This window comes from Apteryx mantelli, chromosome Z (genome assembly GCF_036417845.1).
Source record: "Apteryx mantelli isolate bAptMan1 chromosome Z, bAptMan1.hap1, whole genome shotgun sequence".
Classification (NCBI taxonomy): domain Eukaryota; kingdom Metazoa; phylum Chordata; class Aves; order Apterygiformes; family Apterygidae; genus Apteryx; species Apteryx mantelli.
This window is the reverse complement of record NC_090020.1, coordinates 64,400,227-64,472,315: the sequence shown is the minus strand read 5'-3', so window position 1 is coordinate 64,472,315 and position 72,089 is coordinate 64,400,227. Positions and strand designations below refer to the sequence as shown.

Below are 72,089 nucleotides of genomic sequence, written 5' to 3'. Positions count from 1 at the left end.
GCAGCACTCTTTACAGGCAACACTGAGGCAGGGAAAGCAACTTCCTTTGCCTGAGACTTAAAAATGAGACCCCATGGAGGAATGGGACAAAAGACACAGGTTTCAAACCCTTTCGTTGTATAGACATCTTGGTGAAAGACTTTCAGACCAAGCATAATCATAAGGCTTTTCATTTCCCTTTCTTTTCTGGTAGAGGGTGAAGCTCTTCCACTGTGTAAAAATAACTGGTCTTTGGGCAGAAAAAAAGGTGAAAGAATGTGAAAACTCTCCCTTAGGATGTAGTTTTCCCATGGATTTTTATTTGTGAAAAATGGAATAGATTCATTAGGAGAAGATAAGACCCTTTTGAATCAAGTTGTACCCCAGGCATAGGGAACAGCTCTAAGACATAAGAAACCTATCATGAAACCTTTGCTCCTTTTTGACAGAGGGAAGGTTTGAACTATAATCACCCCCATGCCAGGTGATTGCTCAAGCCATAGGCTATTGAATACAGTGGGACAGAAGGGAGAGGGATTAGTTTTCCTCTATTTTGTCAGAGCATGCCTATTCAGCTGAGTGCCCAGTAGCGAAGAGACAAGGAAATGCCTTGCTGGCATTAGCTGGGAGAGTTGATATTAGACAGGAGATAAATATTGAGTAGATCTGGCCTACCAAATCTTAGGTCCTGGGTAGGTGCATAGTGGCAGACATTTCAGCCATTTTCTTGTTAAAAAAAAAAAAAAAAAGTGCCAAAGGGATGTATGTATTTCCAGAGTTAGGCAAAATTCTGAAGATCTAAATTTTACACAAAAATACCCAAGTCCTTATTCTTTAATTGAGGGTAACCAGCACATGAAAACAGCAGTTAAATTTTCCCACTGAAATTGGTGGCTCTGTGGAAGTCTGTAATCTTAAACACTTGGTAACTGCTTCCAGGAAGAGGGCCAAAGGGTGGGATAGCAGAAATCCCTCACATTAACACCTCTGTTTGAAGCTAATGGACTGGTCCATGAGCAAAACATTAGTGAGGGCTTTTGAAAATCCCACCTAGAACAGTATAAGATGTAACAAATGAGGGTCCCATGAACTGCTATGCTTGAAGAATGCCAAATAGAGGTGATTCACAAAAGGAAAGAGGATAGGTGTTTTCCTAAAGATTAAATTCCAATAAATACATTTTCTTTTACAGATGAAAGATAAACTTGCTAAAGAAGTCCAGAACAAAAGAATTCTATGCCATTGAGCAAGTAATACACAGTTGAAGAAAATCTGCTGTCTGAAATGAGATTCAGGAATGTTATAGCTGGTACGTGATAACCGCTACTTTACTTTCTCAGACATCTGAAGAGGTCTTTTCACATTTAGTAATTTCACCTGCCCTCTGAGACACTTGATTACATCATTAAAACAGCTTCCCAATTAATATGAAAGAACAAGAAATAGTTAATTTAGAATGCTTCCCAGGTCATTCTTTTTCTTCACTCATGAATTTAGAGTACTGTGAACAAGGCATAGATATTATCATTGATTTGCCACTGAAATAGATATATCTACAGCTAAGTGCTGACACTGAAAAATACATTTACTTGAGGACCAGCTGCTATCGGAAATAACCCCATAATGGAAAAGAATTTGGAAAAGTATCTCAGGTGTTTTCAATTTTAAGATAATGACTTAAAGTAATTGTCTGCTTTACAGCAAGTGTAAACAAGATTTGTGTGTCTGAAGTCTTCAAAAAGGTTGAATATCCCAAACATGTACCAGTAATATTTTGACCTGCAACAAAAATAACAAAACTTAAAACATGGCACTCTATTACATTTAGTGAGATAAGTATAAGCTAAAGGTTATTAGTCTGGGAAGAGTCAACCATGCAGTTTAATGTGAGATATCCTAGGATATCCTTAATTTCCCCTCCTGCTTCTTGTCCAACAATAGTGGTTAAGCTAGAGCATGGAAACAGCCTGTCTTAAGTGCAAAGATTTTCAGAGATGGACTATCCAGCATAGCTTTGCTAAATTTTTCTGATTTTTAACTACCCACAAATATCAAGATTCTATTCCTTATTTGAATGTACGTTTTGTGATTTAAAGCCTTTAAATCTTATTATATATTTGTCTGATAAGGTTGTCCTTACTATCACATTTCTAGTCCCCAGGATGAGCAAATCAGCACTCAACCGCCTATCTGAACTAAGGAGGATGAATTCCCTGAGTTGCTCACTACATTGATGTGACTGCCTGAAAGCTCTCATACTGAAAGAGGGAACAAATTCTAAGTGTGATTAGCTTATTTCATTCACAGGGAACAGTGTCAAACTTGTGAAATTAAATTATCGACAGCAATACCATATAGAAAGATCTCATCATTTATGTTCTTCAAAAACTGGAATGGGATGTATTTAAAATACTGTAATCTAGTGGATTACATACAAAGCTGGAGCCAGTAGAGGAGCTGGGTTTTTCGGCATGGACCCTACAGTGAAATCCAAAGCACAGATGCTGCTATCTGAACTCTGCATTATATACAGGGACACACAGATGTCTTGAAGTGGTGGGTCAGTAGTAAAGATGGGAGGGACAGCACACATGACTTTATTCAGACAAAGACTGCCTTGATGCAAGGAAGTATCCCAAGTCTGTCAGCTTTACTTGGTCTCTTCATCAGTGCTCTGCCTCAAGCTTGTGTGTAAAAAAAAGTAATGGTTATTCAGCAGGGCAACATCAGGCTTCTAATTACAAGATTGGAAGCTACAAAAGATTGAAATGCCGTGGTAACACCAGCCTCATTTGGGTCTAACAGCTAGATTGAAACATATCCCAGACATTACTCTGAGATCTGACCTGTGTAGCAACCTTTCAACTTCTACAAGCTGCACACAGAGTTGAATATAATGCCATCCTAGGATATAATTTATCATTTGTCACAACTTGTGGGTAGTGTTCAATTTACTAGCCCCAAATAAGAATACTTAGATTTAAGCTGATGCTTTTTGTGTTTTGGGGGGAAGAGGCAATCTCCTCCCCTTTGATAAGGGAATTGAAGATTGAGCTGAGTGCTATAAGCAGGTTGAAGAAAGTCTGTACTGAGTCATGAACTTATGCAGCAGAAGCTCTACAACCCAGGCTCTGGATTCAACTGAAAAAAAAAAAAAAATACAACAGAAGAGTAGTGCAACATCCCAAACTTGTCCCAGTGCTAATGGTCAGCTGTATGCCCAGATGAAAGAACCTGTTTGTTAAAAACACAGGCACAGAATAGTTGTGTTTGTATCCTATATTCATCCACACAATCAAATATGCAGATGAACAAAGGAAACTCCCCAAAAGCTGGAAGCATGCCAGTATTGATTATTTGTAAATTAGTCCAGCTAAGGATTTACATCATATAGCTGTAAGGTAAATTATTGCTGACTATGGTCTTACCATCCATTCTGGTATTAGAATTAGAATCACAGAAAATTTAAAGAGCATTGACAGAGATTAAAGCCTATCAATAGCAGCAAGTAAATTAAGTTAATGTTTTACAAATCAGACACCTGCTCCAAGTACCCCATCAAGAAACTAGATGGGAAGTCTTAATTAATAGTATATGCAGTTGTCGGGAGGGCTTTCTTCTTTGTCGGGAAGTTTTGCTTGAAATTCTCGGTGTGTTGGGGGTGGGAATGTTTCTAGCAGATTCATAAAGAATACAAATTGTATGCTTTACCAAAGAACTTCTCTGTTACAAAAGACACTTTTTGCACATGGAAAAACTCCTTTTCTTCTTGCAGGGAAAATTACAGATTGCTTAAATGTAGATCCTGGGAAACTATAGGGAACATAACTATAGGGAACATAGCTTAAACAGGCCGTGTTATCATCATAGGGGTCTCTGAGATGCCCTGAGGCAGTGGTTCCCAAGCTGTTTTGTGTCAAGGCTACTTTGGATCCCATTTATTCCTCACGTGGCTTTCTCATTTTACTCCTTCTCTGCTTTTATCGTGTCCTAAATATTTCTCTTCCCACCTTGCTCTGAGCAGCACTTTGTTTCGTCCAGCTAACCTTTCTTCTTCAGACTCAAGCTGAGAAGAGGCAGCAATCAGGGTTAACAGTATCCCCACCTCAAATCTCTCCTACCTGGTTCTGCTCCCCTCCTCCGCTTCCTAAAGGGGCTGCAGTCCAGATAAGGAGAAAGGGTACTAGAGTAAGGAGCACCAGCCCACTGCAGTGACAGCTCTCTATTCCCAGTACGCTTTCCACTGATTGCAATTGCCTTTTCTTGCCCAACAGGCAGCCTGTTCCTTAACCCCGTAGTCAGAACTGCCCACTGAATGTCTGCTGTGTAGGACTACTATCTAATACACTCATGGTATGCTTGATTTTACTGAATTATCACTGAAGTTTTAATTGACACTGGTTATCTCTCCAGATTTTTCATATGGGAGGACAGTTTTCTTGGGATTGTGGTCATCATCCCATAGTTTAATTTTTCAGTGCAAACAGAAAAGCTAGAATTTTGCAATGTTAAAAAAAAAAATGAAACCAGCTCTGCTTAACATCCCAAATCATACATCTGATTTATTATTTGTACTGCAGTATCTGAAACTGATTAAGTCTGTGTGACAATCGTGTTGCCACAAGGATTAAACGTCATCTTTAATTCTCAGAAGCCCTCTAAACTGATTTTAAACATTCATGATTATTTTCTGAAACCTGCTGATCAACACTTCAAGCTCAGTCTGAAAGTGAGAAGGTAAATGGAAGCCATCCTATCAGAACCAGAACTCTTATTCTTTCTGAGATTTGTCAATCACAGTCGAGAATAGGCTGGATTGCATCATGAGTGGCAATTGTCATTATAATGCATTAATTGTGCTTGTCAGAGCTCCTTGGGCTTGTTCAATTGAAATGGTTCTTTCATTGGTCATGCTTCCAGGGTTTTTTATTTTTATAAGTATTTATTTTTAACTATGTGCAAATAAAACCCAGGAAATAACTAGTAAAGGGGGAACTTGATTGGCTCCAGAAAGCAAGAACTGGTATGTGATATTGTTGCATATTTTATTCTAGAATTTGAAGACAAGGGAAGGAGAGAAACACCAGTGGTGAACTAAAAGAGGAGCGGACCAGAGACCAAACAGAACACCATTAGCTTATTTTATGTGAGTTAAAAAAAACAACCCAAAATGAGTAACTGCATAGTCTGTATTCAGATCAGACAGGGATGGAATCTGATGTAATGACCCCACTGATGTGGGCAGACACCTAGTCTCTTCCTCTTATCCCCAATTAAAGCATATTGAACCACTATTCACAGACATAAAAGGGCTTTATAAAGGAGGAGAACATTTTTGGTTTTTATGGAGGGGGAAAGGAAGATAAAGTGGCTTAAAAGAGATTTGCTTAAGATTACCAAAAAGGGCTAGACCTCAAAGGTTCTGGTTTACAGGCCTGTTCTCTAGCTGTCTAGAAAACTCTGCCCTTTAAACCTTTGTAAGTTCTTTCCCTCAAAAAGCTGGCAGGGAGGCAAGGGAAATATGATAAAATCATGACTCACCTGGAATTATGTACTGAGCAAATATGCAGATCTGCACTGTCACCACCAAACCCTTCACTGTATAGTTCCAAAAGGATTAACTCTCTGCTTCTAAAGAGCATCTATATGCCATGATTAAATCAGCTGATCAGCTGCCAGCAACATGTACATGATGGTTCTCATCCTCCACAATCATAACTCTGTTGGCCCTGTGTTGTTTTTGCAGAGAGGATCAGATCAGGAGAGAAGAGTTGTTTAAAACTGAACCTAAGCAGGAAAGAGTTGATGCTAGAAGGTAGATACCTGAAGGCTATAAAAAGTTTGGAGCCATGATATAATCTCCTTTGATCTGGGGCATAGCCCTTTGCTGTCTGATTCAGTTGTTCAGGAAGAACTTGGATTCAGAAGATATCCATAAAATCAGAAAAAAAGAAAATCTGTGATTGAACTCTATGAAATGAAAATATCTTTGAAATGTCAATATCTTTGTGATTTTATAAAAATTATACACTTCATCTGTCTTAGAGGCATCACTTGCGAAATGTTACTGGAGACTATTCCAAGGCCACTTTAATCTCAAATGATCAGGCCTCTCAGGATTCAGAGCTGGATTTTCCCCAAACATATTTTAACAAGGATTTCTACAACACTGTAGAAATTTGGCTACTTTATTAACTTGCTCAAGACTCTTACAATTTTGACACATTACAGCATCTTCATTATATCAACTTAATACCTCATTGTAACACATAAATGAATGCTGACATGTTGACATTTATAAGAGGCGGTCAAGTGCTTGAAAGAATTGTACGTTGTCAGGATGAACTGTAGCAATTAGACTAAAATGACCTCCAGAGAAACTAAATTTATGTTTATATCTTTATCTATTATCTATAGTTTCCTTTGAAGTACTAATGCACTGACTAAGTCTTTTCCAGTGTCAGATGGTATTGTTTATGCTTCTTGGTGTAGAAATTGAAATAGGGGAATAAGTAGGGTACAACACAATTTACTATACACTAATCTAGAATTAATTAAATCTTTCAGTGAAATATGTTTATGTGATAAATATAGGGTCTCCTTATTCGCACAAGAAAAAAATGTCTTTTTTAAACCCTGCAGAACAGAAAGCTCTCTCTGATACTGCATAGTTGAACTAATATAAATGGCAAGGACATAACATAGGTCCAGTTCTGCATTATTCGTGCAGTAGAGCTGCTGTGGCTCTAGGCAATTTTAATAACTTCACTGGGTTTTCATAGGGCCATTCATGTAGTCACTCATGTGGAAATGCAATATGAAATCTGACAGGCAGGAGCTGCTTATACTGGTCTACAATTACTTTAAGTCCATTGATTTCAGCAGAGTTGCTCCTGATTTATACCAGTTTCAGTTAGTGCAGAATCAGTCTTCATAAGTTTGCTGTAAGTGTACGTACTTTCAACAAGTTCAATAAATCTCTGTTCTTGCAGAAATGCAAGAGACTCACCGGAGTCATATATGTAAAGCCAGATTTGTTACTAATTCCAAAGAAAATTGAAATGTACTATCTTAATTTTTGAATAACTTTTTTGGATGGAGCAATCAAATTATATGAACCTGGTAAAGTTTCTGGCTTGATGTCTGTAATAGACCATTCTTGCTAATTAAGTAGCTCAGTCTTGTTTTAAACATTTATTGGAAAATACATTAAGGATTTTACGTGATGTTCACTGAAAAATAGTTTGTCTGAGGCATCACCACCAGCAAAGCAAACACAATGCATTGTGAAAATTTAAATCCTTTTTAATTTGATAGATGACAGGAAGTCAGTTCTTCTGACATTGGTACCTCTTGAATCTCACGAATATGATTTCTTGTTCCATTACGTGCCTGAACTCACGTAAATTTAGTTAAAAAACATTTCATTTCATTACATCAGTCTTATTCCTCCTCCTCCTCCTCCCCCTGCCCCCACTATAGTACTTAAGTATCTCACATTCTTAAATGCAGGAGAGGAGGTGGAAACTTCCCGGGCCTCTAACCCCAAGAATTTCTTGGTGACCTTCAGGCTGTTTCAAAATCAGGTAATGAACAGGCCAGAGTTTTGGTGGGTCTGTCTCTAGATCTTCTGAGTAGGGAAGAGTGTGGGCCAGAGCAGGGTGCCACTAGAGAACCAAGAGGCACCACTCTGAGCCTAGCCAGCTAAGTGTGTTGTCCTAGCAGGATAGTGAGATGTTAGGGCAGGGGTGTGACAGCCTCCTCATTCAAGACACTGTGTTAAAGAGCTTTTGTAACAGAGTTGCATTGCAGTTGGATTGTGTTTGCAGCCTTATGCATAGGAAACAGACCACACAGACAAACTCTCTCTGTCCATCTGCTGTCCTTTTGCGAGCTGTCCATCACACCAGAAGACACTTGCCTTCTTTCTGGAGTAGGAAAGGACACCTTTGCTTCAAGCTTTGACATTGCAGCCTGAGGGTGAGAAGCATTACAAACCTTGTCATGGGTACTTTTACAGCAGAAGATAAGGCTGCTAAAGGTGTACTGCCTCCTGGATGTTCAAAATTTTCCATATATAGCAAAGTAAGATCATAATGTGTTGCATCAGACTGTGTAGAAATTCATCCAGAGGGAGGATGAGTTGGCAGAGTTAATTCATTCAGTAGCAAATGCTCTATAGAAATGACAAGCAATGGGAAGCATCACACCATCAGGGCATCTTGCCTGAGGAAAATCAGTGGTGCAAGAACTAGGTGGAAATTCTAACAGGAGGGCAAGAGCTCTCCCTCTGCTTGCAAGGGATCTCCACAGCCTGGCCTGGGATACCTGTACCACACTAGCTTTTGTCAAGATACAGGCTGGAGGTTGTCATCACCAGTTCCCTTGGTCCAACACTGAAAATACCCAGAGGTCCTAACCAGAAGAAGTCTGAAAAACAAATAAGCTTTTGGGCATGGGCCTGGCAGAGAAGGCAAGGAAGACATCCGAGGCTATAATGCTGTCCTTCAGGTATTTCAGTTTTGTCTTCTTAGATGTTGTCCTTTGAATAGTGCGAATGCCCTGATGACATTTTATATAACTTGTGTAATGGAGATTTTTTAACAAGTTTGTGGGCATACAGTCCCCAATCTGTATTCATATTCTGAAACTGTATGGCAGAAGGCAAACGTTCTCAGTTTACAGCAGAATTACAAACACCTACTGTTGCTGCAGGGAACTCTGTTTCTCAGGTACCTTAAGAGTCCTAACCAGAATGTCTTTGTGTTCCTAGCTCTTCTCAATACTGTGCCAAAGATGGCTTGTGGTTGATTTAATGTGAAAGGGCTCTGAACAGATGTTTGAGTATATCATAAAAATACCTGCTGTTGCTTAAAAGGTCTTTTCAGAGCCCATCCCAGATCTACATTGGTTATTTACCTTGTTATTGCAGCCTGTGCAGATCTCCATGTTGCTGTGAGCTAGACTTCTTCTAATAAGCTACTTCAATTAGAGACAATACTCTGACCACCTACACTGTAGTACTGCTGTCTAGAGCACAGACAGACTCTGAGGGATTCTTGGCTGCAGTGAGCAGGCAGGTAACCAACTGCCTGAAAACCAGCTTGAATAAGTGCATACTCACCTCAGTAGTGGGGACCAGTCCTCATATAGTCTTTCAGTATCTCAGTACAACAAACAATCAATGGACAAAGGATGGCTTTCATGGCCTAATTTTGGCCTGCCAGTTTAGTGGGAGACCAAAGCAGTCCGCTTGCACTCAAAAAGGAAGAGATTTTTGTATTTTGCAGCAATCATGTATATTTGCACTTTAGTAAGTGGATTTGTTCTCTGGAATTATGTTCTCTGGGAAAGCTTTTAATTCTATCATTCCCTTCATGCTTCCCATTTAAGGGTGCAAGTGCCACACCCCAGTAGCCTCCTGTGAACAGGTCATACATGGTCCCATGCTGTCTTTCATGAGAAAGAGACCACAGTTCCAAATTATATTGTTGAAGGGGAAGGAGGCAGAATACCAGCAGGTGAGGGCTTGGGGAAAAGGGAAGTATGGTCTGGCCTTGGGGTCCGATGGGGCATAGGAAAGAGAAGGACTTTGAGCAATTCTTAGATTTGAAGACAGTAACAGGAATCTCAGGGCCTGACAAAGGCAAGGATATTAACAGTCTCAACACTAGAAGAGGAAGCAGTGCTGTACCTGGGTGGTCCCACAATACTTGGGGTGCTGAGACTGCCCCCAAGGACATTTTGAAGGTACATGCTCTCCAGAAGCTCTGTTTCTCCCTCAATCACTCAGGTAGGAAGGTGTCCTGCTGTTCTCCCACAGACTACGACCTGTGGTGGGCAGCATTCACCTCCTGCAGTGGCTGGAGATAATCTTACAGGCGTTACACTTCCTGAAGAGATATCTGTAGGCCACGCACCAAAGGCCACACTGAAGCCCAGGCAGGCAATGTAGTCATCTAAGCAGAGTCACACATGCCAAGAGAGTACAGGGTGGACATCATCACCGGTGATGCAGGTAAGTGTGTTTATGCCGTGGATGTCCATTTCACGTGGCAGAACTGGCTGTTGGTTTTACTCAAAGGGTAGGTGCTGGAACTACAAAATATACAGGTTTCATGCATGTAGCACTGGTGTTCCTAAATTTCAGGAAACAATCAGGCAGGCCCTGGAATACCAGTGAAAGATATTTTGAATGACTGTCAAAATTAGGGGAAATTTGTGTCCTATCTATTGCCTCAGTACAGCTGAAGCATGCTGTGTCTTCCAAATGCTTCAGTGACGCTTTGAACATCCTGAGCTAGTGATTTCTCATGGGTATATGAGCCAGCATACAGCCTTTCCAGACTTAATGAGGATTACTGCAACAAAGGAGTTACCTATGCCTCGTTAAATATTGTGCTAAAGAGCTAAACAAAGCTAAGTTGTCTGACTTTCAGACAGGAATGCCTATCTATCTGCTTTGAGGCTGGGATGGGTACTCAAAAAGATATGTTTTGCCTCAGAGCATTTTCCAAAGCAACTGCTAAACTGTTTTTATTTTTTTTTAGTTTTCAGTAAATTTTTTAATTTCTCTTGCACTTAGGTCTGTTTGAATCACTGCACAAATACAGGGATCAGCACATATGGATCCTATGCTGATAATTACAGCCTTGTATCCAGGTCTTTTCTCTGAATTACAAAATAGAAGCTCCTCTACTTCCCATCTCTGACCAGAATACCATGTTACAGTGTCTGTTACAAAACTCTTTCTGAGCCTATGTTATCTATACCATAGATCAGCTTATTAGTGTGTCTTCAGTCACTGCTGAATTTTTCTATTTTGAAATGACTATACTGGGTTTTTGTGGTTTACTATGTCTTTTGGAATTTTCCAGGGAATACACATAACACTGTAATATACTTAAAACTTAATATGTCAAAGAATAAATACATGTAGGGTGTCAAGTTATGAGAACATCTTTCACTTTCAGAACTCAGCAAAATGCCTGACTGAAAGCTAAAAGAAGTGATACACCCTAATTACTACAGCTAGGGATGTATATTATGATGAGGATGTGTATGTGCACATACTAGCGGCAACAATGTGTACTTAGGAAAAAAGGGGGGAAGTGTTAAAATTACCTCATTAAAAGTGAAATATTGAAATGACTAGTCCAAAAATTGCAGCTGCAAAAAACCTTGCTGAGTCCAGAAAAATATTTGTAGTTGACATCCACCATAATCTTCCTGTATATTTTCAGGAGTCTAATGTCTGTAGCACTGCAGGAATTGTATCTGGGTAAAGCAGAATTGCAAAGAAATTGAAAGAGTAAATAGCAAGTATAACAGAACCAGAGGAACAAACTCATAGTTACTTTCAAAGCAATGCTTGCAGTGCTCCACGAAAACTTTCTACAGATCACTTACGTGTGTGCCTAAATAACTAGCATGAATCTGTTAGAGCTGTTAGAGGACAATTTCGCAGAACGCTTTGTTAATAACAGAATGGTTTCTGCAGAATCTGAACTTTCTGCCTTTTGTGAATATTCTTTAATGCTCTCCCTCTCTGTTCCCCCTTATCTCCCCCACCAAAAAATATACCCAACCTCTTAACAAGGTGAAGAGGATAACTATTTAGGTCTGAGTATTAATTTTATGGAAGTGCAATTTTGTTGGAAAACACTGATTGTTCAAACCCAAAATGTTTTGAGAACATTCATGGTTAGGCTGCAGATCTGTGGAGTATCTGCTAGGCCAGTGCTCCCAAATTCTCTACGGCACGGATAAGATCCAGTTTCCAGCTATGATATTAGGAGCCTGGAGCACCTGGCAGGTCAGGTTCCACCAGGAAGTCTGGAAGCCTGAGAACTGCAGGAGATGCTAAAACACAGTGTAGAGTAAGGAGCTGGAAGATCTCTGATTAGAGAAAGATTGCTCTTGTCTTCCTGGCTCAGGTCTTGAAACAGACCTAAGAAATTGGAAGTCGTGACTAGAGCTGAAGCCTAGAAATTAGATTGGGAGCCCTCCCAGTAGAGAGCACAGAAGCCCTGTAGTAGCAGCTGAAAATCAGAGGGTTCCATGATTTTAGGTCAGTGCCTCCACATGGACTACCAAGAGCCAAGGATCCCTGCACCTTCTCAACCTGCAAGGAAGCTGGCTTCCACAAAAGCAATATTGGAGCAGCTAGCCCCAAGGTGTGGGTTCCCATAGCACTGCACAGGGCAGACCTGCACTGAAGCTACAGGCTTGGGATCCCAGCCGGTACTGGTCAGCAGCAGCTAACTGAACCAGGCAAAAATGCAAGAAGCATTTTGGAAATGTCCTATGGTGTTTCTAAAATCTTCTTTTTATTTATTGCTGGCTCACAGAGAATGAAGGAAGTTTGGTTCTATTTGTAAGCAGAATGTAAACAATTTTTAGAATATCAAGAAGTTCTACAAACTTGAAATATCAGAATTTCAGACAGCTCTGTATTCAGTGCTGTGATGGCACAACAATTTCCTATGGCCAAGGTTGGGGTTCCCAGAGTTTATAGGTCAATATTCACAGGACTCATGTTCTCAGTAAATGCATACCCATGTATTAAAATATCTATATTTTAAGCTCAGATTTCGTGGTATCAAAATACTTCCAAGTTCAGAGAGAATTTGATTTAGAAGAACTTTACTGTTACATAAAGGTGAAACTCATTTCTTTTTAGTGGAGTACAGGATAAATAAAATAGAGGTTGAACAGGTTAGTAGATCATATTTTCAGTGGGAGTTCAGTCATGTTGCAGAGAAACTAATATTAATTAGTGTATGACATTAAGTATTAACTAGTATTAACTAATGTATGACATTAAGTTGCATTGATTTGGCATTTAGACGTAAAAGGAAGGAATTGTTTGTAGCATAACGTGCTCATAGAATGGTAATTTAGCTTATTTCTTGACAGATTATGTTAACTGTTATCTGCAGCCTCAGAAAAGGGATTAAACACTGCATCAAGGTTGGATAATAACTTTCACTCTGTTCACTCCTGTGACTTGATACAGTGCCTGAAGGCTGAAAGCAGCAGGTACTGCCTATCAGTCACTGGAGTTTAACACAGCTTGAGCTAGTAAATAGCTGGACATTAGCCACCAAATTTCTTTTGTCCCTCCAAGGACACTCCTAAAGGTTTTACATTTAGAACATGTTTTCTGCTGCAATCAAGTACCTTATTAAGCTAGATTTAATTTCCTGATGTTGCTTATTAAATACATGCCAAACCACTGGGGTTTTAAGCAGAAGAAAAAAAAGAATTTTGTTTTCTTTTTTTTCATTAGGTAGGTAGCTTCATATCTGTATTGGAAATCGAAAGGTAAGGCAAGAGTAATGTTCACTGTTTTATTTAAAACATGAGAAAACAGTTTCCTATTTATCTGTCACTCTTACCTGTGGGAATCAGGGTCATACTGGCCAGTCAAGAATATCTTTTTACTATCCATCAAGTTTTTATGTGTGGAATAAAGCTTTGGAATGACTTTCTCCTACATCCATTGCAAGTGATTACTAACAAGTATGTTTCCCTCTTGGATTGCTTCTCTTCATGCAGAAGCTGGCCTGTTTTTGGCAGCACAGAACCCATGTGCCTCTCCAGACTGCCCCCGGACCCCGCAGCCCTGCCCAGTGTGGTCAGCCCCTTCTGCAGCAGCCCACCTGGAGATCCCTGCCAGAAACAGCTGTGGGGATGCTGAATGAGTAGAAAACCAAAATGCTGGATTTTCACTGGTAGTAACCCTCAGTAAGTGAGATTTCAGTAATAAAGATCATTTTGCAGATGAACTGTTAGGTCCAGAGCTAAAAGGTAGGGCATGGGAGGGAAGTGGTAGGGAAAACTGAATGGCACCCTCGGGAATGAATATGAAATGTCTTTCAATTGACCATCCAATCTGCAGCCATTTAAATTACCTGAAAAGAAAAAATATATATATCATTTAGTTGTTTAATCTTACATTTTCATACTGAAAACTAGATATCAACAAGGTTGATGAGATTCTGTGGGCTCCAAAGCTTCAAAGCTCCAGTCAGAACAAGGGTTGCAACATGTATTTGGTCTCCTTGGCTACATTTACGTGACTAAGTAAAACAGGCCAGGGACCTTTTAGTGGTCCTGAGGCCAAATGGCACAGCTCAGCTTGTGCTCATACTGTTATATGTTCTGTCCCCTATCCCCTCAGAAAAGATGGCAGGATCCAAACTGTCTGTTAGGAACAGTCCCTGGCACATGCTATTGCCCAAAATAGGCTTAGACATTGTCTGGGAGAGCTGGCACAATTATAACTGTTAGTGACTTTGATAACAGCTAAAAAGTATGGGCAATTGTAGGCCAGTGCTCAAGCATTTGCCCTAGTCCTGTTTTATTTAGTATTATGACGTACATACATACATACACATATATACACACACATACATCATGTATTGAGTATATACTATAGTCTTTATGCTAGTATACTTAATACATGCACTTAATACAGTGCACTATCATCTCCATCTCCCATCCCCAGAAGGCTCCCTGAGCTCATTGTGTGCATTTTGGCTGTGCATCATGAAGACTGAAATGTTGGTTTCTACAGTGGAGTATGCAAAATTTGCAGTGGCAAAAAGTGGTAGTGGAGTATACAAATTTTACACAGGATAAATGAGTGTGGAAAGCACAGAACAGTAGACAGCTGGGCCCATTTTAAAAAGTTTGCAAGATCTCCAGGTAGGAGAGTGGTCTTGATGACACTTTGAGGTCCCTCCTTGCCCCTTTGCTCTGGTCCACTAAGAAAGGGTATGAAAAAATCATTGTCTAATCTTAAACTTATCAGAGTCACTGAGGTTCAGTCATCAGCCCCCCCCAAAAGTACTTACTGCTTTGAAAATATTCTGTTATCACCTCTGGGGAACCATCACAGAAGTAATGTTCTATTCCCTTTGAAAAAAATGTCCTTTATAGTAAAATGATAAAAACCTTTTGCTTTGGGAACACTGGTGAGAATCAGTCCCAGATTAAATGCAAAGGATTTTTTTTCTGTCATTCAAAAGTTAACTGAAATTTTCACAGATTACTGGCATTTTTTTATTTTAGAAAATGACAGTAATACATCTATATCATCTGGGAGCTACTGTTATTAATCCTGAATCTTCCTACATAAGAGAAGTTTAAAAATTACTACTATTTTTAGCTTCAGCTCATATGACTGTAATATGGGTAGCTAAGCCTGTAACAGCTATATTCAGAATACCGTGAAACAAACCCGAACTAAATGAATTTAATCTGATGACTGCATACTGTTTCAGCCTTGAGAGACTGCGTCTAGGAGTATGATCTGCTGCTCCTTGCACCAGATCAAACTGGTGATCAGACTGATGAATTTGAGCCAATTCTGCATACATATATTTGTCAAAAACAGAATTCATATTTCATAAGGTCTACATTTTTTCTTTCAATTCAACTAAACAGACATCCTATATACTCTGTGAATAAAACAATATAATATTATTTCTGGCCCCAGAAAACACCTGCTGACATTCATAGGATGTAGTATATGTTAGTTCTGCAGCATGAGGCACCTGGCTTTTTTTCCTAGCATTAGGACCATGGAATCATAGAATCATTTATTTTGGAAGGGACCATATGAGGTCATCTTGTCCAATCCCCTGCTCAAGGCAGGGCCAGCTTCGAAGTTAGACACAGCTTCAAAGTTAGCTCATGTTGTTCAGGGTCATTTCCAGCCACATTTGGAATATCTTAAAGAAAAATCAATATTTCAAGAGTCAGGGAATAAGAAGGAATCATTTTTCTTTATGGACAAATAGTCATATTGTCTTTCCAGCTAAAAATCATCTTCAGAGGGACTTCTATTTCCCCCTTTCTGTGTGCCTTGCTGACTTCTCCTTCCCCAGCAGTTGAATCACAGTTGAATCAGTAGGCTTTATATTGCTGTTGGCTGTGTTATCTTGAGGCTTCTCATTGAAAGCCATTATGTAGACTTGACAGAGGACATAATTCCATGAAAAAGATTTTAAAAGGTGCTCTTTAAAACTTATCCATTCTCCACGATAATTAAGTGTACCACTGGAAAAAAAGGTACAGAGAACTGTCCTTTTTTGTTTAAAGTGTTATGACTAGCACCCTTAGGCAAGTATGTTCTCAGCGAATTCAGTTTATTTACATTCTGATAGTACAACACAGTGTCTGAATTGTGCCTTTTCCAATGGGAGAAGGAACATCAGTTTAAGGGGAAACTGATGACAACTTCTTTAAAAGCTTTTGTTGCTTGTTTGTGTTGCTTTTCAAATATTAGCATCATATATTTGATGCCATTTGTTTTTGGATAATGAGATATTATAAGACAAAAAAAAAAGATAAAAAATGTGTTCACAAGCACTTGATGAGCCAAGAATGAAATCATAACTGACAGGACTGATTTAACTGTAAACTTAGAGTGAGGGATGTCATCAGAGGCAAGAAAATCAGTTCAGTCAGGTCAACTAACTTGGAGGCTGAATTTTAACAAGGGTGCCCACGGTCCCATCCACCATGTTAGTGATTAGATTTCCCTATGAAAAATCTAAGCATTATGTAGAAGGTGGCCTCTCTGCCGTTAGGCGTCCTTGAACGTATCCTAGATTTTCTGACTATTGCCATTTTCTGTGCTCTTAGACCCATATTATCCTGAGTAACAAAGTTTGGATTGAAATATTTTTTTTTTCCTGTTTGTTAGGGCTATTATACATGTAGATTTTTTCAGACAAGTCTTTTTTCCAAAGGAAATTTATCAAGATGGATTTTGAAGATTTTCTGTATATCCTCGAGTTCTAGACATCTGGTATGTCTCAGTTGGGATGCCATTTAATACTTACAATAGCTCTGTCCAGCCTGTTGTATGGTTGTAAAGCTGGGATGTATCTGCTGAGCATTCAAGGTCAGGTGCTCAGCACCTCTGTGTCAAAATTGTTTTGCACCCTGTGTGCTAGCTGCAACTTTTCTCAGAAATAGGAGGGAACTCCTGTACATGTGCTGCACAGCAACTGTGAACATATATCCCAGCTGAACCTGTGTTCAGGAGATGAACACAGGACAGAATCCTGTGTGTAGAAGAGTTTACTGTTAACACTCCTGCATGTATAAAACATTGCATCAGAACAGGTATGTGTACACAAATGAGAAAAAAGGTGGAGCTTCCCATCCATTTAGAACTGGCCCCAGTGAGGGCAAGAGCATAATGTGTTTCCTCATTAAATGTTCAGCTAAGAATGAAATGAGCATCACCGGACTAAGGAATAGGCCACCTTACCAGTCTGGAGACCCTGGTTCACTTTCTTTCTCTGCCTAAGACATTATCAGCTTCCAGAAGCTGCTTGGCCATTACTCTTCCCACAGGGTGTGGCATTATCTGAGCTTTCTCTTGAATCTGTTCTACTGCACCCCAAAGAGCAAAAGTAATTGGGATATAAAGAGGGGCATAATGTGAACATCACTGTGTGTCCCAGTGCTCAAAGGACTCAACCAGGCAGAGGGAGCTAATCCATTTTTCAAGGTTTGTTTATGCATCTGGTCAAACGACTATTTAACCTATGTAAAAAAAAGGTAAATTCTGAAGTAATGTAACATGCCTGCAACTTGTTTTTATATATAAAAGAGGGTAATACCACTTTCAGTCATGTTCCTGCAGGAAAGAATGACACAATCTGTTCTTTCAGAAAAATGACTTAGATGTCTCACTCCGGGAGAGGGTTGAGAGCTTTGAGTGCTGAGCAGGATGAGGTGTCTCCCTGCTAAGGTATCTAAGCCCTGGAGTAGGGCAGCATTTGAGACAAACCCTTGGGGTTCCCACTGACTATTGTCCTTGCACATGGCTCCCACACTCAGCATATCAGCTTTCTCTGCCCATGCACTGTAGACCCTAACCATGTAATTCAGACTGTGGATTTTGTTATGGAGACCACACCAAGTCCTAGTAGATATAACTCCTTGTAGGCCAAGATGCGCAGAAAACATGTCATCAGCTCAAAAGCAGGAGGTAAGAAAGGTAGTGAGAACAACTGTATAGGGGAGGCCAGGCAGTGGAGCATAGTAATTCATGTGAAGACGGACAAGTTCTTTGACAATTCAGTGTTCAAGATAAAGGGATGGATGTACAGAGACTGAAAGTCTCTGCTTCGGACCTGCTGTAGCCTTTACAACTGTGCAGTGTGGGTGTAAAATGTAACCATTACATTAACTACAAGAAAATCCTACTGCATACAATGGAGAATTCTATTGTACAATATATAGTATACCCACTTTTCACCTACATTAGTGACTATGCAGATGTCAGGTTTGGAGAAAGAGGCCTGAGCAAGTTGCAGAGGATGTCAGAAAGAGGAAGTGCTTAAGGGAGAATAGGAAAAGGAATCTTCTCATAGGCATCCTATTTTTACAGATGATACACACACACACACACACACACATAAATGCTTTTTCCGTACCTTACATGAACTGTAGTGGAGCTCAGCTTCAACCAAAAGCAATATATTTATCGCTAACACTCTTGAAACAAAAGCCTTAGCTAAAAACAGGCAAGATTCAAGCTATATTCTGAAATTTCCACAGCTGCTGCCCAGAGTATGCAGATGGGAGCTGCATCCAGCTGCCTGTCAAAGGAAGCATAAAAGTGATGGGAAGTCTCTGAGCTTAGTAGAAAGAAGATTCTGTAGGGTTCCTTCCCTCAGAAAAATAAACCATCAAAGGATGCTTGCTATGCAGATCGTTTTCTTTGCCAAACTCTCCCAGCCCTGCTAAATCTCGAGCTGCTCTGCAGGTATTGCACTATTCACACTAATTCCTTTCACCATTTATGTATTAGCTACATAAATTGCCAGACTCGGCCAGGCATTAGAAACAATGAGATTCCTTCTGAGGAGTTTTTGCAGACAAAGTGAAAATGCTACCAACAATCGTCAGTCTTAGCGGATAGAGGGAAGAGAGAGAACTCAAGCTCATTTTAGCTAGAAAAGATCTCTTATTACATCTGAAAGTTAAGCATTTTCTATATTAGGTCAAATAGGATTTTAAAACAAAGCATTTCATCAAAAATACAGAAAAATAACTCCTTCTATGTGACTGTGGGTATGTATCCAGCCCTTTTAGCAGGTAGAAATGGCACTATGTACTCGTCAGCATTTATGTGGCTGGAGAATTTTGGGCTGATTCTGTAGCTATTTGGCACAACTGAAGGTAAATAGATGAGGCTTAGAGTCTGGGATACACAGGCGGACCAAAGGAAGATGCAGATTAATGTAAACTGACCATCTGAGTTACCATACTTGCCATCTTGGGTTTTTAGAAAGCCCTCATTCCGCTTCTGAAGCTTAAAGAAAAGAGGAGGGAATACGGTCTAGGGCCTAGAGCAGAAGGAGGAGTTCAGGGCAGATGGTTGTCCTACAGTTTCTTTGTTTTAGCTAGACTCTGGTGACCCAAAATGAAGTGGGACAAGTTAATTACAATTTCCAGAGAAGACCGTTACAGAAGAGTGTTACCATGGCAGCTTCAAGCTACTTTGTATTATCCCCAACCACAGGAAATACTTTGGGGTAACTACTGAGGAGGAAAAGTAGAAGATGACAGTGGGGTCCAAATAGCCCCCAGCTTTGTGAAGGGCACATTGTGTCCTTTACATCATGCACTGGTCATCTTCCTCTGGTTTCCTTTGCTAATTCCTAAGGTGATGCTTAAGAAGGTATCAACTAATGTTTGTGATGCAAAGGTAAGTCAGTGAGTTGAAAAGTAGGAAGATATAAATCTGGGGTGTACTGTTTAAACAAACAGGACACTTGAGTTTACTAAATTAAGCTGGAAGTCTTTGAAGAGGAGGATTTTTTTATAAACATTGTCTTACGCTTCCACTCTATGGAAATCCAGAAACCTCACAAAGTAAGCCTAACTCCAGTGAATAGATTTGAATGAAAGGATTCAATAACTGAACATTTGAATTTCCCGAATTCAAAGAGTTTTAGATTTGAAGACTGCTATATAGAAGAGATGATTAAGAGGAAAACCAAAATGCTTCACCTTCCAGCAGCAATTTGAATATTAACAAGATACATCGATAGGCGCAGCTAAACCAATGGAGTGTTATTTAACTGCAGAAATCCTTACAATCCTTTTATTTCCAGTAACATATTGGCTCTAATGCTCCAAATCAGGAAAGGATTTCAGTGCCAATTAAACATGCCACACATATTTAAATAAGAGATAGTAACATTTAGACATTAGGTATGAGATTAAGCGGTCTTGAGGAAAGCTTTTTCAAACTGTTTAAAAAAATAAATAAATAAATATAGCTGTACAACTGAGGCATCATGTCAGCTAAAAGGAAATGTTCATGGACAAACCCTAAAGTGTAGGAGTCTAGAAAGGAAGTGCTGACCCAAGTTTAACTATAGTGAAATGAATAATACTACACTAATGTAGCATTACCATATGTATTATAATTCTGCAGCCACAGATTTTCTTGAAGAAAACAGCTGCAGTACTAAAATTTTAATCTTCTCAAAATTACAAGGCAGAAACATTACTCAGGCCTCAGAATATGAGTATCGCAAAAGGAATGGTTACAGAGATTGTCATTATGATAACTATTTGCTCTTTCTTTTTGCTAAAAAGATATTTAAACCTCAAGTTTGTTTTTTGATGTCTGCTTGCAATAGCCCATTGCTGTATGTTTTCAAGTTTCCACCTATCCTTTTCAAAACAATAGCAAACTTTCTAAGGTGTGTGATAAGGAGAGAAAGGTTAGAGGAGACAGTGCTGTCAGCTCAATGAATGACCAACCTCCTGCTCAAAAGAAGGTCAAAATAGCTTAGCTCTGCACAAGCTACCAAGGCCAAAAGAAAAAGAAGAATGCGCATCTGTACATACAGTAGGGTATGGGTGCACTCACTAATGTGTTCCAGGGTCCCCTGGTTATCAGGTGTGAGATATTTTTGAAACATTCTGTGGCTTCTTTCTGACTTGTACACTCAAGTTTCTTTCTGAGGAAACCAAGCCCAAAGGGATTCTTGTCTCTTACTGTGATCTGGATACGAGGAGGTACATACTTGGAACTAGGAGCCTGGATGTGGTTTCAGGCCTGCTAGGTTAGATGTAGCTATAGCGATCTGACTCCAGCTGGTCACAGATTCAGACATATTAAGTGTTAAGTATCAAAGGTAACAACCACTTGATCTCCATGTCATCCTTCTGCACATGCAATGCCACAGTCCCTCTAGTCATTAGAGACCTCGTATGGGATATCTGTCTAATCAAAATGATGGGGAAGGTTCAGAGATTGGGAGAAAGCCTCCAACACCGTAGCTGATATTTATGTCACTTCATCGGACTCTGCAAAGAACATATATCTAAAATGTCTTCTTTGCCTTCTATTTTTGAGCCACTAAGGCTCACCTGAGTCATGTTCCCAAATTTCCACTCATATCTATGAGTGTTAGAAAAATACTTCTGTTCTCACAAACTCATTTTTATCTAGGATGTATGCTGCAAGAAAAACATGTAATATTGCAAGACTCTCACTATAAGCCTCAAAGCACACGGCAAGTTTTCCTTGGCCCATGGAATACAATGAAAGTGGTGGCTGCATATAGACTGTAGTCTTGGTTGTACTAAAACAATTGGATTAAGAGATTTTAACTACCATGTAGTAAAAGGGAGGATCATAGCACACACAAAGTACTTAGGTGCATATGTTTAATAACAAACAAAAAAAAAGTCACCATACTTATAGATGGTCACTGATACAAACGGATCTTTCTGCCATAACTTCTTTGAAGTTAAATCCAGATTCCTCTACTAAATAATGTGTACTCCATCAAAGCTTTACAGAAAACTTTAACACAGGAGGCTTAAGCATTCTCCACAATGGGGAAAATCAACAACATTAAAATCTGGTGATGGTAATGTAGTGCTTTTTCTCTATTCAGTTTTGAATGCCTTATTTTTAACATCAACTATATAGGTTTACATGTTCAAAATACTGTATAACCATTGAATAATGGAGCCTCATAACTTGCATGTCCACGTGAGACAGAGCAATAATTACTGTTATCTCCTTTTTGTAGGTCATGAATTTGAACTGGGGATAGATTTCTCACAGAGCTGGAATTAGCAGAAATGAGGTTTTTATGGCTTCCAGTCTTGTTGCGCAACCATTCTGCCTCTAAGAGAAACCAATATAATTAGAATACCGAAGAGTCTTAATCTCACATGAAGTAAGTCTCAATGCAAAGTTACTTGGGTCAAGAACTCTGATTTCTGTAAACATATCTCGAAGTTCCTAGTGCATCACTAGCCTGTACAGCTTCAGGGGTTATTTTTCAGTGTGTTGTGAGAAAACTTACGTGCCATTTGGAGTCCTTGTGATGATTATGTTTGTGGCAGCCAACACAGGTGAAAAGCAGGAAGCTACTTAGTTGGGTCTGCTCTTCACTTCAGTTCGTAGAAGGCCATGCTGGGAGACAGAGCCAGCCCAGGCCATCAAATACAAGATACAGGATGGATCAACATTAGAGATATTTTCAGCTGACATCTGTTGTGGAAGCCATAACGTGTGTAAACCATCTAAAAACTCCCCCAGATAGCCACAGTTTAGTGGCTACCCAGTTTGTTGTTAGCAAGAAAACTCATAGCGCTATGACAGTGAGGGTTTGTCAGGCAATTACAGCTGTAATTAACCCTAAGCAGTGGGCTTTACTGCAGCCCCAGCATCTTAGAAGCTGTTCAAGCTGCCCCATTTCCCAGCCCTGCTTCTGCTTCTTTGCTGTCTTCTCTCCTTTCCTCACCCCCTTCCTCAGAGTGCTCAAGTAGTCAGACGTGTGCCCAGGCTCCCCCATTCCTCACAGAGTCATCCTTTTCCCTGTCAGACATCTGATTCTCTTCTGAATTTCTGACAGTAAGGAGTAATTCCACTGAAGTTAGTAAAGCTAAATTAATGAAAAAATCTAGGTGTAAGTAAGTGAAAAGAATAAACCTCTTCAAAGCTGTCAGTGAACATTCATCAATACAGTCCATTTGTTTGGTGCTGCTCCACTCGTAAACCCAGTTTAACTGACAACTTAGCTAGGTTTATAGCTGATCTGTGCTGTGAAATAACCCAAAGGAACACCAACGTTTTTGTGTACCTCATCTATTAATTATTTGGGATTAATTGGTACTAGATCTGACAAAATCTGTCTTTTATTTTACACTCAGATAAAATTACAAGGATTAAACTTATTACAAGTTTTAAAACCAGTGCCACTGCCTCAACTGTACTATTCCTACGGAGAGAGAGCCTGTATTTCATTCCTGACACTCTTGTTCTCTTTTAAATGCTCCAAACTGATCTAGAAAACTCCCCAAATAATGATACATTCATTATGAAATCACATAACTGATGTATCAGGTTTTAAAGTGGTCATAACCCATTTAAAATACTTCAGCAGAAGGAAATTGACCAAAAAGGATGTCTAATAAACCATGAATAAAAATCAGCCCTGATGATGAAGTGCTGTTGTCACGGTAATGCTATTTTAAACCATATCAAATCAATAGATTCCATTTTTAGTGGAATATTTTTTAAGTATATTCTGTCTTTTGTCTTTTGGTGACAGCAGGAAGTCTTACTAGTTATGGATGACAACACTGAAAACTTTCCTACAGCTAAAGCTCATTACTTACTAGCTTGACAGACTGAAGGCACAGCATTGTGGTATTTAGCCACCACCTCTTGTTTATTGTTTCTGCTCTGTGAAATATAGTCTAGTAAAGACATCTTTTTTATGTAGAATATGTGGACTTAACTGATTAGTTTTAGTAATATGCATCTCGTTCCTTAGATCATTTAATCTTAAATTTCATGTAAAACCCAGTGATTTTGTGTAAGTAAGTAAGTATGTTGTCAGTAACTTGTTACTTGAATTCTAGCATTCAGTAGGTTTGGGATGGGACCCTGAAGACCTCACCTGAGAAGGGGAGTAACCCCCTACTTATTCATGAACCCTGGCTGCCATCCAAGGCAAATCTGCTCAGCTAGAGAACTCTGTGTGGAAAGTGGAGCTAAAGGAGGCACTCAGAAACATCGTCCTCCCATAAGAATTACAGAAGCCATCTTCATTAAAGATATTAGAGACGTAACTTCTGTTTGTAGAGAATTTACTAAATATTTGTTGGGATGTCCCTGGTATAATACTGAGTGTTCCACTTGAGGATAGACCAACTTCATTTTTGTTATTTTAAATTCTATTGCAATTACAGTTTTATAGTCTGTGCGTTAATGGGATGAAATCCAAGTCCAACAGGATACACAGATGTTCAGAGCATTCGGTCGACTAATTTTCAGCAGTGAAAATTACTGGAGGTGAGGTTTATACTGTGAAGGCCAAATAAACACAAGATGTTACAGGCTCGGATGAACCTACTTACCAGTGATATTCTGATGATGGCTTGTTTTTTTCTTCTTACTTTTGAGAAGTTAAGCGTATTCTGGTGGTCTTGTGAAAAACGGCCTGTGCAGCTATGTCCTTTGCTAAAAGACCAGACAGTTTACTGAGCAACAGTAGCACTAGCCTTGACTATGAAAGAGACTGTGTTATATGATCCAGATATGTTTAGAGAGTTTATCATCAATGCTACTAGAATTGAGGCATATTCTTGCCCTGACTCCCTGCAAATATGAGTAAGGAGAGCCTTGACAAGCTGAAGGAAAGAACAGTTGTAGAAGCTGGCAGCTGAGGAAGGAGACAATTATCCATTTGCACAGCCCACAACAGGGGCAGTGTTGAGCCCACCACAACGATGTGGGTGCTAATCCACATGAGTAGCTATATCTGCTCTCATGGATTCTTAGTGTGAACAAACATTTGCACAAAATGATCTCATGAACTTTAGAGGAATGAATTTCCAGAAGTCTGCCAGTAGTACCAGACAGCAAGTCCTTTAAAAACTAAGAGAAGCAGCTTGGGTTTGCCCAGCCAAAGAATTACCATACCTTGTTGTCCTTGGGTGGCATTGGGATCTGCCGTACATAGCTTCTGCAGCCTGGCTGGCACATTTTTCCTGAAATTAGTCCTCCTACTTCCTGTGTGTTTGAAGGATCCCAGGTTATCATAGATAATTCAGGTCATATTTTGCCACCTTAGCTATCATGCTTGCAGGCCTGGACATAGGACAGTGGGCCAAAGAGGACTGTTTCAGTGTAGGCTTGTGAAGTTTTCAGGCCTGTCCAAAAGTCTCTGCAACCAGTGCAACCTAGCACATGCATCAGAGGCGATTGTCATGATAGTGTTTCTACCAGGAGGACATGGTACTGTATTTAAATTAAAAGCTTTGCAATGAGAAAAAGAAGTCAGCTATTGCAATACTGCTGAGTTTACAGTGACTAATATGGTATAGTCAGGCAATGAGCATGCAATGTCCTGATACACAGACACTAAAATGGTATACGATCTGTTATGAGACTTAAGGCAGTACAGTTCTTTATGGCCTTTTGAAGTATGCCACAAACTGTGAAAGTCTCATTTAAAGATCTTCCTCCAGGGACATGATCTTTGCAGTTTCTGTGCTTTGAATTCTTTTCACTCAATATCTCTCTCCCTCCTGCTGGGTGGAAAAAGTCACCTTCTGCTCATGGTTTAGGTAGAAGCAGACGTACCTGGATGGAGTGACTGTCTTGGAGAGTGAGGCCAAAAGAGACAGGCAGCATCAGTCCCAAAGAAGCCAGATGGATTATAGGCAGAGACTGGGCTTGAGGGTGGATTCACTTGTGGCAACTTTAGCTAAGATTAACACAGTAGAGAAGGCTATTTGGGGTAAGATCTATAGTCTCCCTCCCCCAATTAAGACCAGGGAAAAAAATGACTAACAGCACAGGGGGAGGACTGCACTCACCCAGGTACAGTCTGTTTCTTTTGTAAACTTTGATGAATGGGCTTGACAGTTCTCAGTAGAAGTGTGCTGCTGTTTGAATAATATGCTAACCCTTTAGTGGAAGTAGGGCTTACCTTTCAGGTGTGTGCTGAAGGGTAAGAAAAATCAGAGCTATCTGATCTAATATCTTGACTGCAAAGGCTTCAGGGCTGAAGTATCCCATTTCAAGTTGGGCTGCAGGGCACAGGGATATGAAATGATTGCCAGCAATTAGTATATAGAACTGGAAGAATCAATATGGTTCAACAAGCTCCATATCCTGATATTTTGATCTGAACAAACACTACACATTTCCCTGAGCACCACAGACTATGGAGCTTCTCAAGGCTCTATAACACTCTAAAGGGCTGTAGTGAAACACCAGAGTTACAAAAGTCAGAGTTACAGTCGTGTATCATAGGAGGCAGGTCTTGTCTTTGTTGCAAGAAATAATGAAGAACTTAGGATCATCTCTGCCAGAGAGCAAAAGGCAAAGCAGAAAACTGCTGTGGTCATAGGGTTGCCAACATGCCTTTAGGCAAAAGGTCTTTCACACCCCACATCTAGTGTCAAGTGCAACCACAGCACATGAGGAAAACACACTAACTTTGCCAATAGTCAGGGGTTTGCAGCTAATAAATCTTCTCACTCAGAATCCTGGGGAAAGAAATATGTTTCCTTGCCTCAGCACATAGCTGCAGAAACTCCCCCCCATTCACACAGTTTGACTGCCATGGATAAATACAGTGCTTGCAGAAGTGTGATGACTGGACTGAGATACCAAAGTTCCAGACTTAATTTCTCAAGCCTAGCTTTTTGAATTTTGTAGCTAGAGCCTAGCTCTCCTCTTAAACCAGTTTTCTGCGAATGGGATTTTAGTCAAGTCACAGATTTTAGTGAAGTTTCTCCTAGTTAGCTTTAGCTAGCGTGAGTGGGAGAGTACTCAAATCTGCAAGCTACATGCACATGCAAAGAAATTCCACACAGAAGCCAAAAAGGTTCCCAGTTAAGTAGGCCCTGCTTTGGCTTCAGAGGGTTGCAGAGCCCGGTGAGGAGAGGTGTAACAGATAAAAGTACTGTGTAGAGAAGTTACTGGACAACCTAAGCTGGCTGTGAGTTAGTTTTCAGAGAAGGTCTAAGAAGGTAAAAGGCTTGTTTAAAATCTAAAAAGGTTTGAACTCTGGAAATTGTGGTGGGGCTGATGCTTCAAATTAAAATATTGTTTCGTTTTATGTTCAGTCAGTTCTGTCCTTGCTGTTTTGTTCTTAAGTGAAATCTGTTCTTCATCTGAAATGAACCTCTCCGTTTTGTCTAGACTTCATAAAATGATTGCCACTAAGGAGTACTCCATCTCCAGCATATGGCAAATATTTTGGTCCACACCTGGACACTTCTGTGGCTAGTCTGCCAAATGCTCTCTTTGGTCTAGTGTGATTTCTGTCTTTGTAATGCAGATACATTATCTAGTATAGTATAATTATTCTATCTATAATACAGTTGAATGTGTTGTTGCAGCTTACTTAATAGGGAATTAAACACCACCTAGCCTTTGGTCTATATATCTGCACTGCACACTGTATTCATTCTGCCTTCTGCCACTAGTATTTAATCAATTTATATAATGTAATACTGCTGAAAGCTAGCGACTAGACTTGGTGACTCAGGAGCTGTGTTCTTTTAGGCAGCTGTGTTATCCAAAGAATTGCTGGCATGGGAGGACTTTTCACAGGAAATGGTACCTAATTAGTACTCACCTTGTTCCCAATGGAATGAAAAGAGGTGGCATGGAGGAGAATGAATGTATTATATTTTGTTTCATTTTGTCTTGGGAGTGGGGCTTTTAGTGATAACACACTATGCCTGGGCCTAGTGTGGATTCCTTACTTTTGCATCACTTTCATATTAGCATCATCTGACCTTTTAAACCAGTAAAACTCTGGAGCAGCTCCAGTGATTGCAGCAGAAACCATTGGAATGATGCTGGTGGCAAGAGAATTCAAAACAGCTTTGAGAGTTCATAGTGGATAGGGAAAAGAAAACAGCCAAGTCGCAACACAGATTTTTGAACAGGACGCATTCCAGCAGAGTCTGTGAATACCAGCCTTGATGTCTTTAAGACCTTTATTAAAATGTAAGAAAAAGGAATTAGTATGATTTTGATACACAGTCCTAGAAGAGTCTTTTAGAAATGCCAGTTCTGACCAGCCCTAGCAAGGAAACAGTTAACCCTTAGAATGCATGGTAGTTGATTAAAATGTCAAACAGTGCATCCAGAACCCTCTCATGTCTCATTTAAATGGTTCAAAAGCACAGATCTCTACTTCAGTAAAAGTGCAATTCATTGTCTCTCTTATGCTTCCTAATCATGTAATGTCCATTACAGCTACAATTTATAGTACATATAAACAATGAATCTTGACTTGACCATAGAGCTTGTAGGCATTTTTATTGAGTGGCTTGTAGCAAAAGACTGATTCATCCACAAAATCATACCAGTCTATTCACCTGTCCTGAAAATATCGCCTTTTCTCACAAGGCTCCCAAAAATGGTCTACATCTACTTCCTTGGAATGACAGCAAATCCAATAGTGGTGTTGGTAAGCTGGATTACATCATTTATGGTGGGATTCAGTTTGAGAATGACACCTACGTTTATATATAAACATATTCCAATAGATATGTAAGATGGGTATAAAAGCTCCCATTATAGTCAAAGGAGATATTGGGCTCAATTCAGTTGCCCACACAATTATGCCTAGTGCATTTGAGATGTCCTCAGGTATTGCACCTGGCCTTCAGCCACCACTCTAAGAGAACAGCTGAGGTTCTATATCACATCTGGCAGCCCTATGCAATTGTCTCAAATCTACAGGGCATCTCAGATGACACTAGATGCCTGCATGGAGGCAGCTGAATGGAGCTGTAGGCATCTACTTCCGAGTAAGTTGAAGAACTCTCTAAACTCCATTTTATTGTTTTGGTTTCCAGTAGCTTGCATTTCCTTTATCCATATGGAAGCCAAAACACCTAACTCATGTGCAGACACTCCCATGAAGACAATTGTCTCAACCTGGAGAGTGGGATTCATTGGATGTAATTTTTTTTAGGCTCTATACTGCCTTGTCCCTGACTGCCTCTCTAGAAAGATGCAAGTGTCCCATAGTTCTGTCAGATCTGTAAGACGCATGAGGAAGTTTTGGATGCCTTTGGGTAATTCTAATGTTCTAGGCACCTGCATTTGGGCAACCAAATCAAGCTCCTGGTATTTAATCAGAATTGCTTTACACTAGAGTGCACGTATGGTTAATAGAAATAAAAATTAGAGAATGCTAGCTGAGCATATCCCCAAAAAAATCAGCATTCTGTAGGCTTTTCCTCCAACTATCTTTTTTCCTTATCTTTATTGACCCCTTATTCTAGCCCTAAGACCTCTTGAGGTTTGCATAGACTTAAAGCCGGGCAAATAGTGAAGGACAGTTCTTCCCAAACAACTGAAGACTTCTTGGTTATGTTTCCAGCCCTTTGGCATGGAAAATGTTGGCCTAAGTACCCCCTGCTCTTACATTCACAGATGTGACTTCATGCCCCAGTATAATTATTGCTAGTTCATTGCCTTCAAGCAAAGTTACATCTGGCACTGTGTTTCTCTGCATTAAGAAAGTGAGAGTGTAGGGCAGAGACTCTAGTGGCTTTGCCAAAGGAAAAGTTACCAAGACTTTTGTGTAATATAACTTATATTAGGAGAATAACTGTAATAAAGCAGCCAAAAATAACACTGAATGCACACATGCTTTTCCTACCTCCTGTGTATTCCTTTGTTCCTCAATTGTAGTTTTCAGTCTGCGTTATAGACTGAGGTCATGAAAGATGCAACATATCTCCCATGTACTGAATGCAGCCTACACAGAGATTCGTCCTTAGATCCTATATAGCTGCCTTGAAAACAAGCAAGTGTGAGGTGATAAGCTACCTTCCATCAGTTCCTCTGCAAGAGCTTTGCCATTAGTTAACCAACTAATTCAAGAGAAAGAGGACTGAGTCACCCTGCAGTTTTCAAGGAATGCCATAGAAAATGTGTGCAGAGGGCAGTCACTACACCAGTGCTGCAGCGCAGTAACATTTCAAGGTGGAGGCTGGTGTTTTGGGTCAAGCTGCTACAGTCTTGAGACTGCATGGCTGTGTTGCATTTCATCCCTGGTACTCAGCAGTCAGTACCGGGATCATGAACTCTTAATGAGCAATGGGACAAACAAGTCCAGGAATCATATTTCACACTCAGTCTCCAATTACTTAAAAAAAGCAAGAATGCTTTTAAATGAGAAGCATATGGAATGTCTACCTCAATTTCATTATAACTGGATACGAGCACTGGTGGGTGAAATTTCCCAAACCCATTTACTTCTCAGCACTAAAAAAAAAGGAATACAACTGAAGAAGACTTGGCAAACTCTGTGTAGGTGGTCTTTTGTGAGTCCCCAATGCGAATTAGTATATTTTGCACTCGTATCATGTGTGAAACCTCCACTGCAGGAATTCAACAACCGCTGCAGCAATTAAAATGAAAATGCCATCAATGCTGTGGATCAGAAAACATCACATTTGCACAAACATTTTACCTGTAAAGTGAAAATTTCTGGAAGAATAGAGGTGTAAATAGGATTCCCTAAGCGGTGTTCACCTGAAACTGAAACTGAAACTAAAATGTATCCTGGTACTCAGGCACATAGACCTATAGCATTGCTGGCTTACAACATTCAAAACTGATTCGCTAAGAAAAAATTCAAGAGTCTTGAAAAATTTGATGGAGAAGGAATGACAATCATTGGGAAGCTGAAGTGAAGGGGAGGCCACAGGAAGCATCTGGGTAGTGGTAGTCATAGCTCTGGACCACGAATGAGCATAGGAAGGTGGCACAGCAATCTCTGGGTGCTGAAGAAGAGCAGTCTCGGTGTCCTTGGGGTAGGACATTGCCAAAGTCCTCACATAAGGCTCAGCAGCCAAAGGCTGGGAGTCCCTGACCTAGAAATCGGTGAAAATCAATGGACAACAGCTAGAAGGGCCAAATGTGTATGACGTGTGTATGAAAAAGTTGAGCTCAGTTCATTGAGACTTTTAATATTACAGCAGTTAGCCAAGCACCTAAAAGTCCTCTTTTCCTAGCGTTGGCAGGCTTTGTTCATCTTGTAAGAAGCAGTTACTCTGTACATTTGTACTACACACTTTTCTAAATGCCTTCTTAGGAGGCTTTTATTTCAGTAGCACTAAAATGAATACAGTGAATAAGAAATAAATTGAAAATATATCACAGGTCTTGAAGGTTTTGAGAATGTAAAAACGCACTTCTGCTTACATTTCAAACTAAAACAGAGGCAAAGTATCTCTTTTATATGTAAACCAATGCCTGAAGACTGAAAAAAAATCCTATCTGTTACTTTCCTTGAAAAAATGGAAAGGCAAAACTTCTCACACATGTCTATTTGGCATGTGTTTCTTTCTGACTGAGTGCAACAGGAAGACCATCTGTCAATGCATGTCAGCCAGGAACAAGCTTCATCAGCAAACAAAATGACACAAGGGGGTAACCTTCCACCCTACCTGCTGTTCAGAAGGATGCTGTCCCCAAACTGAAACTCTGGAGCTAAGCCTCTGGGGAATATGTGTGAAAAGTACAAGTAAAACATAAAAGCAATCTTTGAGGCAGAATAATAAGGCCTGTCAAGAGCAAATGAATTTACTTGGGCGGGGGGTAGTGAAACGTAGCCTAGCTCAACAAAACTTTTAAACCCTGAAGAGTGAGCTAATCCTGTGTAAAAAGCCACAGACATTGCAGCGATTCCTAAAGGTAACAGATCTCTGTCCACCTAAGCAAAGTCGTCTGTGGGTGTTTGAGAACTAAATCTTGCTTTCAGAGTTATTGCTTGAGATTCATTTCTTAGCTCCTCATTAGCTCAGTGGATGTCTTGGCTAATAGTCCTCCCAGACTAGCTGCTTGAGTCCTTTCCTGTTCTAGAAGCACTAGCAATCCGCCTCCCTTCCCATTGCCCCACTCTTACATTTTTGCACAAGTCTAGATGCCCTTCTGCTTAAATACTCAAAAGATTGGGACCTTGCTATGGCTGTTCCCACTTACGCTGCTTCCTTTGGGACCTTTCCATGTCATGGATTACAAGATTAAGATTACAAAATCTACCTCTCCCAGTAAAACACAGAATCAAATTCTCTTCTCCCTCAGAAAATCTTCTCTAGGATGTGCAAAGTGGTAACTCTTTCTGTGAAGAGATTTCCAATGTGTGCATGATAAAATCTCCACAAGTGTCATGTACTATTCCTATTTATGTTTGTAGGGAAACCATAGATTTGAGTGGAATAGTGTGTTTCATTGAAAATGCTCCCTAGGCCAAAAAGTATGTTCTGTGTCAGTAGAAGCATATGCACTGCATTCTCCCTTCTTATGTGAAGCAATGAAAAGCTTCATAGAGGGGAAATAAATAAAAATAAAATGGGTTACGTGAATATTTTCTGGTAAAATGTTCCTCATATATCAGAAATCTATTTCCATAGGTACAAATCTCTGCTCTAAATCAGCAAATGTGACTTAACCATAAGGGAGATTGTCCAAATACGGAGTATTTGTTTCCTTTTAAAGCTAATCCACTCCAATATTTTTTATGGCCTTGGGCACTTTCAGTCTTCTCTTGACATTACTGTCTCCCCTAAGCATGTGGATTACTCCCAGATAGACAAAATCAAAGTGCTTCCTTCCCTAGAAACTCACTAAATCTTCAAACTTGCAAAATTGCTTTATTTAGAGTCCTTATCTTCCCTTTCTCTTATTCACCAGGATGTAGCATTTGGGGCTTTTTTTAAAAAAAAACTGAGGGTGGGAGAATGATGATCTCATTTTAATTCCATCATATTCCTTTGCTTTAATGCGACTCCAATAAAGGAAGCCAATGACATCTCATAACATGAGTGGGTCATAACTATCACATTTTTTTCAAATTAGATTAGTGATAATGTTTTAACATAATGTTCCTCAGATATTATGACCTTCCGTAAACTCAGACAATCTTACCCCGGATTTAGCAATCGTATTTTTCTGCTGTCTCTTTTCCAGTGTTTCCAAACATGAGCTTATTAACATATTACATGATCTTTCTGCACTGCGTCTGTATTATATAAGAATGGTCTACATCCAGACTGTGTACCTGTGTAAGTATGTTGTTTGGGGTATTGTTTCCTTTAACTGATAGTTACATCAGTAGAAGCCTTGCTATGAATTTAGCTTATACTAAAACAGACCAGGCTCATCTCATTTCCTATATGGGGCTCTCTTGCTTTAAGCAAAATAGTATGGTTGAAGTGATGAAAATTTTGAAAAGAAAGAAGGGTGCCTTTTAACTGCAAATATTAAAGCAATTTAAAGCTGTAAATGCATATTATCTTCACTTAAAATAGAAAATAGAGGAACAGATAGTGATGGAGCAGCAATGTCCATATTGCCTCTAGAACCCAGGTCTTGTAAATCATGACTGATAATCATGAACTGCAATGTCTAGTAATATGCAAAACAAATTCCGGATACTCTGGGTGAAATAAAATGAATGCCTCTGAGAGTTTCTGCAGAAAAGCAGAACTGGGTTTTTTAATAGAGCAGACTGAAAAGGCTATTTGCAAAATGATTTCAGAAGCACATGAAGTAGAGGTAAGCACACATGCTGACATTTACCACCACAAAGGGAAAATAAAAGCATTAAAGGAGTAATGTTGGTGAATACTGAAGCGTGAGAACATGGCAGACCATGATCCTATCCATCAATTCGTGTCAAACACCAGAAAACAAGCAAGTGATAAAACAAAATCTCCATGAGGGTCATTGAGGAAGTCATCAGAATTTGTGTGTTGTGTCTCCCTTTGACTCTGTAGTAGCGTTGCACGTCACGGGAGTAAAAGACAAGGGATGGTAACAGTATTGCAGCTGGAGAAATAAAGCTGTAGAAGGGAGTGTTTTAGTGTTTCACAGGCTTCCTTAGGAGGCAAGCATTGTACTGAAACCTGACCTTCAGTGCCATGGGAAGACTGCACGTGGATTAAGCTAGTATAGTGTTTCACAAGCAGCTGATACTCTGAAGGCAAGAAGAGAATTAACCCTCTATTTTTGTGTGTTCCCAGCCATATTTCTACAAAGCTATCCTCCTGCCACCTGCAAGCCCTTTGTTTGTCTGCATGATTCTGTTTGTCATGAGGAATGACTCTTCTGGATATCAGAAACTGGCCATTCTCTTCATGTGGCATGTACCATGGCCAGTCAGCTTTGAAATGCCAGCTATGTCCACAAGATTTAGAAGAAGGATGTTACAACGTGGAGTTGCAGTGAGTGGGAGAACCTTAAGGGATTCTCTTGATGATTCTTTGTGCCAGTAAGACTCTGGCAGTGTCCTTATTCTCTTACTTCTGCATCTGAGCTCATAGACTGCGGTGGTTTGATCCCTTTGCTTTTGCAGCTCTGTGAGCAGTGCTACCTGAGAACTGCTGAGCAGTGATGCAGAGAGGTAGCCATGGCAATCACTGTTGTGATATAATGACTCTGACTGGCTGACATCCATGGCATAGCTACAGGAAGGAAAATGGGAATGACACTAAGCTGCCTTTCTATCTCTGTCATGTGTCAGAGAGAGATTAGATTTTGAAGGTGGTGTCAGTGTCAACCAGGTAGGATTGCAATGGTTTTAGGTCAAACTGAACAATACAATGGCTTCCATTTATTCTAAATAGATCCATATTATGGATCTGATTAGAGAGAATTCCATTTTAATAATTAGTTTAGAACAAATATGGACAAAAAGAAGAGGAAAACCATGGAGAAAAATGTTAGAAACAATAAATGTGGTCTCTGTTTTTTTCAGAATCCTTTATTCTCTATTCTTTGCTTTCTAGAAAGGCATTCCCACTGTTGTTAATCAACTGTAAAACTGATTGCATATTTTCTTTGCAACAATGCCAGTGATTGTAAGTACTTGTGAGTGTTCTAATTTATGAAAGTTCCAACCAAAACAAGTTCTTTTTCTAGGCTAGTCTATTGTAAATAGCATGATAGTGTCTATTGTAGAAACTGATTACTGATGGAAATAACTGAATTAGAAATAGAAAACAAATAGTTTGTCATTTAGACAGGGGTCCGTGAAGAAAACCATAACAGTAGTACAACCGCTTTGATGCTAATGCTGGAAGTCTGAGAAATAAGATGGGGAATCTGGAATGTCTGGCCTTAAGTGAAGATATCGGCATCACAGGCACCTCAGAAACTTAGAGAAAGGAAGATGATCAGTGGGACACAATAATACCACAATACAAAAGTTACAGAAAAGATCATATGTAAGTCATGCCAGTAACAGACCAAAACAGCATCTTATAAACGAGACTTCCGTTGTCCTGTCGAACCGGCCAAACCTCACATCAGGATGTGAAGCAGAGAGGCCATTCCTGGACGTCAGGAGTGACTACATTGTGCAACAGGTATTTAACAAACCTGCAAAAGGAAATGCAACCCTTCTTCTGCAGCTGAGAAATGTACAGGAGCTGGTTCACAGTCTTTTAGTTGAAGCAACACTTTGTGACAGCAACCAAAATGTACTCCTAATTAACAATCTTACAGGAGTGCCAGTGTCACTAAATAAATAAGTGGAGAAGTTTAATGAAAATGAGTAGGATTTTTTTCAGAAAGCTGAAACTGCATCCAACAAAGAAGTTGGAAAGGATGATAAACTCTGGCAGATCAGGGTAAAAATATAATCAAGGAGGCCAAAAAAGAGTTTGAGGCACAAGTAACTAAGGGAATCCAAGCTTATACTAAAACCTTTGGGGTTATTGAAATGTTTCAGACAGGAAGCATATCAGAGAGTCCATAAAGTGCTCCATGACCAGAGCACCTAAGGAGCACCCAGCAAGTGCCAAGCCTCTGCAGAGAGGCTGACTGGATTTTCTGCAGTGTTCATGGTAGAAGAAACTGGAAGATTCCTACACTGAAACCTTTTTCTAGAGAGGAGCAACAGAGTTTTACTGAAATTGAAACAACTAGCAAAGAGGTTATGGTATAAACAGGCAAAATGGATGTTAACATTTGCCTGCTTCTATCACAACCTTTTCCATAGTTGCTTCACTTTCAACTTATGTGGCATGGAAAAGGCAGAGTAGTAAGGTGACAAAGCCTTTGATTATAAGCTAGAGGAAGACTGTGAAAAATCACAGGAGGACCTTACAGTACAGAGTGATAAAATGGTAAATTAAATTTCATGTAGATAAATGAAAGTGATTCACAGAGTGCAAAGTATTCCTAGCTTCACATATAAATGTTGTATTGTAAGGTTTCCTTATGTTTCAGGAATGAAGGCTTGGGGTTATGATAGATAGCTTCAGGAAAACATTGGCTCAGTAGTGAGCAGCAGTCAAAGAACAAACAAAATGTTAGGAATTATTAGGAAAAAGCCTAAAAAACAAAACAGAAATCACCGTGCTGCTGTACAGACTTGAGGTTCATCCCTACCTTGAATAATGTGGGCACATCTGGTTGCCTTCTAGCAGAGTTCTGCTACAGCTGGAAAAATCTGAGAGAAGGGCAACAAGGGCAGTCAGAGGTACTGAGCAGTCTCCATGCAGAAACCAAGTGGTTAGGCTGGGATTCTCCACCCTGAGATTGAGATTATTTAGGGGGGGATATGACTGAGGTCAACAAAGTTACAAGTGACAAGAAAAGTATGGAAAAACTGCGGTTAACTCAGCGTAGATAAGTGAAAGTGATGCCAAGGTGAAAAACATTCCTAGTCTGTGCCAAGACAAGAAATAGGGGGTCCTCAAATTAAGCTAGATTCAAAACAAATGCAAAGAGGTGGTACTTCACAGAATAGGCAGTAGTTTGGAGGAACTCCTTGCTGTAGGATGTTGGGGATGCAATGTGTGCCCAAGTGAGGGCTCAACAAGGGCTTAAAGAGAGAGCTATTGAGAGTTACTGAATCGACAAACCAAAATAAGGTCAAGAAATTCCTTGTACTGCAATATTTGAAGGCTGAAAGAACATTAGGTGAAAATATCATTCATGACTGCCTCATGGGCATCCGTTTCTGGCAACTGCTGGAGACAGAAAACTGGGCAAAATGGACCCTTGATGTGAGCTATGTTACTACAAATTTTAATATCAATAAAAAGTTACAAAAAAAATTGATTAGAGGTCTGAAAAAGAAGAGGTGGCTAATCAGAAAGGTTATTCTAGACAGTGGAAGAGGGGGAAGATCATTCTGAAAAAAAGACAGTTTTCCCAGTAATCATAACATATCTTTGGAGGGGTTAAGTGTGAAGTGAGCTCAAGTGAAAAAAAAATTTGACAGCTAATTTTACAAAACTTCAGTGCTGAACTTTAATGACAGTCAAGCAAAAGATATCTTCCTTCCTTGTTTTTTTTTAATTTTTTGAAGGATTAAAAATCTTTTGTTATTGTCTGTCACAACTTCTATTTTTAATGTCTATTTTGCCTAGGGTAGGATTAAAATATGCTAAATCCTACCAGAAACTGTTTTTCTACTGATTTGAGCTTGACCCAAATCCAGAAGTATTACATGACTTGAGAAGAAATCTGCACTCCTATGCACTCAAACTCAGCTTCCAAAACAAAATACCTCAGATAAGGCTTCATGCCTTCTTAACAGAAACAAACCTCTGAGCCACCTAATCTTCCTTTACCAATTCTTTGTGCGGTAAGCAACTAAAACCGGAAATTTCCTGGAGAATCTGGGTGAGTCTTGTCTCTTAGTGATGTACGTCACTAAGACTGATTGCTCTAATTGATCTGAGATCACAAGAATGATGTCTTTTCTAGACAGCTCAGATTTTAGCAGTACTGATATTTTTTCAGACAGAGCATAAGGCTGTATATTGGCCTATATGTTGGGGCTATGGAACATAAAGCTTCTTTCCTGTAGGGCTCTCAAACTCATTCTTCAATTCTTAGTTTATATAAAATGGAATTTATTGGTCTGGGGAAGAAGGTTCCTGAAATATTTAGGTATTCTCAAAGGGCGAACCAAGCTGTTTCAAGGGGAAGATGCTGCCCTGTGGGATAAAGGTGTATCAGTGATGGCTTTGGCTCAACACAGAGTTCTCTAGGGTGTTTAAAAAAATCTCTACATGTGTGGCCAGAGTTTGATGTAAACGTAAGGTGGGAAAGCATATTGCGTACTTAAGTACCAAAAGATAGAAAACACCTGCCTAGTTTAAGCAGTCTCTGCAAAACTTAATAAGGGCAGTGAAACTATGATCTTCTTCTAATCTTTGCCACTCCCTCTTCATCCTCAATATGTTTGGGTAGAACATGATCCTGCTATCCTACAGTCTGTAGCATTTCTGCAACAAATCTTTCAGCTCTCCATGAAGTAATCACTCTTTAACACAGAGACTTGAATAGAAAGGTCCCTTTATCTGAAGGGTTTGTGAGTAGTATGGGTTATGCACATTTTAATGAGCCAAAGATGTTAACAGAAGGGACAGCTTATAGCCTACACAAAGGAGACTTATTACTCTCAGTTATTTTAATTTGATGAAAATGTAATTACATGATAATGTTATCGTGAAAGGAATGATATTTAGCTTTTTAGTGTCACCATACTTACCACAACAGGGCCCTATTTATGACAAACATTATTTTGCTACAGCTGCAGTATAAACAATTCTGAAGTTAGAAAACAAATCCAGGAGACTTTAGTCAAAAGCCACATTGGTTTAGGCTTATGTGGTAATATAAATGTCAAAATAGGGCTTACCCCACCTGCCAGTGTGTGTGCGAATTCTATTATTTCTATTTGAAAACACCATGGTCCGTTCTCTGCATTGAAATGATTGCATGCAAAGCATAAAGACAAATTCAGAGATAAGGCTGAAACCCTCCTTTAGAAACATATCCTTGTGTTGCTCGCTAGGCAGAAACTTATTCTTTGTTTATAAGTGTTTGCTTGCTATGCTACGCTCCCACTGCAATCGTTTAACCAGAAGTCAGTGGGAGTTGCACGTATTACACACAGCAGAAGACAGAACTATTCTTGCCTTTATAACCCACAGATGGTCCCTTGAAGGGCAATAACATTCTACCATATGTCTTAGACATCGTGGGGTGAGTATGCGTAAATATAGCTAATGTATTGACATCGTACGCCTGCACAAAACAAAAGGTCATATTGAAAGAGTAACTGTATGTTGATATTACTGTAAAGCACCTCGCAGTAAAAGGCTAAAGAGTGAAGCAATGTGTTGTGGCATGATTTAAAGGGTGTGACTTGGTGGTGTGACAAACTGTTTCTTTGGCATGTATGGTAGCAGGTAGAAAAACTGGCAAAAATGTCACGTGATTATTGTCTCCTGTGTACCAGCAGAGACAACAAGGAGCACAAGACTAGAAGGTATCTCCCACACTGAGTCCAGGCCCCTGAAAGTAGCCTGTCCACCTCTCCTATACTGATATTTGGTAGTATTTTGTCCCAGTCTCCTCAGGGGAAGATTTGAATAGGGCAACACTTTTTTCCTAATTAGAAGCATTCTTCTACTGTCAAGTTTATACCTATTCATGGCCAGTTAATTCTCTGTTGCTCTTGTGCCAGCATATTCTTTCAGCTAAAATAAACAATTTTCCCTATAAGCCCTTACCACCTTGGTGTATTTACATATTTGCTCTTAGCCTCTGTTTTGCTAAATCAAGTACACCGCAGTCTTTGGGAGTACTTTTAACTGCATTTAGCCTGCAGGCAGGTGTGCAAATTCTAGCTGTGAATTAGCTCAGGTACAAGAAACAGCCTAGCAAAAGCAACTCAGATTCTAATTCAGACTAATTCACCTTACTACCTAGCAAGATTCTTTAATCTTTCCTGAGTTCTCATTCCTGTTTCCTCCAGTTTAACTAATAATTTCTATGTGACTTATATTGGATGCTTACTGAAATCCAGACAGAGATTGCTTTTCTACAGGTTTTTTTTTCTCATCAAAGATCAATATTGGTTCAGTCTACCTTTGCTCTCCCCATGTGTATTTTATTTCATTTTGCATATCCTTATCCATTCTCTTTCCAAATATATTCGAATGTTTTGCATGGTATTGAGATCAGGCTAATTGAATAATAGTTACTTGGATCTCTTCCATTCATACTCTCCACCTTCTAAAATATAGATATTTTATTTGCCATTTTGCAATCATATAATGTTACACTCAGCTCACTAGATTTTTTTAAAAATACTTGCTTCTGGGCCTGTGATTCAGGTGTCAGATATTTCAAAATCCAAAGCTCTCAAATGCATTGTGTTCCCTAAGTTTTGCTCCCTTCTTCGCTGAGGTAAAATACAATGCCGTACCTTCGTTTCCATTTACCAACCTCCTTTGTTGTCACAGGGTCACTGTATTTATTGAAAACTGGGGCAAAACACTTATTTAGTCTTGGGACCATATCTAGATCATTTTTAACTTACAACCCAGTCTTGCTGTGGCTGTGGCTACACTCCTCCATTGCGCCCCTTTCATTTAGGAGGGTAAAAAACCCTGTTACTTGTTTCAGTTTGGCAGTTGTCACTTTATTGTTGCATGTCTTGATTTAAAAACATTGCTTAATTTGTTGGCCAGGCGTCTTTTTCTTCCGTGTAGGTCCTGGTTTACTCTGGTTTATTTATTATATCTTTCTTGGGATGATTTTTCTTCTAGTCATAGACAAACTCTTCCTACAAGCTCCCTCCAGAGTCCCAGCTTCAGAGAAACTTCAGCACCAGCTTAAAGGAGAGAGGTTAAAGTTGGTATGACTGGCAGGTGTGAACAGACAAGTCAAGAAAGGGAAATATGCTGAAACTGTGAAAACCAGGAAGCTGAAGTATTTGCTAATTACAGATGATCATAATGATAGAGTCCCCTTGTCTGGAAAAATGTCTGGTTGCAGAATGTTGCACTCTGAATATAGATAATAGATACTTTATTACTTCTTATAAAATGAGATCATGTTCTGTTAAATTATCTCTAACACTAATAACCTTTTCAGAAATGTCTAATATTGCTAGTAGAAAATGTTCCCTTCTGTGAGGGGTAAACCTTTATTATCAGTGGATTTTTCCAGTGCAGCATATCTATCTACAAACAAAATATTATTGCCAATAATCTTTGTGGTTCCCATACCAGCAGAATATCATTGACTTCAGAGGAAAGGCTTCTAGTACTGTGAACAACAGTTTTGTTACAAGCATGTAAAGAGATATTTTCTGATATTTTATTCCAAAACTGCTTTTGGTCTATTGAATATTTTTCTGATTTCTGTTTCTTCATGGTTATTCAGCTCGACAGCAGTGACATATTTCTTTTAAAGGTTTTCTCACATCAGAGAAAATCTGGTAGGATCTTATACAATTCTCATTAACTTTGAGCCATTTCCCTTAGAATTTATTACAATTACTTAACACCTAGATTATCAGATGAGATGGTCCAGAAAAGCTCATCCAGAAAAGTTGACATAACCATCAGCTGGTCAGATGAGTGACTGTCAGAAAGAAATTTCCTTCTGCAGCTTAATAGTATCAGTCAAGCTAAATTTAAAGTGGATTCTGTGGAGTATCCATCTCCCTTAATCATTAATGTGCATAGATAGTTCAGCTCAATTTTAGCATGATTGCAAATATCTCCTTAGGAAAAGCCAAAAACCAGGATAATAGGATAAAAATGGTTACTGCAATTCAAGATTAAGGATCTGAATGGAAGATTGCACAGGACCTGACTTACAGTGGTTTTCTCTACATGCTGTTGTCAATCTCTCCATGCTCTTTAGCATCAGTTTTACTTAACCTAACCTGGGAAATACGAAGAAAATTCCCACTGTGAACTGTTATATGAACAAAACTGAAAGTATGAACATCATTGAAGATTTGATGCTTCAGCCTGAGCGGTTTTCAAATGACTTTTTTCCTCACTTGGAAAGCAGGTATGTAACTGGATCAGAGACACAGTGGCAGAAGCAGCAGTCAGTATGAAATTAAGCCCTAAAAAATATGTTTTTGCTGTGTAAGAGGCAGACATCTGTACATGAACTGAGCATTTAGCACCCAGAAGATGTGCTAATAATAAGCCTTTAGGATATCGATATGTTAGTGTCTAACAAAAGTAATACTCTTAATAACCCTGCGTGCAATGTAAAACAGATTCTTTCTACAGCTGAGAAATGGCCGCAGAGAATTACTTGCTAAGGACGATGTGATAAAACATTAAGAAAAATATTCTGGGAAAATCATTATAAATGTTCCACTCATTAAAGAAATAGATAACATTCAGTGTTTGATAACAGATTTATGGCCAGCTCAAAGGCATTTGAATACAATGATGGTGGCTTCAGTGAGAGAAATGAATTCTTGACCAGGGTTTCCTTCGCATAATATGTGTCCTCACAAACAAGTCTTTACATAAATCCATGGTGTGAGCACCACAGCATGAGATAATGGAGGTGGAACTGGAAACAGAAAACCTGTCTACGAGAAAACACTGTAAGGATTTTCTATTGAGAACCTATTCACGCTGTGATGTCAGATCATCACTATGGTGCGTTCTGGGCCTGAGGGAGGATTACAGTGGGTAATTAACTGCCTGTCTTCACTACAGCATTCACTTGACTGATTAACTCTGGTGGTCCTGACTCAGGTGCAAGTATCTGTGTTGCTAAACCACACTGATGTCAGCCCTGTGTAGCGTTAGTGGGTGAGAGAACACAGCTTTTCAGGAGGGCATATGCATGTATGTGTACATGTACATGGGTGTGTGTATGGTCAGGGATAGGGAGTCGTAACCCTAGCACCGCAGGAAGCCGGGACAAGCAACGAATTGTTTTGCAAAGTATAGCAGAACATGAATGTCTGTTCCAGACACCTGAGTAGAAATACTGTGCCAGTAAAAGATAGGTACTAGGAGCTTTTTGTTTCCATCTCTCTCTGTATTGTGGCTTCTGTTCCAAATTCTAACAGGCTTGGGAAGGATATGCTAGCACATTTGTTCCAAATCTCGGCATTAGTGTTATTCCCATTTCATTAAATAGTTGCAGGGCATGTGATGTAGTTGTGGGCACTTTGTCAGCTGCTTGATACCTGAAGAAAGTGGTGAAAGTGCCATGCAGAAAAAAGATGTCAGGCAGGAGACAGCTGCCTGGCTGTTTCGGAAATGTACCATGAGCCTGGGAGAATGCACAGCACCCGACAACTGATGTGTCCAGGCTCCTTCCAGGAGCGAGGTGAACCTCATGGCCCTGTTAGAGGAACTCGCTCTTGCCTGTCCATGTAAAGCAAGGGGTTGCAGTGTGACCCAGAAAGCAGATAACCCCCCAAAATAAACATCACTTTGGAGCTGGCAAGTCAACAGTCAGTGCCACAATGTGGAAGAGGCAATTACTGCTGTGGTTTATTGTGGTGGGCAGTGAAGATATAATATGCCTGAAATAATCATGGTCTTGGGTGCCACAAACAATTATGGGGTCTTTCCTGTCACCTAAACACCCATTGTTTGGCCCCAAGAGAGTGACTGTGCAATAATAAACAGAACTTCATTATAGCCATGCACATCCTCTTAGAATGATTTGTTCAGACAGATGGTGTAAAGCTATTATATATATTTTTTAATATAGGGCAAACAAAAAACATTTTTTATTGTAAGACCACAGAAAGTGGCCAAGCTTGCATGGTCTCCCTACATAACATCTTCTATTGCCTCCATCAGAGACAGAATACTGGGCTAGACGGAACAATGGTCTTGTGTTCTTAAAAAAGAACAGCATGGCAAGTAGGCACTGAGGTATATTAAATATACAATATAGTAAACCTATCACTGTCTATTGCATCTGTTTATAAAGAAATTATCTACTCTAGGATGTGGGAGTTCATCCTTAATCCCAAGGAGCTGATTCATAACTTTGTAAAACTTCCGAATATTCCTTTGCTTGTTCTTTATCCACTTCTATTTTTGCATAGCTTCCTTTACTTCCTGATTGCCTAATGTCTAAGGGAACAATTCATCCTACTTTCATTCAAACATCTAAAAACATCTAACATCTAGTCGGAGTGAGTTGTCTAAGTTCTGTCAAGTAGAGAATGGTGTTTCCAGAAGATGACTCAGATCACTGATTTAAGCATCTTTTTATGATGGGATGAATTACCTCCTGAAGATGCTTGCTTCTTTCCTTTGACTGCTGAGGGAAAATACATAACTCATGTAGAGGAGCTGTCTAACTTTTAGGTTGTTAAAGTTAGATGGGGTGTATCCCATCCTTGGTTTCCTTAATCTTGGAAAATATAATTATGTAATAAATTTTAAGCCATCATATTTTCCACCCTCTTTTTTTCTAGTGTTGTTTACCTCTCTTTCTTACATCTAACTCCCTTGCTAGTATAAATCTAGCCTACCTTTTTTGTTACTCTGCGTACTAGCTAGGCTGGTTGAGCACTTTTTTGTGGATGTCTTCCTTTCCCATTATCTATATAATAATTTATTGTTTCATTTAAGGACTCCACAGTCTCAGTCGCACCCAGAAGGCAAGCGCACCAATGAGTATGTGCAGACTGGCTGTCCCCAGCCAGTCTACAGCTGTTCATGATGAGGCCATGTAGCAGGGAGGAGGAGCAGCTGTTGAAGCCATTCTTTCAGAATGATGTAAATAAAGTCATTTTAGCCGTTCACCCCTCTGTCAATGTGTGGCTCGAAGGAGACATCAGACAGATGAGAAAAAGGGCCAATATGTTTATACTGCTGCATTCAGGGAAGCTGAATTCAAATAGTTCAGTAAGCATTAGATTAAAGATGACTTTTTGAACTACATTTTCTACACAGATTTAACGTATTTTTGATTCATCTCCTGGTTATAGTTTAGAGTGCCTCAAGTACTAGCTGTACATCAGTGCCTTTGAGAATTAATTCCATCACAAGATCTCCAGGTTAGAAGAATTCTCTAAAATCATGAGTTTGCAGCAAGACTGCAGAATGCTAGATATAACATTCAGCTCTGCACCTGAGCTTGAATTCATCCACCAGCCATTTAATCATGACATAGGAATCCAAACAGCAATGAATCAGTCCTTGGAAAATCATTTCAAAAATCAGCCCTTTTCCATTAAAAACATTTTTTTCCCAAATTAAAACCGTTCTAGTTTTAATGTGGAGTATAATACAACTTATTAGCACTTTCTACTTAGCTTTTGTATCTTTTATTTTTACTATGAGCATGTCAAATTAAAGACCAGGAGGCATGACTCATGTCTTACACATGTTGCTATGTTTAAAGGAGAACATTTTCTTTCTCATCTACGTATTCCATTGCCTTCTGTCCTGAGTGATCCACTGTAAGTAGCACTCCCAAATGATGTTTTCCTGCTAGTAGATATTTTTGAACAGTGCTTCCAAAGCTTTCCTGTTGGGAATCCCATATACAGTATCACATGGGACTTGTGGCTCCCAGTTGGCAGCACAGGGTCTGCAGCTGAATTTTCACCCAGCTAATGACTCCATTCCCAAAGACCACAATTTAATTTGGCAGCAGTTGCTTTGGATCCTGAGCGGGTGTTATCAGCCCATTTCAGAACTCTTGTTTGTACTGCAAAAGGTATCAGACAGACTGAGCTAAGAAAAAGCTTTCCTATCTCTGGTCTTGTCATTTAAACGTCTCATGATTTTTATTCTAGTTGGCATAAATCCATTTTCCCATTGCAGATACGTTTCCAATGATCTCTGAATTCTGAATCCTCTTCTGAAATGGATCAAGAGTCCATTTTTGGCATCCAGTTTTATCTGTTTATTATTTGCATTTGGCAACAGATTAATTTCCGAGAAAATCTTTTATACTGATTCTATCATCAGTTCTCATCCAAGTTACCTGCAGTGACCTTTGCTGGCTTTGGCTATGTTCATCATTTTACAGTCATTTATTGTTATTATTTATTCCTCTTTCCTGAAGTTTGCCTCTACTGCACACTTTTTGGCCACTTAACCTCATTTAGACTCATCTCAGAATGATGTACTGTATTGCAAAAGTTGGAGTACTTAGAGAGGAATGAGGGCTGAAAGCACCAGTTTCTTGGATCCTAATGTAAGTGGGAGACTCAGTGTAAAAATGGACATTGACTATCTTTACTCTCTGTATTCCAGCTCAGAAATCTCACAGGACATCATGAAAACAATAATACTGCCCATATTTCATGGCTGTTAATCATTTCTTTGCCTCATTTAACCCCATTTGCAGGCTGAAGTGTTAAAGTTCCAGCTGACGCTGTTGGAAAGGGACGTCTCAGTGCAGGGAACTAGAAGACCCCATTACAACAGGTGGCGCACAGGTTCCAGGTGGTAAAGCGCCCTGCTCCATACACTAGGGAGGAGTATTTATTTCTTGACTTTCAGACCACCAAGCCAGTTATCTGTACATTATATAAAAGACTGCCCTTCAGAATATATCAATTCTGAAAAATGTGTTTTTTCTTATAGCTTCACAAAGTGTTTGCTTCTGAATGGAATAGCTGTGAAATAAGAAGATAGTAAGGAATGATGGACAAGAGAGGGAGCAGAGGAGAAAACTGAGCCTGTCTTGGAGAAGAAGAAATGCTGAAGATGACTGTACACGTATGTGTTATTTCCATTATGGTGATCACATTTTAGTCTGTATGTTTCTGATTTGTCTACTTCTGTTTTCACCTCTGTTTTTAAAGGGAAAGGGCAGGACTTCACAAGACCCTTACTCTGTGTAAGGGTTCATTTCTAAACCCTTTTTATGCTGTTCTTATTCTACATTTACCCTTGCACAGCAGCTGTCTGCTTTATGCTCTCTCCCTGCTATGTGCTTTGTCTATGTTATTTAGCTAATCAAGGCCAAGGTGTAAATTATATGACGTAGTCAAAAAATGGATCTTTTTCTCATACTGCTTTTAAAAGCTTTGCAAGTGAGGTTGTTGCTTAGTCTTCCTCAGAACAAAAATCTCATTCTGCTTATTCTTCTACCGAAGTCTAATCTTTCCATTCCTTCTCTCTGTATCAGGCTCTAAAACCTAGTCCACAGCAAAGAACTACTACTTTTTATAAGCACGTAAAGTACAGTTAACTTTGTAGGACAGTGAAACACTGTAAGTGTGTTAAACAGGCTTTCATAAATTTTTAGTGAACAAGATCAGACTATAGAAAAAGAATGATTAAATCTTCAAATATGGAGGCAATCTATGTTGATTTGGAGTTGTTCTCCAAACAATTACAGCCTCAGGAGGATAGACTTTGTGGATGTGGAGTTTCCATACTTTGGATATAAATAAATGCACTAGTGAAGCCTCTTTGCTACATGTAAACTTGGCTGTATATGTTAAAATACAGATGCACAGCTTGTCTATAAATAGAGCATATGTGGGAAGTTGTTAACTGTTAATATACATTAAGTGAAACACTGGAGCCTGATATATAATTGCATATGGTATTGAGTATTGTATTAAAAACATCAATAGCAGTGATTACTTCCTGTAAGGTTTCCACAGATTTTAGCAGTTTATTGTTAGGGTAGAATATCTTACTTTGAGTCAATATTACCAGTGATCCACAGTCTGCATTTGTTTCCAAAGGGACTTCAAAAGCTGTTTTAAGCTTTCGGTTTCCACTGGTATATGACAGCTGTTCACAAGGTTCTTAATGATGATTTATCAATATGGGAATTCACTCCCTCTCCACAACCTGTCCAGATTGCCTACGTTTGTATCCCCATTGAACAGGCCACAGTGTTTCTTTTAGCAAAGGTGTTTGGAATGAGACAGTTTATTCGGTTTTGCTCTCCTTTGAAGCTTGTTGGCTGTAAGGAAGCCTTTTATGATGCTTAAGGATTATATATTGTGTAATTAATTGGTAGAAAAGTGCTTAATGTCTTGGTTAGACATCCTTTTATATACGCTGTTGAAATACAGACAATCTAGTATTTACCTGATTCACAGTGAAGAATTACAAACATTTCATACCTTCTGTTTTGTTCTAATTCAACGAGATTTATACTACACATTTAACTTGTCCCCCCCTTCTTAACTATCTAATCAACTTAAGGCATATGCACTTTCCAAAAATTATTCATCTACCTTATCCTTTCACATTTTGAAGAGGACCTATTATTTTATGCACTAAATTGAAAGAGTAATTTTTAGCATGTTGTGTGAAGATTTAATCACGCAACTCTCATTAAAACTAATGGAGATTGTGTTGTTAAATCACACCACATGGAACATTCCATATTCCCTTAAGTGTCCTTATGTTTCTGAACTGGGAAGAGGCTGCACTGGTGAAGACAGGTGTGTATGTATTTCAGCAAGGATCTGTCTGGTAGGCTTAATTTAGTTTTCAGGTCTGAGTCCAACCTCCCTGAGTAACTGGTCTCATATGTGTAATCAAATTAAACCAAGCATTTTGACTTCAGGAAAAGAATTAGTAAACGAAATGGCCATATTTAGTTCAAATTAGCAAGATATTGCTTCTCTGTGGGACTAGCCCAAAGATAAAAAGTACCTGTCACAATTTGCAGAAGTGCTCTTGTCATTTGTGCTGATAGTCATTTCTGTAAAACCTAGAAAGAGATTTTTTGAGCTTGGAGCAGATGAACTATTTGGACTTAGCTTTGTCTGAGTCTGACTAACTTAGGTATTCATTCTTTCCTAACCTTTTCAATAGTTTTTTTTTTTTTGGGGGGGGGGGGTATTAATTACTCTGCAGATTTCAGTTCCAATTTGACCCATACAATACTGTTGTATTCCGCAATGGACCGAGATGAAAAGTTAGCTTTGCTTTATGTCACCTTTGTAGGGAAAGATATTTTTTGCTTCTCCAATGCTAATTTCAAATTAAAAGGAAACAAAACTCTTTCACTATAGAAATCAAACTTCATAAAGAATCCCTTCATTTGCATCTGGCAGTATTGCTTTTCATTTCAGCAATAGTAAGTACAGACTATTGCCTAGCTATTAACAGAAATCACCTGAAACTGATATATCTATAGCTATAGTTATAGATATAGATAGGTATAGATATATCTCCTTTCCAGTGGAGGCACTTTCACATGTCTGCTGTTGAATATTTACTCTAAGGCCTTAATCTGAAAGTCTGGTCTAGCCCTAGGACAAAATCAGGCACCTAGAATAAGAAGTAAACATGTGAGTTAAAGAAATAATCTTGTATGTGACTGTACAGTTATAGCACAGAACTGTACTGCTGAGGATACCATTTCCATTAAGAGCAACAGTAGGTTCCTATGCTACTTTCTTGATGTGCCCATTAGTAACATCTCATGACCAATCTTTGCCTAAACTGCTAAGAAACTCTTTTGAGACTGAAAGGAAGGAAGGGCAGAAGATGTGGAGAAACATGCACCATCACATTAGCAGAAAACAGCAATGAAAATTAGACTTCAAAGCACTCTGCAAGGAAATCTGTTGATGCACCCAGGACACGGGGACCTCAGCTGAGCATGAGTGTTATGTCACATCCCATGTGTACTTTGTTGTGTGTATGCATGAATTAAGAATATGAGGATTTTTAGAGTAAGCCATCCTTATCCCTCATTTTCCCTCTTTTTGGCTGATGTCAATGGCCTAGCTCAAGTGTAAGCAGCCCTGCTTGAAATACATCTGCTCTCCTTCCCACCCTAGGTTACCCTGGGTAACACCACAACCAGCATCATGTCACTTCTAAAGGAGGGAAATTTGTCACCTTCCCTGATGCACTGTAAACCATATGGACTGGAACATAAACAGAAAAGGAGCATGAGGATGATCAAAGAAGAGAAAATGTTATCTTACTAGAGAAGGCAAAAGCATTCTGTATTGAACCTAGAAAAATGAAAGCTAGTGACAGACATGATTGCTGTGTATTGACTTGGTAAGCTCTGAAGACTGTTAAAGATGCACATTTTGTCCAAGAGCAAGGGAACTATTGAAATGTGGTCTACTGCAGGTTTGTCTTCTTCTGCGTCCTTTCTGCAAAACCTAGTACCATCCTATATCCCTATAAGTATACCCTCTATACCTATACCTCTGTTTCCCCTTCTACTACATCTTCCAAGGTGCTTACTACAATCTTTCTACTTCTTCCTGCCTCTGCACCCTTTCTGCTCCCTCCCACATCCCAGACATCATGCTGGTTCCCTGCAGCCCCCTCCTACATGCTTTATGCACCCTTGTGCCACCAGTGGGGGAAAAAGCAGCATGTTATGATTAGTGCAGACATCCTGAACAGCCAACTGGCCTCTGCCAAACACAGAAGAGTCGAACTACCTCCACTCTGCTCTGGTGGCAGGGGTGTCTCACCTCTAGCACACTGTTGACTTTTTGATAGGACTAGTAGGAATTTCCTGTCTTTGAGACCTCTCCCCATTATCTTTTTTTTTTTTTTAATTGTGCAGCAATTCAAAACAGAAAGTACAAACACATAAGTCTCCATCTCTCTGGAAAACATGCTAAAAAAGAATATAATGTTACAACAACACTTAGAAATAAACTAATCAGGCATACATTTGGGGGCTGGAAATTAGAAGTTTTTAATTTTTAGAGTCAGATTCCTAGGCAGCTTTCTGACAGGACCTATGCAGAGCAAGAAATAGCTTGATAACATTTCTGAAAAGCAAGCTGCATGATGTGGCAGAAGACAGGATATGATATCCCAGAAAGATCCTTCCAATTGCACATTCTTCTAACATTTGTTCTATGATTTAACATCTTCTCAAACAATGTCATCCAGCAGTATTAAAATAGAGGCTCAAGCAGAAGATTATTCCCTTATGATCTTAACTCACATATTGGTAATTTCCAGGAGCAGACAAACTGAGAACTAATGAATCAATGGATCCAGACCTTTACCTCGGCATAGGATAGAAACACTGCTTTTGTAACCAAGAAACCAAAGAGCCAGCAAAGATTCTTTTGTAATGATTAGGAACAGCCAAACAGTCTAAGAGCACTCTGAAGTGTTCTGTGAAGCTCATATTTCCACTAGATTCAGCCTATTTTTGGCCTCCTTGTTCCTTGTAATCCCTTTTAACAGGCATAGGTACCAACTACCACCAACAAAAGCCTCACCCAAGTTGTAATACGTAACTTTAGCCTTCTTTGATTTCATTAAACTTATACACCTGTGCTGAGTTCAGAAAACTGATGAAATAAGAAATAGCTAAGAGGAATCAAAAAGGTGAAAGAAAAGGTTATAAAAATCCAATGTGCTTGAATATCTTAATGACAGGTAACTGAAATTAGCCTAACCACTAAGATTCCCTCTGCCAAAATTCTCTGTGCCAGAATGAATGAATTTCTCTAGCTTTTCTTGTTCCCATATCTTGTATCCAAGTGACCCTTAAGATCTCTACCAGCTGTAGGATCTCTGATACTGTTTTTCTTTTAAATTTACAAAATAATCTTTTATGCACTTTTGTATATTTTTGTTTCCCTTATAAAAGATTTAAGTAACTCTAGAATGCAAGTCACTCATGAGGCCTTCTACAAGCCATTTAATCAGCTTTTGCACAGTTTATGCTTTATGCAAAATAAATTAAAACAGTCTCTGTTTCATGACTCATTGTTGTCCCCTGTTGTAAATCAACCATTGCAAAGTCTGCTGCTTGTTCCTCATTTCATTGAAATTTATGACCAAGCTTGCGCGATAGCAAACATTCTGCTCAGGTTTGTACCTTCTCCAGTTTTCAAGCTATGTAGAACAATACATGTTCATTTCTTGAAACAGAAATGGCTATTAAAAACACCTGATTGCAGAAGCACCTTTAGTGTAGTTCAGTAGCTGTCATTCTTCCTTCTTCATTGATACAAATGAACGCCTCATCATTGTGCTTTTAAAGATACTAGAAAAAAACATGAACTGGTACTAAAATACCCAAGGTAGTCTTTGACTAAAACGAAGAACTGAGACTACAGGCTCCTTACAGAGCTTAAAATGACTATGTTTAACTGAGAAGAGGGGAAGTTCATATAGACCTAGTCAATTAACTCAAGTACTAACAGGAATACAGGCTGCACTGAAGCTCACAAAATCATGGCTTCACCCAGGAACCATGATACCCAATGAGTGGCTGATGTCCATGTTGCCATGGCTTTGCTGTTACACAGACCCAAGCAGCTTTGGTCAAAATTATCTCAGATTTGTCTTTTCCCAAACAGAAGAAATTTACCCATAGACCCAGTGCCATTTTCATAAGATGTGGGATACTGGCCAGGGTCTTTCTGAAGTCTTTCCAGTCAGCATGACTATATCTTGCCCATGTAAACACAAGCTATTTTTTGCATCCTATCTCAAATGCCTCTCCCTGTACCCTACTGTTTGATGTTGTTGAATATTTTCCCCAATAACCAGCAGTTATATTTCAGTAGCTGGTGAATTGAGTCACTTGTATTTCATGCAAGAATACTCATGTTTAAGACATGAAATTCAGTGCTGGCAATCTGAAACATAAAATTTAAGGTTCAAACTCAATGTTCATTTTGCCCCTTACTTTGGTGAGATTTTTGAGTAACCATACATTATCTTGGTTAAAAACTTGTAAAAATCCCTTATGTATCCTACTTTCCAAATGGAAATAATAGCAAATAGGAGCCCTCGGGACTGAGCAGGTAAGAACATAACTTTCTTAGGTTCTCTTGAGCTTTGAAGATAAGAGTATTGTAGAACAGGATTAGACTTCATATCTATTCTCTTCTAAGTCTCTTTAAGGTCAGAAAGGTGCCGACACAGATAGTCGCTGCCTGCTATCATCCTAAATGATTTTCTGCAAATGCAAGATAGTTTTTCTATTAAAGATAAACCATCTAGCAAAAATATTTGCACGTGTTTGCTAAGGACCTTATGCTATGGAAAAAACCTGGCTTACCATGCTAAGGGCTACCTTTGGAAAAGCAGCATCAGAGGTATATGATATATCCAGAGAGCAGACTTACGGTCTTCTTCTGCCTTTTCCTCCTGCTAAATTAAAGAATACCTCAGATCTTATAGGCTGATGTTTAGCTTATGATTTTTGAGTCTTTCAAGCAAAATCTTCTGCTCTTGCCTGGACCTTTATTAACTGCAGAGCCATAACTGGCACTCATCGTCAGGAGGGAGGAACTGGAGGGGGGAACACTGAATTTGGACAAACAATTCATGGAGAGATTGGGAATGTGAACCAAAGACAAGGTGGGCACCACAAATTATGCATGTCATTATGTAACTAGAAGATGTATCATGATTCAAGGCAAATGAGGACTGCACAGACTAATATTGACCCTGGCATATCATGTTTTCTGAGTACTCAATTCCAAAGTGTTATTAACCTTCTTTTAAACCAGGTTTCAAGGATTTATTCATATACAAATACAGAAACTCATATGTAATATCAAACATACATACAAAATACTTGTTAAAAAAACATTTTGACTACACAGTCAACAACTGCAGATTCATGAAATGCCTGAATTATGGGTCTCCAGGCAAACCAATTTGCCTCCTTGTGTGAATATGTTACAACACAGTTAAATCCTAATACTTACTAGGTGTTATGGAAAATCAGGCTCGCCGGCCTCCATAACAGGGTCCAACCCTAGGTTCCTGCTGAGGCAGAAGTTCGAAGTCAGATTGGAGAGAAATAAAATTTAATGATATGCGTGTGGTAATTACAGCTCGAGCTGGGTGCCTCCGAAGAGGGACCCCGAACAAAGAAATCCCTGGGCAATTATACCCTTACGATCTAAATTCCCCACCCCTTAAGCGACAGTTTGGACCAATAGTAATAGTTAGGTCTGGGGTCTTCCCCTTCTTCACTGGGCCCCTTCATTGTCCCTAGGCAGGCTGCTGCTTTTCTTATCTTCAAGGTTGGGTACTCCTGCTGTCCGTGTAACTTCTTTATCCCTCCAGCTTGAGCCGGCTCTGGGGCCCCCTTTTACTTATCTAAGTAAAAGTTCACAGCCTGAGGCCTAAGGCTTCAGCAAATTTAGCTACTAATGCTAAGCAAGTTATGCTAAGCAATTAATTCTAGACAGCTTCAGTCCGATATTCTCTAACACTAGGGCTGAAGTTGTACTGCATATTCCAACAGCAGATGAAACACTTGTGAAGATTTTTCCAGACATAGAGCTTGAGAGCTCTTACAATTAAATTCCTACAGAAGGAGAAGTTATAGCAGAGCTAGTAATGTTGGCATTACTTCTTAAATCAGTGTCAGTGAAGGTATTGTAGGTGCCATTGACATTTTGACATGGCAAAGCATTAAAAAGTGTCAATAATCACTGTCAGACTAGCCAGACTGTTACTTAAGGCATCCCCACTTATCTATTAGGTTTAAACTGTCCAATTTCACAGCTTTGTAATAAAGATTTTATTGCTAGTGTGGTCTTTAAATCATGACATTTAACAAAAAATCATTTTTAAACTTGCTGCCAATGTTTTGCTATATAAATGCATGGCTGTGGCAAAATACTTAGCATGGTTTCTTTTTTGGTTTTAAGAGCTGACAAAATGTGTTTTAACTTGGACTCAATGATTCCCTACAAAAACTTACAAATGAAAGTGTCATGCAGAGAATGGGTTCATAAAAAAACAGTTATTTTCATAAACTGTTTTGAAAATCAAAGGGAAGAGATATTGTGAGACCTGCAGGCTTAGTTAAAGTATAAGTAATAGTTTTAAATCATTCAGAATTAGATGGTAGCTCAAGAGTACAGAAAAATACAGGCTCATGAAAAGCAGTTTGGGAGGGGATCATGTTTGGATCCTTACACATTGAAGGCAGTAGCATTGCAAGTTCTTTTTCTTCCCTATGTACATTCATGTTGTGTGCACTACTCTGGTCACTCCAGAACAGAGTCACTTCAGCCTTGGCAGTAGCCACAGAGTTCACTCTGCCCCTCTGAGCACACAACACACAAACCATATATACACATAGAAGTCATTAGCATCCCAGGACTGATGGGCGACAGGGGAGAAGAGAGGCTCTTTTCTGAGGCAGGAAGTTTTGCACCCAGATTCTGCTGTCTTGCAGAGGGTTTTTAGAACTTTTCCAGAGCCCTTGAGATACCTTCTGAGAGGTCTTCTGGAAACCCTCATTCATATGCTTCTGTAACCACTGGTGTTTGCAGCATATACCTTTTAGCAGATACCAGCCTCTTAAAATGTCACCAGATACTGTTATGCCAAAAGATATCCACTCTCTCTTGAAGTAGCTATCTTCACTTGGAAAGATCTGTTATGCCAAAAGATATCCATTCTCTCTTTAAGTAGCTATCTTCACTTGGAAAGATAGTTGTGGATATGTCTCAGTAGGAGAGTTCAGAACCTTTTGGCACATTTGTGGCTATAAATATTTTGAAACGTTGGGGAACAGTTCTTACTCTTGTACTATGCTGAGAACAAGCAAATGCCAGCTGTGATACTTTCCCACCACCAATACCTACACCTATGATGACAGTAAATTTGGAGATGTTCTTCCCAGAGAAGTTCTTCTCTGAGAAAAGTAATCCCAGTAGAGCTGCTTCTTCAGTGTCTGCAGATCTCTTGCTTCTCCATTTAGATAATGCACTACTGTCCCTTCCTTCAGCAGTTTTTCCCAGCATGTCTCCTGGTTGCAGAGTTCTAGAAAGCCCCAAGACTTGCCCTGTGCAGTGGAAGATCTGTCTTTTGACAAAGTTTTGAGGAAGAAGTTTGAATGAAGTACTTACCTTGTTTACAGATCTGAAAGCCCTGGGCAGATCTTCCCAGATTTAATTAAAGGAAACTTGCATTCAGATGCTTCACCCCTGCCCTGAGATCTTCATCCTCAGTGTTGAAAAGCAGCCTTGTGCACCAACAGCCCCAGAGAAAAAAACACTGGGGGACCAGATGCTGCTCCTTTGTCTTCTGTTCATACCCTGTTGCTGAGGCAGGGAATTTGAGTGTGTCAGGAGACATAGACTTTCTCCAGCTACTGTTACCTACTCTTCCTTAAAACTTTGGGGGAAAAGACCACCCCAGACTCATCTTGGACTTAAGATTTACATCTTTACATTTCACTTTCAAAGTGTCTTGGATTCTCCAGTGCACTAATGTTTATACATCCTTTATACACATTTCAAATCTGATATCACCTCATTTTGTAGAGTATAGCAATGTGATTTGTGCTTTGTTGCTTCTCTGAAGACCCAGGAGCACTACCTGAAATCGGGAAGGCAAAGGAAGGACAGATCATGAGCAAACGTAATGTACTGGTGCCCAGACTTACAGTTATCCTCAGTTTGTATCTAATGTGCCTGCAGTGATTCTCATTAGCCATATAAATCTCCCTTTCTGAATCTTACTAGGCTCACATACTGTGGCAATACATTCCAGAGGCTAATTTTATGTTAACATATAAAAGAAACCCTGTTATTAGTCTTATATTTCTTTCCTTTAATATTTTTACTAGATATCATTTTATTCTTTTGCTGTAAGAATTGGTAAGTATACACTGCCCGTCTATTTTCTTTATTGCATCTATCATGTTCGATACTCTAATTAATCTCCTCTGTAAAGCAAACAAACCTAATCTTCTCAGTCTCCCAGAGGAATAGTATTTTCTGTATCCCTGATTATTTCTTGTCACCTCACTGCTCACCATATTTTATTTGTAGTTGGCAAACATCTTGGCAGAAATACTGCATTCACCTCTGGACAGCCCATCTCTAGTGCTGGCATAACACTATTTTCTGCATTCTTTTTGAGCCCTGCTGCCTCCTGATTTGCTATATTTGCTGCTCTAGTTTTCTTTCTAAGAGGTCAAAGTTTGGAAACCAGCAGTGCAGATTGATGATTCCAGGTTTTCCAGCCCAGCATTTGTTATTCTTTATTTCTCAACACTCATTTTCATCTGCCATCAAGCACCTTATTCACTTCCCTGTGTAAGGACTATCTCTAGCACTTAAACAGAATCTCTGAAGTGAAGATAACACCTAAAGAGAAATTTTGGTACCTCACTGCTGAGTCTGCCTTTATTCAAGTCCTATTTTGCTGAAATCCCCTCGCTGCACACTTTCCATGCTCCCATTGCCCTGGTTACTGCACTGGGCTTTGCATGCTCCCATGGACCTGAATCTGGCTGCAGCTCTTCTTGTTGTGGTCTCTCTGGAGTTGTTCTGGTACAAACTTCACAGTTCAGTGTCACAACTGCTCTCATGACCTCTTCTGCCCTCTCAGCTCCAGAGGAAATGTTACTTAAAGACTGGTGGAAAGCACTAAGGAAAATGGAGTTTTATCTCCATCACAATCTGTTGAAGTTGAGTCTAGAAGCCATCTTGAAAGTTATGCCTTAACCAGCACAATTCGGTGTCTTAATACAGGGGCAAGTCAGTCTAAGATTGGCAGGATGGATAATACAATAATCCCATCTGTCCTTAAATTCTGTTAGTCTCTTATTAATAGCCCTTGCAGGCAAAGGAATCAAAGGATTGCCAATTACAACACCCACTTTGCTCCCACAAGTTGCACATTTTAAAGTGGGTAAATTGAACTTTGTCTTCATCCTCTCTTCTCCCAGCCCATCACTCCTAATGAGGCTGGTGGGCTTCCATCTTTTCACCCCCACAGTCTCAACCCAAAGGTAATGACTATGCAACAGCTATCAACTCTCCCTTCCTTGCAGAATACACTCACCCATCCTATAAATTGGAAAGCAAGATTTTGATTTGGTAAAGCTGTATAAATTGACTGTGAGTTTGCTGTGGTCTGGAATTCTGCAGCTAAGAGAAAGAAGTACAGCTTTTCTGGGATTCATGTACTGTGTTACAGGAATTACATCCATTGTTTGCCGTCCCACTTTACACATGAATCATCAGAAGTTAGGCTTCCTAACTGAAGTCATTGCTGTACTCATTTAGATAGGTTTTCCATTTTATGTGGTTTGTATTTGGGATATTGTGTATTTTATAAACCAAGTGGCTTCTTTTTTATGTGTCCATCTCAAGCTCTGTGTATACTGGGCATTTATTTAAATGTGTGATTCATTTTTTTCCTTTGTACTGTAAGCAAAAAAATAGCGGTAGTGTAAGCAAAACTTCGTCTGTCCATTGGATAACAATATATGTCTCTTGGATTAGAGTTATAAAAACATACACTGATTTACTGATTTGGCCCTGTATTTGCAATAATTAAACTTCTGGCTTAACATTTGTACAGGGTTATCTGTCAGGGTAAATGGAATGCCTGAAATTCCATTTATAATTCCTTAATTCTCTCCATCAAATGCAGAGTATCTTAAATTGTTATTCATAATCCTGGCTGTTATACACTTTAATGAAGATTATGAGGAGATGGCATTAAAGATATGTTTGCCTACTGAAGAAGCAGAGGACTTTTGCCAGGGTAATAATTAGTAAAATGCCACTGCTTCACTTCTATTTCAACTCTTCCTAATTGTGTATCAATATAGAAAGCAAATTCTCCATAAGGCACTACAGCATTCCCTCTTCCTGCAGCCTCATCTGATTTTTTGTGACAGTATGACTGCCTAGGACCTTTAGGATGGGATTTAACAGAGTACTCAGAATCCCAAATATAAGCAAGAATTACAGCTTTCAGTTAGCTCCTAAGAAAGACAATGACATATAATTACCTAATAATTATTTACATGCAGTACCACATACATCACTGAAAGCACTTTTAGAAGAGTGTCTTAAATCCTGTTCAAAGGCATTGTAATTACATAGCACATCAGTTTCTTCACAGACAGATGTCTGTCATTCTCCCACTATTGAGCATGAAGTCTCAGTATAATGTTTACATTTCTGTATTACCAGACACCCATGTGCATGTCCTTTTCTGTGCTACTCACCTGCCTCGTGAAGATTTCTTCCGAGCTTGAGAAGAGTTGCAATGCTCAGCCTTAGCTTAAGAGCCCTGTGGCTCTTTTGTACCTAGACTACCGTCAACCAGCTCCATTGTTGCCCAACAGCCCTGTAGGGTACAGATACCAAGACATTTAGGAGTGACCATTTTCCTGGACTTTATATGGGGCCTTTCTCTCTTTTCCACTAAGCTCAGCTCTGTTAATAATCACTCAGCTCTCTCTTGTGCTCTCTTTAACAAACTCCTATCTAAAGCAGATAGTTAATATTTAATTTTTCTTCACAAACTCTGTAGCCTCCAGGCTTTACCAATGCCCCCTGTTTCTTTCTCCTCATATTTAAATGAAATCCACCACTGTAAGCTAACTATTAACACCAGTGGAGACACCCCAAGCACCATACCATTCCAACAAAAGGTGGCCCTCAAATTTAAGGTGACCCTTGCTTCTCAAAGAAAGCCAAAAATCACATTAAAACACTTAATTTAAAGGTGCTGCTTCACAGATCATCTCCCCACAGTCCCCTGGGTGGCCTTACAAGAGCATACTTACCTTTGTCCCAAAGCCCACATGTCACTCTGTAGACCATTTCTTCCCCACACTTGAGCTTCAGGGCCCTTCCTTCTTCATAGACTGTTTTCCAGGCATGCTTCACCGGACAACCACCAAGTGGAGGAAAACTTGAAATGTAAGATCTGTGCTTGCCTAATTCAACTTTGGGCTTCCGCAGTGCTATCAGGCAGGCAACAGTGCCCTGGACCCTAAGTCAGAAGCTGACCTGGGGAGGACCATGGGGGCTGTCCCCATCCCCAACAGGCCATGTTGCTGGGGGATCCTGCAGCTCCTGCCCAGCTCCTCGCTGACCTCTCCACCCAGCATGGCAGGTCCCCCAACTCTCTCCCTTCCCCAGGGCACCTGCTGGAGCTCTTGGAGAACCCCCAGGTAAATCTAGATCCAAAGTCTCATCTGTGAAAATAAGAGTGTTTTTTTCCAGATGCAAACAAAGCATGGTCTTAAACTGGATTAATGCAGGTGAATGTTGTTCTCTGTCTTTACTGCTATATCTGAAACAGTTTACTTATTTGGAGCAACCTCAGCAGTAAACATTTTGCTGCAGTGTGCTTTTATCCTGCTGCTGAGCCCTCTCAAACAACCCTGCATAGCTTAAACTTACAACAATTTCTCTTAAAGTTTTTCCTACTCAGTCTCTGCTCTTATGTTGGAATATATAAGACACACAAAACTGTTAGTCCCCATTAGTGGATTTCTGTACACTTTCATATCCAGCTGCTGTAGATGTTCAGTAATTTGGAGAGTCTTCTGGGTATTTTAAAGCTCTTCTAAATTATCCTGCTCTGCTCTCTGCATATATCTACAGAAAAAGTATTCAAATAACCCCATGTGTCCACTCCCTCACCCTTCTCCCCAGTACACAGGTTATCACTGGAACTTTATCTACTTGCAATTAGAAAACCTCCATTTGTGTTGGCAAATGCCAGATCTGGCAGTTGAGAATTTGGCCTTTCCAGTCTGCTTGACGATTACAAAGGACAAAGTGGACTCCCTAATGCTTATTTGATGAATTCAGCAAGACTAGAGCAGTGCTCTGACTTGAAGCACTCCGCTTTGGTTGTTTGCTATGCCCACACCAGTATGCCAGTTTTACTACTTTCTAAGTATTTGTGTGCATCACCATGGAATTTCTGTTAGAAACATTACATTAGCTTACAGGAGCTTTTAGTTTTCCATGTATTCACCAGCTCTTGCAATTGGAAGTAGTTAATAATGCATTTTTATCCCAACTAATAGCTATTATGAATACTTTGTAGATACATTCTGCTTATTTATATTTGTATTGAATTTTATTCTTTTTCTGATGGAATATTAGGGGAAGCAATAAATTGCAGAATGTTTGGTTTCTGTCATATAACCAGCAGATTTCTGCCCACCAGTCAAAACTTAATTTAATTTCTTTCTTCCTGGTACATAACTTCTGTTCTTCCTTTCCCCTTCCTTTGTTTTTCTTAATTCTTACAACATCTGCCAGTTAAATGAGTATGCCTTTCAGTAGGTAGGGAGAAGATGCAATTCCTGTTGCACACAGATCATATTAAGCATCCACTAAAGTGAAATTATGCACTCCATATAAAAATAGTTGAAAGGAGGAGGAGAGGGTGGAAGAACAAATTATTAGCAGCCAGTTTTTCTGTCACACTGCTGATAAAATCTAGAGAGAAAATAGGAAAAGAGTCTTTGGGAAAGCTGTAGGATTTTATACTGTAGAAATGTCTCCTTGTGATTACAGCTCATGGGAAAAAGCTTTTGCCCTTTCAAAGAGCAGTTTGGTAACAAGTTACATGCACCTTGCTCAATTTGGAAGAACTATTATAAAATATACAGCAGGGGTGTGCTTCAAAGCATACTCTAACTATATATATTCCCTACGTTAGCTATAGAAGATCTCTGGGAAATATGTAATATCTTTTAAAGCACAAATTGGCTTTCAAAGGGTACTCATCTATTTTCCTCTCGGTGTTTTATTCAGGGACAAGATTGTGCCCTCAGGCGACTACAGCTGACAGCTGTTGGTGAAAGCCATTGTATCAAATGCTGTCTTGTCTCTTTTCAAGCCCTCTCTCATCCTGTCCAGGCAAATGTGAATCAGGCTCCAGGCCTTTTTTCATGATTTGTCTTTAGAAGCTGAAATTGCAGTTACTTTTTCCAAGGCTGAATAAATGAAACTCCCAAAAGATCTCCACTGAAACTTCCTCTACTAAAAAGAGAAAATCAGAATAGCCCTGTCAAAATATAAGGCATCAAAGTAGATGCCATCAAAGCAGCTTTAATTCTACAGCAGTATAAAATTTAAGGTTTGGTAGTTGGTAGTAGTAAATTAAAATGTCAGTGGTCCTCACTGTTCAAGTGGAAATCAGCCTGCACTCTGGGGCCTATCCCAGGATGACCATGAGTGATCATCCTCACTGTGAGATGAGTTCCCTCCGTTGATCTCAAAACCTGAAATCTGCTGATGAACACTGAATACAGTTCTTAGACTACACCTGTGCACAGTTTGCAATGTTTGCATAGCTGTCTGTATCTAAAGTACATTAATCTCCTTTTTCCAAGACTAACAGGCTTGTTTTTCTTCATGACTCTTGGGTTCACTAGTGTAGTTCCGTTTAGATGATAAATTTGGTTGGAATAATTAAGAAAAGTTTTAGAACGCCACACAAATGTGATATGATGAGGCAAACCAGCATGTCATCTGGGAAAGGGAATCACAGCTGTCTAACCTGCTACCGCTTGCTTGCGGCTTGAATGGTCCACTAACTTATATGGCCTGATTCTCCTCCACCCCTGAAGCAGAGTAAGATGAGCTTTCAAGGAAACTAAGTCGTTACCCAATTTGTATATCTAAAGCTGCAGTCACGCAGTCAATAAAGATGCCTCTTCATACTGTCATCAACCTCAGCAGAGCTGGTTGGAGGCTGCAGGCGAAGTGGGCAGCAGGCGAAGGCAGTGAAGTGTCTGCTTGCCTGCGCTAGGGCCGGCAAGAGTTAACTGAACTGGCTCAACAGCTGACCTCTACCGTTGCTGCTGAGAGAAAGATTAGGAGCAAAAGGAGCAACCCCAGCTCTGGCATCAGGAGAAGCAGAAGCTCGCATCATTTAGGAGCTCTGCCCTGACCCTCACCCTTTCCCTTTGTCATGGCAATGCCCTTGGCTAGTGTGCGCGCTCCCTTTCCTTTCCCAGAAGGGCACCACGAGAAGGTGAGTAGGGGCTGATGTGCAGGAGGTTGCAAGGTTCCTCTCAGAGGCTAGAGATGGGTGACTAACTGGAGAAGGGAGGCTTTGTGGATAAAAGTGTTATACTCAAAGCACCAGAGAAGGGGACCTCAGAAGGGTGGTTCACTGAAGGAGAAAAAAAATCAAGAGGTCCCATCCACAGCCTCCACAACCTCCACTGTTCCCTCCCCATCCCAAAGTCCTCTGATCCTTCGCTGGGCCCGCCATGAATCCTAGAAGTCTCCTTTATCTCTTCCAACCCTCCTCACTCATCTTCGCCCTCTTCCCAGGCTCTTCACCGGCCTGCTTCCAAACAGTTTTTGCCATCCAAAACCCTTCTGCTGTCACTGCAAAACTGAATTTTGCCTTTAAGCCAATCGTGCTAACTGCAGCTTCTTTATCTGTATTAAGTGTATGTATATACACAGGCACCCAGGTGTTTGCAAGACTAGGGGCTCTGAATTTATTTAAAAACACTATTGACAAATAATTTCCACTCCATTCAGGAAGCTCATGAGCAGCTGACTGATAATGCACAGATAATAATATTTAAAAAATAGTTTCCTGAATACATTGTTGAAAAAAAGATCTGCCAGTTTGACTCAGACTTGTCAACATACTACAGGCTCTATTTCTCAAACCGCTTTTTCATTAATACCAATTATATTATGGTGTTATGTTTTGCTTAAACATTTCATATGCTGAATAACCCAAATGCTATAAAAATCCACATGTTAAGGTAGGAAGAATTCCTTTTTAACATGCATAGCTGCTAACTTTGCCAAGCTGAAAACAAGTCTGAGTTGGAGAGTTTGGAAATATCCCCAAGTGATTTTTCTCTCATCCAAGTTTCTAAGCAAATTTATCTTTCGTTGTCGGTGTTGCTGCTGCTGCTGCTCACATTTATTTATAAATCTTTGAAAATAGGAACTTCTAATGAATGCCTAGCCAGTTTCTTGAATTATGGCACTGAAGCAGTAACAAATAAACGCCAGTACAATCAAGCCAATTAAAAGGCCAAGTTAGGAATGGGAATCTCCATATGAAAAGGAACACGATTTTCCTTATGGTGATTCTGCTGTTCTCTTATGTTTGCATACATCCTGTAGAGTCTCACCACCATCTGAAGATGAACTACGTAAAGAAAAAGAAGGTTATCTCCCCTTAGATAGACGCCTGTCAAGCATCACAAAGTTTTTATTACCATCCACAAAATTTTCTAAGACTGGTACTGATTTAAAGCCTCAGAGAATGCAGTACTGTACTGTGGGGAATCAGTTAGTCAGCTATGGTTTAGTTTATAATGGTTTTTGACCACACTGTTTTTTTGGTGCTTGTTTTCATCTGGTCTGAACCACAAACTTTCTGGGTTATTTAGAAGTTAAATACTAATTTTTAGATTAAACACATGCAGATTTGCAAGAATTTCCAATCATTTAATTTCCCTGCTCCGTAAATGGATTTCATGAGTAACCCAGCACCTACAGTCACACCATTATATTTCTTTAATGTGTTAAGTTCGCTTTAGCTGATTTCATGTAGAACCAGGTTTAGGGAACATATTGTTAACAACAGTTAGCCAGTAAAGCTTGTAATAATCATCCAGTTGCTTCATTGCATTAAATTATTTATTTCTATACTGGGGAGTTTGCTCAGCTAGGAAGTAATAAATCAGAAGCAAAGTACTCTACTGGTTCCCTGATGCAGGGCACAAGAAACTTTCCGTTGATGTTTCACAGACAGCAATTTCATATCCACTTGCCTTATCCTAGTGCAACATAAAGCTAACATAGACCAAACATACTGTCCTGTAAAGGAAAACACATATCCATTGCTGGATATCATGTAGTGTCTATAGGCAGCTGGAATACACTGTATAGAACGGGAAATCTGATATGACTGTTTCCATTTGGTGTAGGGAGTAAAAAAAAAATCTGTTAAGAAATATTGAACAGCATTAATCTAGTTTCAAATCAACAGAGGAAGACCTAGATTCTCATATTTAAGTATCTAATTCCCAACTATTTCGATCTTCACACAAAAAATCATATGAATTAGTATCTTTGCCATACAGAAGTTGTTTCTGTCACCACTAGGTAGCCACTGCCATCAATGATTTTAAAAGTAACATTATTATTGTATTAATAGAGTAAATGGGCTGGATCTCTCACCTTTTATATAATATACCTGTCAAGAGATAGCTACTTATTACATTACTTACATTGAAAAGAAATTATTTGCCTTATATTTTGACAGATTTATAAGTTTTTTAAGTAACATAAGCCCAACAGTTTCTACTAACGGTATATTAGTGTTGCTGGCATGAATGAACAAGTAGCAAAACATGCAGTTAAGCACTACAAATAAACTCATATAAGTCCAGATAAATGTACTACAATAACTGCTTCAGAGCTGCTTTCAGAAGTGTATGTTGCTCTTCCTCTCCTCACTCAGTAGCATTTTTGAAGCAAATCCTATGACTAGCTATGTAGATATTGGAAAAGTCAATTTGTACCTATTTTACCCACATAGGAGTACATTGTAACTCCAGCCAAAATAAGCATATGAACAGAATTCATCCCAAACCTTGCTTCCAGGGAACAGCACTGTACTTACAGCAAAAATAATAAACCTAATTCAAACTATTTATTCCATGTTACAGGCAGTTGTTGAATCATGGATGTCTCTGGTTAGTCACAGTTGCTCATGCTGTTTTCTATTTGCAGTTGGATTTGAATTAGGTTGGCTTCATTTTGGATACTTGATATCAACTGTGGGCATAAATTTCTGCAGGAGAATTTACATGGGGTTTGTCAACAAACTGGGAGTTCTCTTCCTCAGTGATTTTTAGGCTGACACTTTGTGACTCCAGAGATCATGCAGAGAGTCGCTGGAGTCAAAACCTGAACTTGCTAAACCACATTGAAGAAAAGCTTTCTGTCCTGAAGCACATGTGCTTGAGAAGTCACAGTCTGATGCATGTAATTTTTGGCTGAGCTGCATGAACAATGATAGTGGTAATAAAACCAGTGCTTGCAGATAAAGCCATATAAAAACCCACATTAAATGAATTATTTAAAAGTATTCCATAATTACTCACAGTGTTTGACAAGGCTTCTGTCAACCAGTTATCATCCTGTCGCGAGTCTTTCTTTTGCAAAGAAAGGCTGAGAATATTACAGGGGGCCAATTCTGGTTTCTTGTTGGAATCTTTATTTCTCTGTTTCTTTCACTCAAGCAAGAAATGTGAGAATGATAGAGGGGCTGGGATGGCCTCACCAGCTGACTTGTTCTTTTACCAGCACAGAATAGTCAAGTGCCCACACAAATTCCCTTACACCTGTCAGCAGCTTTTTATACTATCAGTTATGTTAGACTTCCTTCACTGTGTGTGAACAAGACATGGCAGGAGAGAGTGAAATGATTTTAAATGAGGTGTTTTTAGTGTGCAGGTGAAACACATCTTCTGAAAACAGTACAAAAGCTTTCTTCATCAAGGGCAGAGATCTAGGTGCTTGAACATAAGGCCCTTGAGGCAAAGGAGGTGTCAGTGGGGCAGGTTTAATTAGCGACAGTCCAGCTGCTTCTTGCATGTCCTTATAGTTCTTACAGGCCACTGACCACTGTTGGTCCTGAGTTTTGCCGGTGTTAGATGCATCAGTGCAGCCATCCCCTATTCTGCCGTTCTCAGGGCTCATCAGCCTTACCTCGCATCTGCTCTGTGACCTGGGCTGGGAGCTCTAAAACACTGCCTCAAAATCGAGGCAAGGAGCTAGGTAAACATCTCCACCCCTTGGGCACAATAGTAAAGCTCATCCGTGCAGGAGTGAGAGCTTGCCCCGGGGCCGGCTGGAGTAGATTGGCCAACCTCTCCTCCTAAATGTCCTCCACCTATTGCTGCTCTGTCGGCAGGCTTTAGGGTTTGCTCACTTTAGCGCACACGCTTTTTTCATGCTTCACATCCCCCCTATCTCTCCTCTAACTGCAGAGTGAAAGACTGTCTGCAAAGAAAATCTCAAAAGGGCTCTTTTCTATAGTTTGTCTGAGGAACAGTGTTGGATAATTTGGCCTGCAATGCAAGACCAGCAGTCTGGAAGCCTGACACTAAAAAAGAGTATTTCATATGGGTCTGGTCACCACTGTTTTACATGAGAAGCATCAGAGTGTGATGATTATTCCATAAAAATGCAGTAATTCTGTCAAAGTGAGTAGAATTAGTCCATACTTACATCTTTGTAAAACTGATAAAAGTCTGCCTTATATATTTCCTGAACACATTTTTAAGAGCAGTGATCACTCAGAATGCGGAGGGCTTTATCAAGGAATCTCATCTCTTTTGCTTCAGTGAAGGTGACACTGGTACTAGGTGGGTTCTTACCCAGGAGAATTTCAGTTTTATGTTCACCCAAGATCCCTGAACCTGTCTGTTTCTGCCACTGCTATTCTGTCATTAACAGGGAGAAAATACTTTTGCTCTTTTTAAAGCTCTTCTGTTGGCGTGGAGAGAAGGAGAAAGGCTGCCTATGAAAGCAGTGATTTATAAGGAGGAGGTATTTTTAAATGCCAAGACACAGTGGCATGTTTCTTGGGAACTTCAATGTGGTAATTCACATGTTCAGCATAAGACAAAGGCCAAGTGCTGTCAAGTTCATGTGTATATGCAGTCTGTACATCTTCTAATGACATGTCTTATTGTACCCAATCCTGCCTTTCCTAGCAAGGCAAAATCTGGTGGCCTCCAGCTGAGTGACTGTGCTCTGTTACAATTTTCTGGGTGAGAAGCAAAGGACTGTAAGATACGTTCCTCTGCGTATTCTCATGGTATGCTTACCGCTCAGACCTATCAAAGCTCAGGAGATTGAACTAGCAAAATCCTTCACAAATTTTTCTTTATTCCCCAGCTCATTTTGTACAGTAATCTTACTTAAAAACAACCTTTAAATAGAAACTTCTATAATATTATTAATTAAAAAAATGATGCCTGGTAGAGATGGTTGAAGAGTGAAAATAGTTGCAAGAACTGTAGTGCTGGGTCTGTGTGGTTCTCTGACTGCAGGATGCCAGGGTGCTCAGCAATACACTACTGAAAAGAAACCTCACAGGGTTTATGGAAAAGATATTTATCTCATCACATTTAAGGAGTCTTTGACATTTTTGGAGCTGGCATTTCCCTTTTAGAGCTTTTTACCACCTTCTCTAAATCCGTCCTAAATCTAAGACCTTTGAAGGTCCTGTGTTTCTTTTATGTTCACTATATTGGCACCTTTCAGACGATAAAAAAATACACTGTACATGAGAGAATTCTTGTCTTTTGTAGTAAGTTCACCTCACAATTTAGAAATGAAATTAAAAATTGAGATGTGGAGGAGCAACTCGGGGGGTGACAGAAAATTCAAGAATGATTTTTCAGAAGAAGACAATGCGAGTAGATTATTTTCATTTGAGCTGGGGATCTAGAATTTATTTCAAAAATAAGGCATATCTCATTCAGTGTTGTGACAGCTTCTATCCTCAGTAATGTAGGCTGCCAACATTTTTATTATTATTTAACCTCTATAACAAGTCACTGTGGAGTCTGATCTCCTCACCACATATAGGAGTTCTATTAGAGAAATTCCAGTAGGAATGGGACTTTCCCAGACAACAGAAATCTCTTTTATTTAAAACAGTAAAGAGACTCCATACTGACATCTACAGTTGCACCTATACAACCATGGAAAGATATCATAATGGTTAATGCAGCACAATGTAAACTGTAAGCCATGGACTGGAACCTCGGCTACAGCAGTCCCCAAACATTTACCAAAAGATTATTCTTTCCCCAAGGATTTTTCTGTTTTCAGTTAGGTGTGGGTCAGGTCTGTGGCAGAGGAATACCATGATGTAATATTGTTCAGTATGGTAGATGATAATTATATTACTTGTATTTTTCCAAAAATTACCAAGCATCATACAGATTTTCTTGAAATTACTCACTGGAGAATAATTTTGTGAGAATAAGCTCTAAAAATAATTCTTAGCTTTTAGATTCCTTTGTCGATGACTTTCTACTTTAGGTTCATAACTGGTATCTTAAAACACCTTGATCATGTGCTCTTTCATGTTTTCTTTTTGAATAAGCATTACTCTTGGACTGAAGTTCACCTGTAGCTTGTTCACTGTCTGTGGCTATTCTGAAATATTTCTTTCACATTCACTGTTATTCCAGAGATAACACTAATTCCTCCTTTTGTAGATCCACTGCATGAGAAAGGGCAGAAGGGTTTTGTATAGCCAGGTAGAATTTCAAAGCAAATTTTTCAGAGTATTTAGGAATTTAAATTAACTTTACTTGTATTACTCTAGCAACTAGAAACATTAGTAAAATCCCAGAATCTCGTTGTTGTATGCACTGTATGAATATGGACCCTGAAAAATTGTTTATGCTCCTGTGAAGAACTGAGTTATGGCTAAAGACAGGTTAGCACATGAAAATGAGAATTTGATCAGTGTAGATCCTCCTGTAACTTTCATGATGCCTCTGAGGGCTACCTTGTCACACTAGTATCCTCTGTTTTGAGGCTGTGCAAAGCAGATCCCAAGGACTCTGTGGAAACGTGGTGTGTGCATGTTCATTGCCAGGGTCACCTTCAATCCACCTAAGCCCTATGAGGGCCTGCTTGCCTTTGTATCGTATCATGTAGTCAAAGTTGCACAAACTACGATCTTACATCCTGACTCTGGCTGTACCCTAGGCTCACTGTAAGGAGACAGGTGGCAGATGAATTTGTCTCTCTTTTGAATTCATCTCTAAGCACAGGCAACAGGAAGCAGAAGCAGGACACAAGACAGCCAAAAGACACCGGTTAGTGCCCCCTCCTCCCTGTCCTTCCTCATCCCCATCATATCGCCTTGCATAAGATGCGGAGGGGAACCAGCCAGCAGGTCCAAGAAGTGTGAAGTTCAGCAGTGACATCTGGAACATCAGGGCTGCTTTAAATCCTCCTTCACTGAACTGTATAGGCGAAATGGAAGACAGAAGTGGCTGCAAAATACAACCTTACTGTCTTCTCAGAAACCAAGACATTTGCAGCCAATACATTTTTCAGATTTAACTTTGATTTTGGTTTCATATTCCAATCAGGTATGCTTTAAACTGGAAATTAATTAGTCACTGTTTAGAAAATATCTAAACAGAACCAGTGAAGTACATCTGCATACTGATGAGACAGTACCTGAAGTCTTTGTAGCCAGAGGCAGGATTTAGAAAAGCAATGTTGAGAATTTCCAGATGAGAACCTGCCAGGCAGTTGGCCTGGCAGGAGAAGAGTCCAGAGGGAACATCGTAATCTTGCATTTGACTGAACAAGCACCTGATCAAAAACCAACAGGGAATATTACCAACATAGCTTTGTGAAAGACAGACAACAGTCTGGCAACAGTGATTATGTTCTGTACCTCAAGGCACGGCATGAATGGAAAAGTAACAATCAGAAAAAGAAGGTCCAAGCAGTATTGATTGGATCAGTACAGGAATGTATAAAAGCATCTAATGATACTGGGGAAATATCGAGTAAAATGTAAAATACATTGTATTCATCTTAGGAGATTTTTCAGGCTTTGTCAAAGGCAGTATAGTTTGCTTTACTCCTTCTTTTGATTGAAGAGGGTTGGACTCTGCTTCTTCATTAATGTCTCAATATGAGTTCTCTATAGAGGTCACCAAAAACGCATCAAAACAATTCCTGATCCCTAATGACCAGGCAAAGAAATGAAATTTGAACACAGATATTTAATTTCATGCAGTAGGCAAGGTATTGCTTTGTGGTCAGAACACATACTCAGTCATCTTTAAAGAGCATTAAAGAAATATTAATGATGTTTGGATTTTTTTCTAAACCAAATATTCTAGGGATTTAGGGCTGAAAGCATGAGACATGACCAAGCAGTGTTAGGGCTGTGTGTTAATTTGAACTGGCTGAAGAAAAGACCACAGCTAGAAATTCAAAATGTATTCACAAAAGAAGACCAAAGGTAATCTTAGAAATGGAATCTGGATAAAGCCCACAAGTTTCTGTGAACATTACTCTAAAAATCTGCACATAACTCATAAAGAATAATATTGTTTCTGTAGAATCCTTTCTGTTGCGCTGCCTAATTCTACAAGTGTAATGGTGCTCTATCCAGCATAAGGGTAGCTCAAAAACCTATGGGGAAGCTTTCTCTTTTTAATGGATATAAATCATTGATTCACTTAGGAGTGTCATGTGCAGTGCTGGGTTTGGGGGTGAGAACTGGCATGGCCAAGGGGAAAATTTGCCACTGCACAACTTCCTCTTTTCTACATAGCTTTTCAAACATCATCCTATCTTCTAAGCTTTGCTCGTGTGAACATAATGCAAACAAAAATTTGACTAGACATAACACAAGCTATTGGGAAAAACAATAGCATATTTGAAAAGCAGTACATTCTCTAGGAAATCTCACCCACATTCTCTTCACTGTTTTCATAGTGCCTTTCTCAACAGCCACTGATCACCATGGCCAATAATCCACAACCTTAGCCTATTACTGGAGCTGTTTATCACCATCAGGCAGAATCATGTGATGCAGTTTGAAGCCTTGGAGCTGGATTGCAAATCAGTGTCAGATGTTAAGATTTTTTTACTTTATTTTATTTTTGCTTCTCAGAGCACTACAGGAGACAAAGAGAATGATTTATATTACCAGCTTAAACATTTATGAAAATAGATAGAAGTAACAGAAGACAGACTAGATAGACACAAATAAGTCTAATAGCACTGTAGACCTAATCCCAGACTTCATGCTGCCACAGTGACTAGTTCATTAAAAAGTATTTCTGTATCCTTGGTGTACTTTTCATGACAACAGAGTTTTTTTTCAAGTGAGTGAGCACAGAGGGGAGCACTTGCAGAACTTCTTTTTTGTTCTGATTATTTTGTATATAAAAAGAATTTTGTCAAATTGATGTCTGCTGAAGAGGTGGAAATAGAGCCAACACCAGCATGTTGGAAGTGCTCATAGACTGGAACTGCCTAGTGCTCTGTGCTCAGGCAAAGCTTCTCCTGGCTTCATTAATTTAAAAGTCTTTGCTTGTGTTCAGCATCTGGCCTGAATGTATTGGGTTTCATTGAAAAATACAGACACAGTCTGTCTGTTGTTTTTTTCTATTTACTTCTACATCTAATTGAATTTAAATAGAAGAGAAAACACTAAGGCACAGCTAATGCCCAGCTGTGGATAACAGGGAGTAAGGGTGTCACATCCATTGAAAAATATGTAGACATGGAACTACGAAGCTCATTGCTACCTCACATATTAGTTCATTCCGTGAGCTTAACATTTTACTTTGGTTATTTTATTTTGAACCCTATTTTGCTTAGCAGAGAGATAAGATTTACCTGTACTTACTTACCACTTTGAGAACTATAATGAAAAACACTAGAGAAATGTCATGTGTTCTTCTGGTTCAGTTTGATAAGTTTTAGGGATGTGCTGTCTATTCAAAAGCTCAGTGTGTCTGTAATGCAGTGATTGACAGAGCATCACAG

General features: G+C 39.5%; 1 long non-coding RNA gene across 2 annotated transcripts; it reads right to left on the bottom strand.

Annotated features, from left to right (window-relative positions):
• Window positions 1-52,829: 52,829 nt before the first annotated feature.
• LOC136995349 (uncharacterized) lies at window positions 52,830-59,370 on the bottom strand. Of its 2 annotated transcripts, XR_010886932.1 has the most exons (4): window positions 59,306-59,370; window positions 58,742-58,863; window positions 55,620-55,814; window positions 52,830-52,893 (listed from the first exon to the last, which is right to left on the bottom strand). It is a non-coding gene; the product is annotated as an uncharacterized lncRNA (long non-coding RNA). The 2 variants fall into 2 exon arrangements; XR_010886931.1 differs by lacking the exon at window positions 52,830-52,893 and having other exon boundaries at window positions 55,151-55,814.
• Between the last annotated feature and the right edge of the window lie 12,719 nt (window positions 59,371-72,089).